This window comes from Phocoena sinus, chromosome 3 (assembly GCF_008692025.1).
Source record: "Phocoena sinus isolate mPhoSin1 chromosome 3, mPhoSin1.pri, whole genome shotgun sequence".
In the NCBI taxonomy this organism is placed as follows: Eukaryota; Metazoa; Chordata; class Mammalia; order Artiodactyla; family Phocoenidae; genus Phocoena; species Phocoena sinus.
The window spans coordinates 137,949,927-138,022,015 of record NC_045765.1 but is presented as its reverse complement, the minus strand read 5'-3'; the positions used below and the strand labels follow the sequence as shown (position 1 = coordinate 138,022,015).

Genomic DNA, 72,089 nt, shown 5'->3' with positions numbered 1-72,089 from the left:
CTATTTTTTATGTGTTTTTTAAAATTGTTTGGCCAAACCGTGCAGCATGTGGGATCTTAGTTCCCCAAACCCACGCCCTCTGCGTGGGAAGCGTGGAGTCTTAACCACTGCACTACCAGGGAAGCCCTAAATAACTTATTTAATTCTTAATGGAAGGGCTTATAAGAAAGGAAAGCTAAATTTTTAAGATGAAATATTGAGAAGAATTTCGGGGTTTTGTTTTACATTTCCCTTTTTCTCATCTAAAAATCATGAACAGGGGCTTCCCTGATGGCAGAGTGGTTAAGAATCCACCTGCCAATGCAGGGGACACGGGTTCGAGCCCTGGACCAGGAAATCCCACATGCAGCACAGCAACTAAGCGCGTGCGCCACAACTACTGAGCCTGCGCTCTAGAGCCTGCAAGCCACAACTACTGAGCCTGCGCACCACAACTACTGCAGAGCGCGTGCCTAGAGCAGTGCTCCACAACAAGAGAAGTCACCACAATGAGAAGCTTGCGCACTGCTACCAGGGGTAGCCCCCCCCCCCCCCCCCCGCTCACGGCAACTAGAGAAAAGCACACGAACAGCAACGAAGACCCAGCACAGCCAAAAATAAAATTAATTAATTAAAATAAAATTTTAAAAAAAACTAACCACTCCATATGTTGGGGCCACTCGCCTTCAAAAATAAATAAATAAATAAATAAAAATGAACAATGTCAAACCAATATTCTCAAAATATCCTGAAAACAGGGGGAAAAAAACTTGAATACTTAAATATTTTCTGAGGAAAATCTAGATTCATTCTATCAAGGTCGTTAAAAGGTAAAGAGACTGCAACAAGCTTTAAAAAGTATAAAGTTGAATGTTTTGTCGTTGTTTCTTTTTCTGGTGTTTAGCAACAACAAAAAAGAATGCACTTAATAGTTTAAGCAGAAAAGGATTTATTAGGAGATAAAGATAACTTAAAATCCGGAAGAAAGGTGAACAGAGATTTTAGACTGAAAATCGGAGAATAACTCTCAGAAGCACACTGCAGGCTGATGCACAAAGAGAGATTCTGCCAAAAATCAGAAAATACTGCATCTGTGGCCACCAACCCACAGCTGCTCTCTCAGGAACTATGCAGCCCCTGGCAACTGTTAGAATTTGGGGTCATTCCAAGTGTTTGTGTGGAATGTGCGCATCAAGTAATCCTCATGCACTATTGTTAGAGGGTAAATGCTACATTCATTCTAAAGAACAACCTGGCAAACGTCAGTAAAATTAGGTTTATGCATTTTCCATGGCACAATTCTGCTCATGGGTACATATCCTAGAGAAATTTTCTCACAGGTCCTATAAGGGACTATTACACATGGTGATGGTGACTAAGTGGCTATCTGAGCACCCACTGGGGATGGCAGATAGGGAAAGTGGCAGAGACACATCAGAGGCTAACGTGCCAGACCTGGAAGCAGCAGATCAAATGTCCATGTAAAGATCTTGGGAAATTGCAACTGAGTGGGAAATAATAAGTAAAATCACATGTATAACCTAATACTGTTTACATGAATTGAAAATATAAGCACACAAAAGAATAAACAACATATTACAAGAATGACACAAGAAGAGACTTTTTAAATAAAATATTCATGGCAAGAATTTCAGTGGAAGAAGGGAAAGCATGTAAGGGGAATAAATAAGAATAGAATACACACAATTACGTAAAAGAGGATAGGGATCAGCAAAAAACATTCTTGAAAATGTGACATCCCAACCCAGTGGCCCTTTAGATTTGAAATTCATAACAATTTTTTCTTTTTTTTTTGCGGTACGCGGGCCTCCCACCTCTGTGGCCTCTCCCGTTGCGGAGCACAGGCTCCGGACGCGCAGGCTCAGTGGCCATGGCTCACGGGCCTAGCCGCTCCGTGGCATGTGGGATCTTCCCGGACCGGGGCACGAACCCGTGTCCCCTGCATCGGCAGGCGGGACTCTCAACCACTGCGCCACCAGGGAAGCCCCTCAAATTCATAACAATTTTGAATATTCCTTTGATTGAGGTAATCTAGTGTAGAGAAAAATAGAAAAATTACACTTCTAAGTAGTCATGAGACTTTCCTTTTCCCAACCTAACATAATGATTCCTTTGCTAATTCCCCTGCCTGATACATATGCTTGAAGACCTAGGTTCTCAGTCCAGTACAGCACGAACTAGCAGCTTTGTGATCTTGAATTATGATCTAACTTCATGGAATCTATTCTCTACAATCAGGCAATGCCTTTCTGATATGGGAAGAAAATTAGTGAGAGGAATTTGTCTAGGCTTGTCTGAAACATGTAGCGGCTTTCTATAGTCTATGGAAATTGTCAATAACTGGACACTTCTCACCTCACTGCTCTACCTCTGCCTGCCAAAACCCACAGAATTTCAGTAGTGACTTCCAGAAGTAAGCCGATCCCTTCTGCTTTATTTTCCTCACTAAGAAAATGGAGGATAATTATGGAACCCACCATATCAATGTTTAATGGCCACACCCCCTTAGGCATACACCTAACACAATGTAAACTCAAAAATGTTAACTAGAATTTTATTCTAACTGCTCCCTTCTAGAAATTTTGGGGAATAAGATTTTCACAGCACTAGTTCTGTGGCTCTTCAAAGTTTACACTTTCTCCCCTGTGAGTTATTTCCTAAACCCTTTGCCCCTCACCTCTTCACTTTCTAAGATACCACACCACCCTTTCCATCATTTCCTGTTGAGAGATTTTCTGGGCCACCTTCACTGGAGCCTTTCCATGGAAAGGCTCAGGCCTTTCCATGGAACATTGAAAAAGCATTGTCTGTGTCCATTTGTTGGACCACAGGCTGATATTCTTATTATTTCAATCAATTCCGAGTCCTTCAGTTGGGGTTAGCCTGTGAAACATAAATTATACCACCTGAGAAACTGGGGTATGTTGCAGACACTGCTGTGCCTTTACTTAAATACTTCGTTTTTTTTTTTGTTTGTTTGATCTTTATTTCTAAGAAGTGCACATAAAAAAGAGAAATTGTTGAAGATAAAAGATTGCCAGAAAATCTATCTTTACTTTTAACTCTAGCACTTGTTTCTTTTTTCCAAGCTAATAACTAATCACTGGGGGAGAGGAGATGAAAAGTGAATACATAGTCCCTCAATGTACTTAGAGAGGACAGTATTCTACAATCCTCCTGGCCAATAACACAGAGATTGCAGTACAATTTCTTAGCAATAGGTCTAAAGTCCAGTATAATCTACAATATAATCTTATAATCTACTCTCTGTAGATCACAGTTTGGCCCCCAAACTATGTGATATCAAAACAGATCTGATCTTAGGTGAATGTATATTATGCTCTTTCTTTACTCCAGTTAGCATGAATACTCATTCTTTCCACACCATGAGTATCAATGACATGCTACAGGATGCTACCCCACACCAGGATGGTCACAGTTATATTCTCTCAAGATATGCACCTTCTAATCTGTTTAAAATCCTCTGCATTCTGAATCCTAAAGTACATCTACCCTAGTATTTCATAAAAGATATTGAGGACTTGTATTTTTTTTTCCTAGTTACATATTAATATGAAATCATGATATACACATTATTATGTAACTAACTCTCTCCTCTTAATATCCTGGCCAATTTTTTAAATGACTATGTAATGAAATTCTCTCTTTCAACAACTACACATACCCTTTTTGGTGGATGTAAAAATATTCTATTTCAAATTTCCTATATTAGACATTCCTTGTTTTTACTTTTTGGCTCAAATAATCTCCATCCTATGGAGTTTTTTTGGTGGAATACATTGCTAGAAGTGAAATTTTTATGTTGTATAATGTTCTGCGCATAATAAACTTATATAATTTAATGTTCTTCAAGATATAGCAGCCGGGCTTCCCTGGTGGCGCAGTGGTTGAGAGTCCGCCTGCCGATGCAGGGGACACGGGTTCGTGCCCCGGTCTGGGAAGATCCCACATGCCGCGGAGCGGCTGGGCCCGTGAGCCATGGCCGCTGAGCCTGCGCGTCCGGAGCCTGTCCTCCGCAACGGGAGAGGCCACAACAGTGAGAGGCCCACGTAACGCATAAAAAAAAAAAAAAAAAAAAAAAAAAAAAAGATATAGCAGCCATAATTTTCTACTTGAATTATATGTCTACTTCCCTACTCTCAATAGCAGTGGTTATAACCAACTTAAAATATCTATGGTAGGCAAACTATGTATATCCCAGTTTTTTCCACTTCTTTGATTTTGGGGAATGTGAGCATAGTTTTAAAATTTCTTCATAGGTGCTTTTGCAGCATTAATGGTATTATCTATCACCCTTGAGAATTATGTTGCAACTACATTTTCTTCCTTTGGACTAAACTTTAAAGTGACTTTGTAGCCAGCCTCTAAGATGACCAACAATGATCCCTGCCTCCTAGTATTCACAGCCTTGTGCAGTCCCCTCCCACATTGTTCCAGGGTTGGTCTGTGTGATCCATAGAATATGGTAGAAATGATAATGTCTCTCCTGAGATTGGGTTACAAAAGATGCTACTGGTTCCATTTTGATCACTCTACCACGCTATCTCCTCCCTCTTAGATAATCCCCTTTGGAGGCATCCAGCTGCCACGTCGTGAATAGCTCTGTGGGGAGGCCCTTGTTGTTAAGCAATTGAGACCTCTTGTCAAGAAGGAGCTTAGAAGGTGATCCTACAGCCCAAGGCAAAGCTTCAGACTGCACCTTCATGAGGAACTCTGAGCAAGACCACCCAGCTAAGCTATTCCAGATTCCTGATTCTCAGAAACCGTGAGATAATAAATATTTTTGGTAAGCTGCTAAATTTTGGAGTCGTTTGTTACAGAGCAAGAGATAACTAATTGAATTAGTGGATTTTAAATGTAATTATGTGTCTCCATATATAATTTATATTGAGTGTATGAATGCATTTTAATGTATTTAATGGTACGCTGACACATGTCTCTTTGTGTTTAATTTTTCACTAATGATAATAATTTTAAGATTAATCAATGTAGCTATATATATAAAACTTGTTTATTTCATCTAACTGCTGCAGAATATTTTATAGAATGAATACACAGCATTTTACATACATAGCATTTTACATACACATCATGGATGCCTCCAACTCCCCTTTATCACAAACAAAAATGAGATAAACACCATTATGTGTGTACTTTAGGGACCTGTATGAGATGTTTTCTGGGATATAGATGCTGGAGGGGGTTTAGAGGGACAATGAACAGAAGCCTACATAACTTCCACAAATACTGCCATATTGCTTTTCAGAATTAATAGTAACACCAGGCCTCTTGAGAGGTCAGTTCACAGCAAATCCTCACCAGCTCTTTGCATAATCTACATTTCTAATTTTTTCCCTTTCGATGCTTTCACAGTTTTAATTAATATTTAACTTACATATAATGATTTTCAGATTCCATTTAAGTTTTAGACATTCTGTGTTGATCAAATATGGATTGACTGTTGCTACCTTCTTTCACATTTTTCCTCTGCGTTGCCTGCTTTATCATTTTGATTTGCAGAGCTGACATTGCTTGTACATAGATATTCAGTACTTCTGAATTTTAGACTTTGATATTACGGTCTCCCAGTCTGTAATCTAATGAATAGAAATTTTTCTTGTTTCCGTGTACTATCCTTCCTAACAACCATTTTTGGTAGCGTACTATGTGAATATTTTCAGGACATATAACAGTCACATATTAGAGTGCCCAGATACCTCTTCATTCCTGCCCTGCTATTATTGTCGCATACTTTGCACCTTGTTGGTTGTTGATACTGAGCATCTGCAGACGAACTCCATTGCTGGATCTCAACTGCAGTGACTTCTTCTGGGTGTACCCACACCACAAACTAGCTGTGCCTCCCCTCTGCCTTGGATTTCAGCTTTGACTAGGTTCAAACATTTCTGAGTTGGCCTCATCCTCCATCCACCAAGGCAGAGCTCTTCTATTCTGAGTATCTTTGTCTGAATCTTCACCTTAGCTGCGAGTGTCCTAAACTGCCCTCATAAAACTTTCAACTAGTTGAGCTTTCAGTCATCTGCCATCTTTACTGTCTGTTCTGTTGTTTGATTTTTCTGTTTTGTTACTTAGCATTTATTATTTCTACTATGGTCTTCTTCCTCCTGAAGTTAACAATAAAAATCTGGCTTTCAGAAACAGAAATATAGACCAATGGAACAAGATAGAAATCCCAGAGATAAACCCACGCACCTATGGTCAATCAATCTATGACAAAGGAGGCAAAAATATACAATGGAGAAAAAACAGTCTCTTCAATAAATTGTGCTGGGAAAACTGGACAGCGACATGTAAAAGAATGAAATTAGAACATTCTCTAACACCATACACAAAAATAAACTCAAAATGGACTAAAGACCTAAGTGTAAGACCAGATACTATAAAGCTCTTAAAGGAAAACATAGGCAGAACGCTCTTTGACATAAATCGCAGCAATATCTTTTTGGATCCACCTCTTAGAGTAAAAAATAAAAACAAAAGTAAACAAATGGGACCTAATTAAACTTAAAACCTTTTGCACAGCAAAGGGAACCATAAACAAAATGAAAAGACAACCCACAGAATGGGAGAATATATTTGCAAACAAAGCGGCAGACAAGGGATTAATATCCAAAACATACAAACAGCTCATGCAGTTCAATATCAAAAACAAAACAAAACAAACAAGCAACCCAATCAAAAACTGGACAGATCTAAATAGACATTTCTCCAAAGAAGACATACAGATGGCCAAAAAACACATGAAAAGATGCTCAATATCGCTAATTATTAGAGAAATGCAAATCCGAACTGCATTGAGGTATCACCTCACATTGGTCAGAATGGCCATCATCAAAAAGTCTACAAACAATAAATGCTGGAGAGGGTATGGAGAAAAGGGAACCTTCCTACACTGTTGGTGGGAATGTAAATTGGTACAGCCACTATGGAGAACAGTATGGAGGTTCCTTAAAAAACTAAAAATAGAACTACCATATGACCCAGCAATCCCACTCCTGGGCATAGGTACAGAGAAAACAATACTTTGAAAATATACATGCACCCCTATGTTCACTGCAACACTGTTTACACTAGCCAAGACATGGAAGCAACCTAAATGTCCATCAACAGACGAATGGATAAAGAAGATGTATATATATATATATATATACATATATATATATATATATATATATACATACAATGGAATACTACTCAACCATAAAGATGAATGAAATAATGCTATTTGAAACAACATGGATGGACCTAGAGATTATCATACTAAGTTAAGTCAGAGAAAGACAAATATCATATGATATCACTTATATGTGAAATCTAAAAAAATGATACCAATGAACTTCTTTACAAAACAGAAACAGACTCACAGACTTCAAAAACAAACTTATGGTTACTAAAGGGGAAAGCCTGGAGGGGAGGGATAAATTAGGAGTTTGGGATTACCGTATGCACACTACTATACATAAAATTGATATTCAACAAGGACCTACTGTATAGGACAGGGAACAAAAAAAATCTGGCTTTGAAGGGAGGCATCACATTTAGAATGTTTCTCTCTGGCCATCAAATCAGCTATGGCAATGCTCATGGACTTGGCTGTATTCTTTTTTTTTAATTTTATTTATTTATTTATTTTTGGCTGCATTGGGTATTCGTTGCTGAGCGCGGGCTTTCTCTAGTTGCAACGAGCGGGGGCTACTCTTCCATGTAGTGCTTGGACTTCTCATTGCGGTGGCTTCTCTTATTGCAGAGCACAGGCTCTAGGTGTGCAGTCTTCAGTAGTTGTGGCACACGGGATCAGTAGTTGTGGCTCGCGGGCTCTAGAGTGCAGGCTCAGTAGTCGTGTTGCAGGGTTTAGTTGCTCCACAGCATGTAGGATCTTCCAGGACCAGGGCTCAAACCTGTGTCCCCTGCATCGGCAGGTGGATTCTTAACCACTTCGCCACCAGGGAAGTCCCTTTGCTGTATTCTTGAATGGTCTCTTGACTGCCATTTTGCTCTCTCATTAAGATGTAAGGACTGAAAAGTGTAGCCAGATTTTCATCATTTTTTTTTAATTTATTTATTTATTTTTGGCTGCATTGGTTCCTCATTGCTGCGTGGGCTTTCCCTGGTTGCTGCGAGCAGGGGCTACTCTTCGGTGCAGTGCATGGGCTTCTCATTGCAGTGGCTTCTCTTGTTGCGGAGCATGGGCTCTAGGTATGCGGGCTTCAGTAGTTGTGGCACGTGGGCTCAGTAGTTGTGCCTCACGGACTCTAGAGCACAGGCTCAGTAGTTGTGGCACAAGGGCTTAGTTGCTCCATGGCATGTGGGATCTTCCCGGACCAGGGCTCGAACCCGTGTCTCCTGCATTGGCAGGCGGATTCTTGCCCACTGTGCCACCAGGGAAGCCCCCAGATTTTCATCTTTTTGTGTGTGGCTCCAATCACAGCACCGGGTACAGGGAAGAACATCAAAATGTGCTTCCTAAGTCTTAGGAACGACTATAATTTATCACAGTAAAATAAACTCCTAGTCAAGGAAATCTACAATGTATCCACTTATACTTCTCTCAACAGGTTGAAAAGGATGCATTACAGTGCAATACACCATAGATATGATATGCCTAGGAAAAAATCCATTTACAAGGGAAACACTCCCCTCAAAAGGCAGTGTTTAACATTTATTCTCATTAACATTGGAATTGTATCCATGATGATATCATTAATATGATAATGGTAATAATTGGGCAAATAAATTTCTGCCAGGTAATCCTATTTACTTTTATAATTGGATACATTCATGAAAGCTGCTTTGTAATGCCTTCCATTTCAGAGATGACAAAAGGAGGCCTAGAGAGAGGAGATAATCTGCTGAGAGTCACTCATTCAGAGAGGGGTGGAACTGCCCCTCCACCCAAGCAGTCCATTTCTGGGGCTTCTTGTCATGACACTGGTCTGAACACAGTCTTAATTCCTTTGAATTGAGCAATTTACCAGGAGAAGACAACATTAGGAGAGTGAAAGTTCAAGTTTAGAACTGGGTCACCACCCTTGCCCTTCTTTCACTTGGAAAATCCGCCTTTGGCATTCTGCCCCCTTCTCCGCCACACGCCTCCCTCTCCCCAAAAGCATTCTTCTGCTTGGAGATCTGGGTTTCGGTTTCTGTTCCAAGAAAGCAATTTGGAGCTTTCTACACCCCAGTGTCCACCCAAACACTTTTCCCCTCCAGTGTGCTAATACTTTTCCTTTTCAACCTGAATCTGTATCTTGAAGAGATTTGACCATGAATAATTTTATCCAAGATGATTGGTTTTTGTATTAATATTATCAGGTCTTCTGATGCAATTATCTTGTAGGATTAATGTCACCACCCAAACTCCCCCCATCTGGCCAGGAGGCCAAAAGAGCATAAAAACTCGCGGGCTGGGGGCTCCCGAATCCCAGACACTCGGTATCGCCCGGTGTGAGACCCACGCGATGGCGCAGCCCTTTCCCGGCTGTGGGCGCCGGGGCCCCAGACGTCGCCAGCCCCGAGCTCAGCCGACTCTGAGCCCTGGACGCTCCCTTTCTACCCCGCCCCGTGCGAGCTCTCCTGGGAAGGCCCAGACTTCGACTGAGAAATGCTTTCCAGTCCCTGCGGCGGGCTTCTGCGCTGGGACCGTTCGCGAAACAGACACTTTGCTGGAGGCCGAAGCCCTCGCGACGGGACGCAGAGCCACCGGCCCCGGACCAGACGCCCACGACGCACCCGGACCCAGAGGCGCCCCAGGAGAGGCGGCCGCCGCCCCCGCACCCTCCCTCGGCGGGTGGCACCGCTTCCCGGACGGACGAGCGGAGCCCGAGAACGCTGACGGCGGGGACCCTATGGAGCGTCGCCCGGCTCCTGCCCCCGGGACCCGCCGCACGTCCCAAGGCTGGTGGCAGCGGATCCGACGCTCAGTGGCCCGGAAGACCCAGGGCTGCCAGGAGCCCCGAGATTTGCGCTGAGTCCCTCATCTCCGCGGACAAATTATGTTACAGCGTCGTCTCTGCCTTTGCTCCAAAGGATGGAAGCTCTTTGTCTTCAGAGCCCTTTCCTTTAATTTTCCTTTCGCTAGTCAGTAAAGATGACGAAAAACGATGTCACAGTCTGTTATTTGTCCCGTGAGTCCCTGGTTTGTCTATGTGGGAAGACAAGGCTCACGGGCATCGGTGGCCGCTGCCGGTTCCCGGGCGGGATACTGGGTCACCGGCTTTGCTGGGCGCCGGCGGATGCTGGGGTCGCCTGTGCACACGGAGCCGGGGATGGTGGAGCGTGGTCTCTCGTGTGACTCCCGAATACAGGCTGGGCCTCCAAGAACAGCAGAGGGGCCGCCCGCAGCCCCGAGGACTTCACTCGCCTGGGAAGCGTCCCTCCTCCGTGGCCCTGGCCCTTTTTGGCCCCGAGTCCATCTCAGGGCCCTCCAGGCATCTGCAGGCGGCTCTGGCGCCGCCTCCACCGCATTCCCCCCACCCCCTCCCCGAACTTGCCCAGAAGTTCAGGCTTCCTCAGGCGCTAACCAAATCCCAGCAAGTGTCCTTTACCCCTCCGACCCTCTGCAATCCCCTTGCCCAGTGCCTGCCAGCGACTGGCCGAGCTGACCTGCTGTGAGATTGCTGGCGTGGAAGCCAAGGGGATAACGACCCTGGACTAGCGGCCGGGGAGACCAGCCATCCTGCCCTGATAGGATGAACTGAGCTCTCTCGGATTCGGGAGGGGCGTGATCGCTGCACTCCCCACTCCAACCCAGTGACTTTGCTTAGGTGTGCCTCCCAAGCAGAGAGTGAATGGAAACCACCAGGAATGGGCCTCTCTCCACAGGGACCTTCCTCTCCTCCCATCCCTCTCCTTTAACTCAATCAGCAAAACCACTCGGAATTTCCAAACCCCTCCCAGCAAGATGCAGTTTTCTCCTTAATCTGCGAGGCTCCGAGGCAATTTGCAAGGCAAATGAGTGTCTATCCCCACTTATCTGGACTTGGGTTTCCGATCTTCTGTACTAGACAGACCCTATAAAAGGCACACTCAGCATGGGGCTGAATCATTCGCCCCTTTGCTTAGACCCGCTACGAGCCTGGTGAGGAGGCTGAAGCCATGGAACCGCACGCATACTACACCTGGGAAGAGCTGTCCTGGAGGAGGGCGCACCCAGAGCCCCACATGCCACCGGGCCTCAACCGAGAACAGGCCTGGGCTTGGGCTCTGGATAACTTCCCTGCGCTGGGCCGCCCCTCCTGCCAAAGCCTCCAGTTCTGCGAGGACGCGCACTACTGTGCATGTGGGCTGCCGCGGCGCGCTTGCCCCGGACACGCAGACGGTCCCCAGGCGGAGAGCGGCCACAAACGCTGGCGAGACCCACAAGCCCAGGAGCCAACGGCTAACCCGAGGTGGAGCGACGGTCCCGTCAAGAAGAGGCCGAAGCCACACACCGCAGGGCACAATCGGGCCTGAACAGCCAGGAGATGCCCGCAGCAGCGGAGGCCGACAGACACGCGGCCAGATGGCCTCCAGGAGCCCAGGACGATCCCATCCCCTACCCCGAAGCTGCGGAAGCCCTGTGGAGGCTTGAAACCCTTTGGAGCTCGGCAAGGAAAGGAGTCGCAGCCTTCTGTCCGGCCCACGGCGCCCCTTCAACCCATGCCCTGGCCTGGACTTCTCCCCTAGGCCCCGCCTTGCTCTGGGATGAGCCTGGAGGACGCTGTGGGGCAGACCAGTCCTTATTTGTCCCTCCTTTCCTGGATTACTGACAGCTCTCTCAATTAGAAATCTCTCCTCAGGGGATCCATACTGTCTTAAGGAGCTTTCTCGTACTCAGAGTCTTGTACTCATGCTTCTTATGTATTCCAATTGTGCACAATGATTAAAGCCTGTTTCCTTATTTTCTGCCTGTGGAATTGATTTGGGTGTGTGGAGTCAGGACTGGAAGTGGTGCAGGTGGGCCTGTGCCTGAAAGGAGAGCCGGGACCCAGGTCAGGGCTCATTAACATCAACGAAATGCAAAGTGAAACCATGACATAACTCTGACTACCTTAGTGACCTATATTAAACTTTTTCATTTGATCCAATGTTGGTAAAGTAGTAACTCCACAACACAGCTTTTGGGAATGAATCTGAAAGGATCTTTGGAAAGGCAATACTGTATGCAGATACACATCAAGCATCTCAATATGTATTCTTTGGCCCAGAATTCCACTTCTTACAAGCAAGGAATTATACTTTAAAAAACAAATGTGCTTTTCGGTAAAGGATTGGAAAAAAATAAATTATGATATATCTGCAGGAAACCCTCTCCCATTTTAACAACTGCTCCCCACTTCCCCATCCGTATGTCAGCAGGAGTAGGCAAGTTAAGGCTTAACCTTTCTGCTAACTGGCTATTGGTTGATGGTCTAGGTCTTGGCATCTTACCCAAGCCAAGTCAGAAGTCCCTACCATGGAATGTGCAACTGGGACTTAGAATTTGATCTGAACATGTACTCCAGGTGCCAATTTCCCTCCCAATTTCTTGTTATCTTTCTCAAGTCTACGTGTAAAGGGATTTATTTTCTCGTGTCTCTTCCTGGATCATTCACACAGCCATTACATCACAGTCCTCACTGTGGTCCACTCCATTATTCCCAGCTCCTGTATAAGAAAACTTTGCATCACTGCTTCTCTCCCCCTGGATGCCAGGACACCGTCACCCTAATAGCACACTGCTTGCTGTCTGTGCACTGGTACCAAAAAAGGGTTACTCTGTTTCAGAATGTATTTCCTCTACTGCCCATTCTTTAATCCCACCAAGTATCATCACATGAGGTTGAACAGCTGTATCGATTTTTACAGAAGGATGGAGGTAACTGAGAGAAATTACACATCAAGAGAGAGAAAATTAAACTACATATTGATTTTCTTTTTAAAGTTATCATTACTGAAAGTACCCTATGACTCACTATAGAAAATGAACCTCTTTAGAATTCCACTTACAGGGCACAATTACGGTTCGAAATAGAATCAGAATATTTACTGACCTCGCATACCAAAAAGTGCCAACCAGGTTTCCCAGACTCTCCAGATCATACTGCTCCCTTACATCACGTGGGCCCACAGCTATCACCTACTTGTGTTACTAGGGCTGAAAGACATAACTGGTTCCTCCTTCAGGAGCCTACATTTTGTTTCACTTCTTTCTCAAAAGCATAAAGATTATCAATATACAGGCAGTCAATAGGCAAGGCATCCTCATCCCCAAGCTGGAACCCTAACCCCCAAGAAAAGGAACCCACTTTTTGAACCATATACTTAGGATCCCTGGGAATATTTTCCCCACACTAAGACTGTCCCTGACTGTCTCACCAGAAGGCAATCCCTGCCTATACATGTCCTTGTTAACTCTTCGCACAGATCTATCTATATTCTTTCATGACACCCTTTTCCCTAACAATAGACCAAAACTTATTTTTGGTATAGGTGGGAAAAGAAATGGACCTATTTTATTCTAAAATCCATCTACTTTATTTCACATCCACTTCAATGATTATTTGTGGAATCTATAAAATACTCTTTCTGCCTTCCCTTCTTGAAATCACCTCGTTCCTGTCTTGAGAAAATAGCTACCTGGTAGGTATCTTGCTATTTCACGTGCCCAGTGTTGAAGGGTTAGTTTGCTTCATGCTGGCTTACAGGGTCAGTGGAACTTTCCCATTCTTGATGCTCAGAAAAGTCATCTATGAATGAAACTTTAAAAAACAGGTAGGACATAGTACTTGACATACTGTTTTCTGCAAAAATTGAAAGGGAAAAAATAAAAGAGAATGGGAACTCTTACAGATTAAAAGAGATATTAAGACACCCCAACTACATGTAATAATGGGTAGACACTGTCTGAAATCAGGTGAACCCCACTTCATTGGTGACTGATATAGACCATCCACAGTCTGACCACACTGCTGGTTCTCACTGTAGTGGCTTCTTGCTATGCATCTATGACACAGGCTAGCTGTCCCTAACCTCTCTGGGGGAAATTACACGGGGGTTCAAACAACTCTCTGGGAAGGTTCTACACCACCAGAGCTAAATAGCTCCATGTCTTCAAAGGAATAGTGTTGTTGTCCCTTCCTTAAACCTGGCCAGCAGAGCTTTCTGTCTTTATTAGATTCTCCCAAGTCAGCGGCAAAAATTCCATGTTGCTCCAATAAACCCCTTCAATTTACCACTGCCTGACTAGAGCTTCCAACCCTCTACTTCTTCTGTTGTCCATACTTTCATCCACTTTATTTCCTTACTTCTCATTTTTATTTCACTTTGATTGTCTTCCTGCTTTTCTCTGTTTCCTTTCCTCATATTTATCCCACCATTGTCTTTTTTCCTCAGCTCATGCAAAAGGACTGGCTTTGGTGGGAGTCATCTCAAACATTAGCGTTTTCTTCCCAGGCAGAGAATCAGCTACCATAGGGAACAAGATTTGGCTGTGTCTTCATGGTCTCTTGACTGTGACTTTGCTCTCCCCTTAAAATTCAGCTCTGCCAAAGCAGGAGCCAGGTCTACAGCTCTGTATGTGCAGAAACCATCACAGCACCTTGCTCATGGCAGGTTGTCAAAACATGCTTGTTAAAAACTTTGAATTAAACTAACTTTGTTTCATTGAAGATAAATGACTGATAGAGGAAATCTGTGCTTGGATGCACTGACATGTTTGCCAACAGAAAGTCTGAAACGTCTGAGGAAGGATGTAAAGGGGTGAAATTTCACTATAGATCTGCCACAGAAGGAAAAAGCAATCCACTCAGATTAAACACACACAAAAGGACAACATTTTTAGTTTGCTATTCATTGATGTTATGTTTAATATTCATGATCATATCACTAAGAATGAAAATAATAATAATTGTAAATGAATAACATGTTTTCTGCCAGAGATATCTAATTACTTGACTTTGTTATTCAATTTAATCATAAAAGATACTTCGTAAAATGTTAAAGTTTAGCTATCATCCAGGTAAAAATATGAGGACAAGAGAGGTTAGGTAACTAGCTGAGTCATATAGAAATAATAGAACTTGCACCCAAACAGTCTGCATCTAGGTCCCTAGACCTGACCCCTCCCCTCCTACATGTTGGCTGAAATTCTGAAACTATTTTAACTTATAAATTGACAAACAGAAGACCAGGATGGGAGTCTGACTTCTGTCACTGACCAGCAGCATGATTTCATGCAAAGATGACCAACTTTTCATTCTGATCATCTGGATAAAATCTGATGATACTTTTCAAGCAGAGGGGCCCTGAGAATCAATGAACTTACAGTTACCTAAAAGTGTCAGCCACACAAGATACTTTACATAAAGGAGTAACCTTCTAAAATAGCTTGTCTTGACAGAGCCCTGTACCTGTTGTTCCTTTAAAAACAAACAACACAAAAACTTTAATTCTCTCAATCTACAAAATCAACTTAAATAACTTTATCAAAGATGATTGGATTTTCCCTTAATCTCCTCAGGTCCTGCCTTCGGAACCAATTTGAAACCTGAGAAAAACGGCACCACCCATCCTAATATCCTCTGGTTGGACAGCTAAAAAGTTGGACGGGAAGGTATAAATTCGCAGGGAAGGGATCCCTGAAAACTTCTCCTCCTCTCAGGGGCTGAAGCGATGGAGCCGAACTTCCCCCGCTGCATGCGCGAGGCCTGGGATTCCGCAGAGGAGTCCCAGGAACCAGAGATGCTGCAAATCTTGAGCTTAGCGGACCCTGAGGAATGGCAGCTCCCTTTCTATCCTACGCTGGGCCAGCTCTCCGGGGACGACGAGGACTTCAATGGGGAACAACTTTCTACCGCCTGCGGGCGTCTGCACCCACACTGCCCGAAACACCGACCCCGAGCGCAGAGCACCTGCAGGCTGGGCGCTGGGCAGCCCGCCCCGGACAAGACGCCCACGACCCGCCAGGAGCCACAATCGCCCTCAGGAGGTGGGGCCGCCGCCCACCCGCAAAGCTTCCCTGGGCGGGTCTTGGGGCATCGGGAACCCAACATCTGGAACCCGCGACCTCTGACCGCGGGGACCCTTCCGGAGCATCGCCCTCCTCCTGGCCTGGAGAGACACCACCGGACGTCCCAAGGCTGGTGGCCGCGGACCTACACGCAGTGGCCGGGAAGACCCTGGGCTGCCTCTCCCGCCGCCTTTGGACCCAGGAGCCCTCATCTCCGCTGAGACCCTTCATTGGATGATCCCTTGCGACAGATGTCATTACAATAACACCTCTCCGTTTAGCAATCATGGAAGAATTCGTCTTCAGAGACATTTGTGAAGTTTTCTTTCGTTTACTTAATAAATTATACCAAATTCCAACGCCTTTCTCTCTCTTACTTTGGCTTTTGGGGAAGGACCCGACGCAGGGACGGGGTGGCCGGTGCCAGCTCTCACCAGGGACCCTCAGTCCCCTGATTTGCTGGGCGGGGGGAGGCCGGTGGGGTCTCTTGGGCACACCGGGCGGCCAGGGGTCCAGCATAGGCGTTGCCAAACTGGGTCACACGTGCTGGGCTCCGAGACATCCAGCAAAGAGCGGCCAGCAGCCCTGAGAACTCCACTTCGCCCGACCAACGCTCCTGCGCCCTCGCCCTGGCCCTGGCCCTGGCCCTTCCAGTCCATCTGTGGGGCCGTCCAGTCACCTTCACGTTGCTCCACGGCCCCCAGCGCGCCGCTCCAAACGCATCTAGAAGCATTGGCCTCGGGTAGCGCAGAGCCTCCGTCTCCCTCAGGCACTCTCCTGGGCGTGTCCCTTCTTCCTGCTCGCCCCAAAGCCGACTTCCAGCCCCCACCTCAGAGTTGACCTGCAGCCAGAGCGCTGGGGCCCCGGACAGGAGAAAACTAGGGATTGTCTTTTGCGGCGGGGCGTTTCTGCGGCCAGATTCTCGAGCGCTTAGGCTCGCGTCACTTCCCAACTCCAACCTGGCGACTTCCCAAGGCGCCTGACTTCTCATTACCATTCGGAGTTGAACTAGAGTGTCCACCACCCAATCCGGGGTTTGAAACGGGGCCTGAGAGAGCAATGGCAGGCAAAGTGTAAGTGCTTAATAAATGTTAATACAATTATACTGAGAATTTCTCAACTGCTGTGATTTCTCTGGGGGTAAAATCCTTCACAGGGATTAATCTCACAGGAGTCTGAATGTGGGGACTCCCTGCCTCGGGAGCAGTTTCCTGGAAACCCTTCACCTCATCGCTCTGGTTTCTGGCATCCCACCCAACCTCACCCTTTCTCTCCTTTCCCTGCCAGGATTCCATGGGCCACCTGTGCAGCCTGGATGCTGTGGCTCAACCAGTATGTAACCCTGGCCGGTCCCCAGGGAATGCAAAAATTATCCTTTTCACCCATCTGTTAGACCACAGGGTGATAGTTTACTTTTTTAGACTCAAACAGAACTTTTCCATTGAGGCCTGAGCATGGGAAACATACAGCTCATAACAAGAGGATGCGATGACATGGGTGTGTGTTATAGACACTGCTATGTCTTTATTAATGTACTTTAATTTCCTACTTTGTCCTTTAATTCTTTTTTTTTTGTCCTTTAATTCTTAAAGAGTGTATGTAAGAAATGAAATCAGTGACAACTGGAAATAAAGAAATAAATTATTTTAAAATTTCATCCTCACTTTTTCAGTAGTCATTTCAAATCTTCAACTCTTAGACAAATAAATGAAATAGGCCTTGACTTCCTGGAAAGACAGAGTTCTCTATAAATTCACTTGTCAGGAGTCACTAGCAGTGTGTGGAGTACAGTTCTACAGTTCCTTTAGTGATTCTAAAATCCAAAATTCTATGGAATCTACCCTTTTGTGTGTAAATTTCTGTGCAAAACTCATTTGACAGCAAACTGGCATAGATTGATGTGAGGCCATAGTGTTCTCTCTCCAAAGTAACACAAGTATTCATAGGAATGACTGATTGCTGGGACTGTCCTAGACTACGCGGACAGGTACACTCTACCAGGCAAGCTCTTATTATCACTTTATAACTTCTTGCATTTTAAATTATAGCATACATCTAGACCCTAGTATTTTATTAAATATATTAGAATATCTTTAATATTAAATAGTGTATTTGCAATATGTAAAATTATAAATTTAGGTTGTTTTTGGTTATGAAAATGACAATCAATGCTGAATGCTATAGAAGTGCCCTTTGCTGGTGGAAAGCTGGAGTTATTGCAGTATATGATCATCTATTTCATTGTTAGAGAAAATTCTTTTCCGGCATAGATGGCTGCTGCCTTTACCTGTAAATATTTCTAGTAATGAGGTTTATGTGTTCCTCTTTTTTTTCATTTTATTTTTCTTTTCTTTTTCCTTTTCTTTTATTTTTAACTGTCTTAAACCTGAATGGCACCAGCCACCCCTGCCTGGGCTCCTTGTCCTTCCACAACAGCCAAAGCAGGAACCCATGGGATAAAGAAGGATGTTGGAATTTTTGTAGAATTTATTAAGCAAGCAAAAGGAATTTTCACAAACGTCTATGATGGCAATATTTCTTGCATGATTGCTAATTCATGTAATTCAATATTGGGAATGTGAAACAGCAAGGTATCTACCAGGTAGCTATTTTTTCAAGTCTAGAAATGGAATGATTTCAAGAGGGGAAGGTAGGCAGGGAAAACAAAAGCAAAAATAAACTAGTGGGACTACATCAAACTAAAAACTTCTGCACTGCCATAGAAACTATCATCAAAAGGAGAAGGCAACTGGGATTTTCCTGGTGGTCCAGTGGTTAAGAATCTGCCTTTGGGCTTCCCTGGTGGTGCAGTGGTTGAGAGTCCGCCTGCCAATGCAGGGGACACGGGTTCGTGCCCCAGTCCAGGAAGATCCCACATGCCGCGGAGCAGCTGGGCCCGTGAGCCATGGCCGCTGAGCCTGCGCATCCGGAGCCTGTGCTACGCAACGGGAGAGGCCACAACAGTGAGAGGCCCGGAAAAAAAAAAGAATCTGCCTTCCAATGCAGGGGACCAGTTTGATCCCTGGTCGGGGAACTAAGATCCCACACGCTGCAGCGCAACTAAGCCCTCTGCCCTGCAACTACAGAGCCCACGTGCTCTGGAGCCCACCTGCCACAACTAAAGAGAAGGCCACACACCACAATGAAGAGCCCATGTGCCACAACTACGACCCAATGCAGCCAAATAAATAAATAATTTTTTAAAAACATGAGAAGGCAACCTACTGAATGAGAGAAGATATTTGCAAATCACATATCCATCAAGGGGTTAATATTCAAAATATATAAAGAACGCATACAACTTGACAACAACAAAACCCCCAAACAACCTGATTTTTCAAATATGCAGAGGACCCAATAGACACATGAAAGATGATCAACATCACTAATTATCAGGGAAATGCAAAGCAAAACCACAATGAGATATCACTTCATACCTATCAGAATGGCTATTCTCAAAAACACAAGAAATAACAGGTGTTGGTGAAGATGTGAAGAAAATTGTACCCTCATACACTGTTGGTGGGAATGTAAATTGGTGCAGCCACTTTGGAAAACAGTACGGAGATTCCTCAAGAAGTTAATAGAACTACCACACAGTTCAGCTATTCCACTTCTAGGTATTCATCTGAAGAATACAAGAACACTAATTTGAAAGGATAGATGCACCTCAGTGTTCTCAGCAGTGTTATTTACAACAGTTGAGATATGGAAATGAACTCATAGACACAAAGAACAGATTGGTGGTTACCAGAGGGGAAGGGAGCTGTGGGTGGTTGAAATGGATGAAGAGGGTCAAGTGTATGGTGATGGATAGTAACTAAACTTTTGGGGATGATCACTTTGTAATGTACATAAATGTTGAATGATAATGTTGTACACCTGAAACTTATATACCAATTTTACCTCCATAAAAAAAGAAGGAAAGGCAGAAAGGATATTTTGTAGATTTCCCAAATGATCATTGAAATTGATGTGAAATAAATGTAGATAGATTTTCAAATAAAATAAGCTCCATTTCTTTATCCATTCTTCCCACCTAGAGAGACATATCCAAATTTATATAGCTAATGAGTGCCCACATAATCTATTCAATTTGTTTTTTTCAGTAAAGAAAGATAAAAATGATGTACATTTCCTGTAAGATATGGAGAAAATAATGTGACTTCAAAAGAGTCCCCATCTAGTGACAAATCCAGAAAAATAAGCCTCCACACTGCACTGCAGTATCTAATCTAGAAAACTGATGAGGAAAAAAATAAATTTCTCTATGGCAGGACAAACTAAGTCAGAATTGAAACCCACATAACATGTCCCCATTTGGGATGGGGTTTTCCCAGTTTGCAATGTGCCTCTGCATAAAACATTAACCAGACCTCCTCAAGGCAGGAGGATGCAATCAACCTTTGAGAAAAATGGTCCCTTTTTCTGATACCAGCATTGTAATTTTTTTGTTTTTGTTTTTGTGGTACGCAAAACACACATTGACCTAACAACTCACTGTATACGTGCACAACTGACCAAAACATCCCTGATGAACTTTATGTATAATGTTAACCTCTCAATATGAGACATAATTATTTGTCTCAAAAATGTATAAAACTGAACATCTAGTTCCTGACAGGTGGAACAGTCCTCAGAACTTTTGACAGTCTGTCTCCTGGGTTGTAATCCTCAGTTTGACTCAAATGAAATTCTCTTTTTTCTTCTTGCCTTGATTATTAATTGAATTTTTCATCAACAGAAGCAAGAGGTAAATAAATTTACATTAGAAACCAGAATGGGAACACTCTTGAGACCAGAAATGTAAAGCACCTCCATAAGTGGACTCTAGGTGTCTAGATGATGCATGCTGAGAGCAGGAACAGGTAACTGACAAGTGATTATTGGGTAACATCAGCAGCGATCCCCACAAGCTGACTGCAGCATTGCTTTGCCAAGTAGTAGAGATACGTCTGCGTATCTCTTTCTGACTTACTTCACTCGGTATGACAGCCTCTAGGTCCATCCACATCACTGCAAATAACTCAGTTTCGTTTCTTTTTATGGCTGAGTAATATTCCATTGTATATATGTGCCACATCTTCTTTATCCATTCATCAGTCGATGGACACTTAGGTTGCTTCCATGTCCTGGCTATTGTAAACAGAGCTTAAATGGCGCTTTTTCTAATGCTACTAAGAATGCCAACACATTTGCCCCAAGTCTAGTAGGAAGCTCAAAGGCATGATGTTACACGATGGTTTTAAAGTGAAAATGAGGACTTTTCTTAACCCTAGCAAAGGTTGGTAGCTACGGTGGGGGTGTCCAGACTGCAGGGTTTGATTAAAAGGGATTACCTTGTACCATTTTTGTAGGATGACATTTGTTTTATGGATTTCAGAGGCATTTACAAGAAATGCGCTAAATTAAGTCTCGCTTATGTTCCTGAAATAGGATAGATTTAGTTTTGCTTAGGGGGCTTAAATACTTTCGCTTGGGGGATTTTCAAGCATGGTCTATTTTATTTTATCATATTTTATTTAAAATTTTAATATTTTATGTGCAACTTTAGGAATTTTAATTTTTACTATTTTATTTCATTTATATTTATTTTTTATTTTATACTGTTATTTTATTTTTTAAATATTTAAAATCTTTACATTTTTTCTTGGTTTATTTGAAGAAAACAAAAACACTGAATAGAAAAGATATATGCACTCCTATGTTCACTGCAGCATTATTCACAACAGCCAAGATATGGAAGCAACCTGAGTGCCTATCAATAGTTGAATGGATAAAGAAGATTTGGTATAACTATACAATGGAATATTACTCAGAAACAAAAAATGAAATCTTGCCCTTTGGGACAACATGGATGGACCTAGAGGATATTGTGCTAAGTGAAATAAGTGAGACAGAGAAAGACAAATATTGTATGATTTTACTTATATGTGGAATCTAAAAACACAAAGGAACAAACATAACAAAACAGACCATCTGTATGTCTTCTTTGGAGAAATGTCTATTTAGATCTTCTGCCCATTTTTTGATTGGGTTATTTGTTTTTTTCTTATTGAACTGTATAAGCTATTTGTATGTTTTGGAGATTAATCCCCTGTCGGTTGCTTCATCTGCAAATATTTTCTCCCATTCTGTGAGTTGTCTTTTCGTTTTGTTTATGGTTTCCTTTGCTGTGCAAAAGCTTTTAAGTTTAATTAGGTCCCATTAGTTTATTATTGCCTTTATTTTCATTACTCTAGGACAAGGGTCTTCAACCCCTGGGCCACAGATAACCGGTCTGTGGCCTATTAGGAACTAGGCCGCACAGCAGGAGGTGAGCAGCAGGCGAGCAAGTGAAGCTTCATCTGTATTTATAGCCGCTCCCCATCACTCGTATTACTGCCTGAGCTCCTCCTCCTGTCAGATCAGCGGAGGCATTAGATTCTCATAGAAGCGGAAACCCTACTCTGAACTGCACATGCAAGGGATCTAGGCTGTGCACCCCTTATGAGAATCTAATGCCTGATAATCTGAGGTGGAGCTGAGGCAGTGATGCTAGTGCTGGGGAGCGGCTGCAAATACAGATTATCATTAGCAGAGAGACCATAATAAATCAATTGCTTGCAGATTCATCAAAACCCTATCAGTGAGAGGCAAGTGACAATTAAGGTGCATCTGGTGGCAGGCTTTATAGTGGCAAGTGAGTTGATGTACTTCAATTGTACAGCTGCATCTGGTGGCAGTCAGAATCTGACACTTATTTTAGTCCGTGCATAGCCCACCTATTATTTTATTTACCACTTCCATCCATGTCTCTTTCCCACACTGCACACTTTTCTCAGTCACAGTTTTGGTAAGCCAACAAGCTAGCCTTAGCCAAGATGAGTAAAAAACAAACGTTGCTGGAGAGCTTCTTTGAAAGGGGGATAAGACCCAATGATGAGACAACAGAAGGCTCTAAGACTGCCAACAGAAAGAAAGCTTTAACAGGAGGGCTGCTGATGTGTGTTGTGGACACTGATATGCCTTTATTCCAAAATACTTTCATTTTCTACTTTGGTCTTCGTTTCTTTTGGAAGAAAACCATATTTAAGGATTGTACGCTTGCACAAGCTCAAGGATACCTTGAGAATCTCCTTTATATTGATTCTGTTTTGCTGGAAACCATGACAATTGCAGCCAGTAACCACTGAAGGACCAGATGAAGAAACCGTCTACAGAACTAGCCAAAGCCTTAAATCATGTAAGACATAATGATGAACCATGCTGGGTGCATTTGACTTAACTTCTGTAAGAATCAAGGTGCTGGAATCTTCTTAAACATTTAAGGATAAGGACTTAGGTAAATTTCTTTCTGGTGAACCTATTCGTTGTTTGATATATAATTGGGATTCTAGTAAATATTTTAGAGTGTCTTTAATATTTAGATAGTGTGTTAGAGCATACATAATCACCATCATAGGCTCTTTCGATTATGAAGCTGTAATGCTGGATACTGTAGAAGTGCACTTTGCTCATTGTAATCCTGGAGTCATTGCAATATTTGATCATCCACTTGACTGTTACAGGAGATTCTTTTCTGGAATAGATCAAGGTTGCCATTACCTACAATTCAACCTCTAGCGGTGAGCCCTTTGTGCTAGACTTTTATATGCTTGAGCTTCTGCAAGTGCACAAGTCTGTTAACCAAAAATTCCAAGAACACAGGGGATATATGTATACATAGAGCTGATTCACTTAGTTATAGAGCAGAAACTAACAAAACATTGTAAAGCAATTATACTCCAATAAAGATGTTAAAAAAAACCCTTGTATTTGGGGTTTGTTAGGACTGCACCAGGGGATGCATAGATTCAAGAAAGCACTTGAATTGTGTTCTGATGAACTACAAAATGGGGGAAGCTTAAAAATAGAGCACGGTTACATGAATTATTTTTCGATAATTAGGATTGGCCTTGGCAAGAAGTAAGAATGCTTGCTAAGCAGGGTTTGGTTGGTGTTGGAAATCATTACATAGTTGTGAAGGGGAGGAACTTTGAAACTACAAGGTTGGGCTAGCAGCTGCTAGCAGGTATTGTTTTGAAAAGGACTGGTGGTGTCCTTGAATTTGATACAGTTTAGAAAGTTCAGGTTCTCAGTGAGGTAGAAAGGTGCCTGAAACCATATCCACAATGGCCACTTGGCTCCATTTTGGAGGCCTGAACCATAGTTACTTCATTTTTATTTTCTAAACGATCATAAATATGTCATCAAGTCCATAAATATAGTATTCTTCCAAAGGAATTAAATTACATGCTTCTATCCAGAGGAACAAAGGTATCCTCACTTATTCCAATCATCTTCTACGACATAAAGTATTAGGATTTAAATATTTACTCCATAGATGTCACGTATTAATACTGCAGTTTTCATTTGAAACTCAAGATCACATAGCTAGCAAGTACGAAGGGCTTTGAATAAAACCCAGATACATAAGAAAAGACATAGTAGTGGGTGAGAATGTAAGAATATTTGAGAGAAGGGTTCATAAAACAGTAATTGCATAATGTAACTAGTGGATTTTGTCCCATCATTTATATCAATTAGAAGTTGAATGTAGTTAAAAATTTTGTTTGCTTTATTTATAACTAAATTGGCCATCCTCACTTTCACCTACGGTTTTTTGGTAATAGGGTAAAATGAAGTCTATTTAAACATAATCCAAAAAAATTAGCTATAAAATATCTGTTGAAAGCATAATGCAATAAAATAGCATGAGCTTCTTTAAAAATAGAGTAAAGGGCTTCCCTGGTGGCGCAGTGGTTGAGAGTCCGCCTGCTGATGCAGGGGACGCGGGTTCGTGCCCCGGTCCGGGAAGATCCCACATGCCGCGAAGCAGCTGGGCCTGTGAGCCATGGCCGCTGAGCCTGCGCGTCCAGAGCCTGTGCTCCGCAACGGGAGAGGCCACAACAGTGAGAGGCCCGCGTACAGCAAAAAAAAAAAAAAAAAAAAAAAAAAATAGAGTAAAATGATGTTCAAACTCACCAAAATATAAAAACAAAATATTAAACAATCATATAAATTCAAAACATACCTTATTACTCCAATGATCATGACATTGTAGGGCAATATACACCTTCTGTAATGCAGTGACAGTACATTTGGTACAGTAATCTAAAGGGGAATATAAAGATACGAATTAAATTCACAATGAACATATTCTTGACACATAATGTTAACTTTTGGTCACTGTAGTACACACACAAACAAAATTCCCACAAGTTGAGGATGATCAAAGCCAAAACATGGATGTTAGGAAATCTGTAACAATAAGATATTACAAATTTAAAAACTTGAATCCAAAATGGAACATATGCACTTGAAAAATGCAGTGTTATTATGTAGATATAAGATATTAAGTAAAAAAGAGCTAGTTACATAATGGTATGTGTATCATGATTCCATTTCTGTTTTTCATTTCTATATAACTAGAAAAATTACAGGTCCACAAAATCATCTCAGAAATTATTTTGGTTGGAATTCAGAATGTGTAAATCATAAAGTGACGATGATATGTGCTTGCCCTGCAAGACAGTAACCCTGCCTGTGGGGTCAGGACATTACCCAGTAATCACCCATTCCTATTAATATTCATGATAACTGGATATAGAGTACACTTTAACCTCTTAGATTAAACTCAAAGGGGTATGTCTGCAGAAAATTTTGGATTTTAGAATTGCTCAAAATAACTGTAGAATTGTACTGCAAATACTACCAGTAATAATGGCAAACAAGTTAATACAGATAAATCACTCTCACCATGATTCAAGGGATAGTTCATTTATTCTCCCCAAATTAAGTATTTTGAAATACTAACTGGAAATGTTGAGGATTAAATGAAAATTTTATTAAATTCAAGAATGTCATTTATTTCCTGTGCTTTCTGATTTCCTTCCTCATGTATACAAAGGACAGGTAGAAACCCAAAGTATTCTAATAAAGGCCTATCAGTGTCTACAACACACGTCAGCAGCTCTCTTGTTAAAGCTGTATGTTCCACAAGCTAGCCCTTACTGGAAAAATTCTTTTAGAGTCTGAAAAAGTAAACTATCACCCCGTGGTCCAACAGATTATAAAAATAATATGTTTGCAATTCCCAGTTAACAGGCCAGGGTTTATCTAACAGCTGAGTCACAGCACCCACGTCTACAAAGGTGGCACATGGAATCCTGGCAGGGAAACGAGGGGGAGGGTGCGGTTGGGTTGCGGTGCCGGAAACTAGAAAAGCGAGGTGAGACGATTATAGGGGATAGTTCCCAGGGAAGATAGTACAAATTTTCAGACACCGCCGAGTTCAATCCTCTTGAACTTTGCTGCCCCTAAGAAATCGCAGTAGGAGAACGATTATAAGCAGAACTGTAGTTAACCTTAACCGAGCGTTTATACGGTGCTGGACATGGTTCTAACTCAGTGCTGTGGCGAGACACATTGTCCCAGAACTTATAGTTTAGATTGTAATGCCTGGAATCAATGGTGGAATGCTTTGGTTTGAAACTGTTTGTACTGCAACTGCTTTTATTGCTAACCACGTGACTTAGCCTCTGGGAAAACTGAGCTTTGCTTGCCAAGCATATTGTGAACAGGAAAGTTCGAGTTCCAGGTGGCCGACCCGAGATGTTAAGATCAGCACGAACATCCTGTTTACCCTGGGGTATAAAACAGCACCTGTGTGAAGGCTCGGGGTCTCACCCTTCTTTTGGGAGAGGCCCCGATCGATCGGTTTGTGTTTCTGAGCTTAATAAACGCCTATTACTAATATACTTTTGATCTACACTGGCTCTTGGTGTTCTTCCTTGGTGCTGGTTCCTCTCCGGGGGAGTTCGCAGGTGTATGCGTGACCGCAACATTTGGGAGCTCGTCCGGGATCGGACAGTGGAGGTTAAAGATCTGAAACAGGGTCCCTCCCTTCGACGACCACGCCTGCGTCTCCAACGGGTGAGTTATCAGACTTGGGTTGCCGGCAACATTTCTAAGACTCATTGGGACTTGCCGGACGCGGCTATAAGTCCGGAGTCAGGGGAGATCACGGGACGCCGTGATCCCCCGCTGGGGTTTCAACGTCGGGTTCGTTATTCTAACTTCCCGACCTCGAACTGGGACCTTCTTTTGTCAGGTCACTGGTCTTTCTATTTGCTTTCCGCTACCACTGTGTTCGCTTTTATCTTTGTTTGGATTTTGTGGTTCTCTGTTCTAACTTTTCATCCAACAGTAAGCACGGGTCAAGGTAAGTGTAAGACCCCAACACCCTTGGGACTCGTCCTGAGTCACTTCGGAGACTCTCGGCAGGTCGCCAAGGGCTATGGAAGTCAAGTAAGTCCGGGAAAATTACGTACTTTCTGTGAACTCGAATGGCCTACATTTGGTGTTGGATGGCCATCCGAAGGTACGTTTTCCCTTCCTCCTGTTGTAGCCACTGAGGCAATTGTGTTTAAGGTTCATGATGATCAGATTCCATATATCGAAAGTTGGCGAGTTTTGGTGGAGGAGCCACCAACATGGCTAAAACCCTGGCTCCCCCCGCCAAAACTGCACCAAAAACAAAAATAAGATTTGTTCTGCAAAACTTACTAGAGATAAAAAGGGCGATTCAAACGATCCAAAAGGACTTTCAGCCCCACTCATGGAGGCCGAAGAAGAGGAAACCTTTCCTCCTGAAGTTTCCGCACCTCCCCCTCCTCATGTTTCCCCAAATGTAGATTCTAGTTCCGCGGAGTCCACTCCGCGGAACCAAAGAGACATCATACTCGCTCTCGGAGACAAATCAAGGAATCAGCCCAAACCATCCTCCCCTTGCGTCAGCAGCCTCCCCGACCGGGGGAAGCTCGACCCTTTCTTACATACACGCCATTTTCTACTACTGATCTTTATAATTGGAAATTGCAAAATCCTCCCTTTTCAGAGAAACCACAGGCCTTGATTTCTCTTCTGGAGACAGTTTTTGTTACAACCCACTTGGGATGATTGTCAACAGCTGTTACAGGTTTTAGTTACTACCGAGGAGAGGGAAAAGATTCGGAGGGAAGCCCGAAAACAGGTTTTGGGACCAGACGGGCGACCAACTGAGAATCTAAACCTCATTGAGACTGTCCTCCCGACAGCCAGGCCAGACTGGCACCCCAATACAGAGCGGGGGCGGGGGGGGACAGGCCCTTGCCCGTTTTCGCCAGGCTCTGTTGACAGGACTTCGGGTGGCAGCACGGAGGCCAACTAACATGTCTAAGGTCACTGAAGTTACTCAGGGACAAATGGAGTCCCCATCAGCCTTTTTGGAAACCTACCGATTATGGACTCCTATCGATCCCGAGGTCCCTGAGAATAGTCGGGCTGTTAACTTGGCCTTCGTGGCCCAATCCGCCCAGATATTAGGAAGAAATTACAAAAACTAGATGGATTTGAAGGGAAAAATTTGTCAGAATTGGTGGAAATAGCCTTAACAATTTATAACAATCGAGATAACACCAAAATAAGACAATTGAGGCAGGTATCTAAGGTAATGGCAGCAGTCCTAAATGATAGACCTAACGAAAGGAAATGGTCAGGCTTCCAACCCAAAAGAGAGAAAAGGACCTCCGGCCCTCATGTACCTTTAAAGAAAGATCAATGTGCTCATTGCAAGGAAGAAGGCCACTGGAAAAATAAATGCGCAGACTTGGTGACCAAGAAAGAACAGTCACCAGCTGCCCCTAAGATTTTGGAAATAGATTCAGACTGAAGGGGTCAGGGCTCTAACCCCACCCCCACCCCGAGCCCTTGATAAACCTTAAAGTGGGGGGAAAATCCAAGACCTTCCTCATAGACACAGGAGCCACCTTTTCGGTTTTACAAACTGACTCTGGACCAAAATTGCCCGGTACCACCCTTGTACAGGGGGCTACTGGAACCCAGCAACGCTCCTGGACTGCTAACCGCAAGGTGGACTTAGGCAGACAAATAGTCACCCACTCCTTCCTGGTCATGCCTGACTGCCCATATGAAGGCCTCTTGGGACGAGACTTATTGCAGCTGTTAAAAGCCAGTATCAAGTTTGACAAAGGCGGCTTCAAATTTGCTTTCGGACCAGACAGGATACCCACAATTTTAATTACGGTCCCTTTGCAAGAGGAAGGACTGCTTTTGGGGCCGGACTGCCCTGAAACTGACCCCCTTATTGCTGAATTAAAACAGGAATTCCCCACAGTATGGGCTGAAAACCATCCCTTTGGGGGAACGGCACATAGAGTGCCTGTGGTCATCGAACTGAAGGCGGGAACCTGCCCCATTCAGTTACGGCAGTATCCTATGAATGACCGAGCCAGGAGGGGAATTACCCCTCACATCGAACGGCTCTTGAAGGAAGGAATCCTAGACCCCTGCCATTCCCCATGGAATACCCCCCTTCTCCCTGTGAAGAAACCTAATAGTAATGACTATAGACCTGTTCAAGATTTGCGGGCAGTAAATGACAGGGTGGCTGACATACACCCTACGGTTCCAAATCCATATACGCTTTTAAGCCTACTTCTTCCACAACGCAAAGTGTACTCTGTGCTTGATTTGAAAGATGCCTTCTTTTCCATTCCTTTGGCACCTGTAAGCCAACCGCTATTTGCATTTGAATGGACAAATGAAAAGGGACAACCAACCCAATTGACTTGGACTCGACTACCCCAAGGATTTAAAAACTCCCCTACCCTTTTTAGTACGGCTTTACGATGTGATTTACAGCCTTTCCACAACCAATTCCCTGAGGTGACTCTTTTGCAATACGTGGATGATTTACTTATAGCAGGGGAGACATTTAAGAAATGTTTAAAGGGGACAAAAGGACTAGTAAAATTGCTACAGGAACTTGGTTATAAAATCTCTACGAGAAAAGCTCAGATTTGCCGAAATCAGGTGACTTATTTGGGGTATATTTTGAAGGATGGACAGAGATGGCTGGGGAAATCACGAACACAGGCCATATTGGCGCTCCCTGAGCCTAAGACCAGGAGAGAACTCAGGGAATTCCTGGGCACAGCCGGATACTGCCATCTATGGATACCACGCTTTGCCGAATTGGCCAAGCCCTTATATGAAGCATTAAAAGGAACCACTATAGAGATTGGACAGAAAAGCGGGCCGCTGCCTTTAGGAACATCAAGGAGGCTTTGACCTCACCCCCAGCCCTAGCACTCCTAAATCCAAATAAACCATTTGAACTTTTCATCGACGAGCGGTCGGGAGTAGCTAGAGGGGTGCTAACCCAAAGACTAGGTCCCTGGCGCAGACCCATAGCATATCTCTCTAAACAGCTGGATCCTGTGGCCTCTGGCTGGCCACCCTGTGTAAGGCAGATAGCCGCCACTGCCTTGCTGGTAGGAGATACTAATAAACTGACTATGGGACAGAACTTAAATGTCTTTACTCCTCATGCAGTTGAAACTTTGCTGCATATCCCACCTGAGCGCTGGCTCTCTAATACTCGACTAGTACAATATCAGGCATTACTCCTGGACCAACACAGGATAACTCTGGAAATTACATCAACATTGAATCCAGCAACTCTCTTGCCGACCACGGTTCAATCATCAGAAGAAAAAGATTTCCAGCCCCACAAATGCTTATCAGCCCTCCAGACCTACACTACCCTGCGATCTGATTTGACTGACATTCCACTCCAAAATCCTCAATTGACTCTTCACTGACGGTAGCAGCTTAATAGATGCAGGGACGCGCAAAGCTGGAGCAGCTGTCACTACAATTTCAGAAATTCTTTGGCAACAGTCCCTTCCCGTCGGAACTTCGGCCCAACGGGCGGAACTGATTGCACTTACAAAAGCCTTACAACTGGCAAAAGACAAAACCGCTAACATATACACAGACAGCCGATATGTTTTTGCCACACAGCCCATGTACATGGACAGATATACCAGGAGAGGGGCCTCCTGACTGCAGAAGGTAAGACTATTAAAAATAAACAAGAAATATTGAATCTTTTGCCAGCAGTATGGGAACCAAAAAGACTTGCTATAATACATTGTCCCGGACATCAAAGAGATGAAACCCCAATAGCCAAAGGAAATAGACTCGCTGACTAGGCAGCCTGACAGGCAGCCATGGGAACTCCTACTAAGGTCTTAACTCAAAAGCCCAAGCTTACCAATTTACTTCCAGATCCATCGCTGCCTCGGTTTCCTAAATATTCCCCCAAAGATTTGGACTGGATTACAAAAAAAAGGGGGGGTGAATAACGGAGGCAGAAGGGAAGAATTGGATCCAAGATGAATACCAGCGAGTATTCATACCGGAAACTTTGGGAAAAACATTGATTCATCGTCTACATGAAGGGACCCACCTGGGTTCCACCAAATTATATGAATTAATAAAACAACATTTTCGAATAGCAGGACTAAAGGAGAAGATACAACAGATTACAAGAAGATGCGTGACTTGTGCTCAAGTGAACCAAGGAGCCAACATCTCACACCAAGATTTGAAGAGGTAACGGGGAAATGAGGTTGCCCGATTTTGGGAGATGGACTTTACAGAAATTAAACCGGGAAAATATGGATATAAATATTTACTTTACTGCCATAGACACTTTTTCTGGATGGGTGGAAGCCTGGCCGGTAAAACAAGAGACAGCCTCAATAGTAGTAAGGAAATTGTTGCAGGAAATTTTACCAAGGTTTGGACTGCTGCTTCAGGTAGGGACAGATAATGGACCAGCGTTTACAGCACAGGTCACACAGGGAGTTAGTAAGGCCCTGGGGATAAGATGGAAATTACACTGCGCTTATAGGCCCCAGAGCTCAGGACAGATAGCAAGAATGAATAGGACTTTGAAGGAGACATTGACAAAATTAATTACAGAGACTGGCCAAAATTGGGTAGATGTCCTCCCCCTGGCCCTCTTGAGGGTCCGATGCACCCCTTATATGAAGGGATTCTCCCCTTTTGAAATTATGTTTGTTGTTCCTCCTCCTCTTCTGCCTAGGATTAGGGAAGAGCCCCATCTGCTGGCAGAGAGGGAAAATTTAATCACTTCTCTTCTAGCTTTGCAACGGTTTCAAGACTTTATTAAACCTTTGTTAAAAGATGCTTTTACATAACCCCCTGCTGTACCCCATGCCTTACAGCCTGGAGACTTGGTCTGGGTGAAAAAAACATAACCCCCAGACGCTGAAGACCAAGTGGACAGGACCTCACCTCATTGTGCTGACCACCCCGACCGCAGTCAAGGTTGACGGCGTGCGGACTTGGATCCATTACAGCAGGATAAAGAAGGACCACACAGCGGGAGAGCCAGAAGGAGAACCTCCAACATGGAAAGCCCAGGCTCATCCGCAGGATCCACTGAAGCTGCGCATTATTCGCAAGTCTTGTTAATATGGGGACTATTGAAAATTTGCGGGGGGAGGACCAAATGGAGGAGGAATCATATTGTTAGCAGAAGGGTACCCTTATGTCTGGGAATTGAGAGATGGAATTGCGGGCCTCACTATAACTAAAAATGAAACCTCTTCAACTCGGCCCTGTTTGAGGTTCGATCTTTGTGATACTGTCGGGAACAGTCTTAGAGGTTATGGACACAAAGGCTACGGAAGATTTGGAAGTCAACCCCATGGCTGTGACAGTGCTGAGGTAACCAAAGCCCTTAGAAATACCCAATGGTACGCTTGCCCCAGGGAGGGAAGCCCAGAATGTGCCCTGGAGGAAGAATACTATTGTGGAGCATGGGGCTGTGAAACTTTGGCCCCCTGGGTAACTAATAAGGACCCGTTGATCACCTTATGGCGGGTTCAAAGTACCACCTGCAAAAACCCAAGGGAATGTAACCCTTTGGAGTTGTGTGTTAAGGAAGCAAGCTCTGAGGTATGGACAACGGGGCAAACTTGGGGAACAAGATTATATATATATGGTCCAGACCCTGGGGCTTTATTCACACTCCAACGAGTACAAAAGCCCCGAACACTAAATCCCATAGGACCAAACAGAAATCAATACCGACCTCAGGCACCCGTTTTCAATCCGGTCACAGCCCTGAGTTCCCCCAACGAGGAGGCTAAACTGCCTCCTCCTACCCAAAGTACCCTTCTGCAGGAATCACCTCAGGACACCCTCCTTAAACAAGTAGAAGAAGTACATGCCCTCATAAACAAAACTGATCCTTCACTGGCTGAGGACTGCTGGCTTTGTTACAAACCACAGCCTCCCTATTATGTGGGGCTAGCAATTCGGGCTTCAATAGGACAAAATGAAACTCGCATCCGCAACACAACGGATGCAAGAGGGTGCTCTTGGGAAGACCCCCATGTAACTTTGGGAGATGTAAAGGGAAATGGAACATGTGTAATTCGTGAAGGGTTTAACGTGACCCTACCGTGATATTTGTAATCATACTATAAGCATTCCCAGTGCGCCGGGTTTTGAATATATATTGCGCTCCCCCCGGGGAACTTGGTTTGCTTGTATGAAAGACATCACCCCTTGTGTAAGCTCTACTAAATTTAGTAGCATCCGTATTTTAGTTCATATTTTACCCCAGATTTATCTATTCCAAGGGACTGAAGGAAGAGCCCACCTGCTAGGGACCCGAAGATCTCATCGTGCGGTACCTATTCTGATTCCCCTGTTGGCAGGACTAGGTTTTGCCGGATCCACGGCTATAGGAACCGCGGGACTCATCACTAGCCACCAAACTTTGAGGAATTTAGAGGTTTTGATAGATGCTGACTTACGACATCTTACTGCATCTATTACAACCCTACAGGATCAGGTGGACTCCTTAGCCGAGATGGTATTACAAAATAGAAGGGGACTAGATTTACTGTTTTTAAAAGAGCGTGGGTTATGTGCAGCTGCTCTAGGAGAAACATGCTGCTTCTATGCTAATAAGTCGGGAGTAGTGCGAGACTCCCTTGCTCTTGTGAGGAAGAATATCGAAGAAAGAGAAAAGAATCGACAGGCCTCTGAACCTTGGTACCAAAGAATGTATACCTGGTCTCCCTGGATGACTACTCTTCTCTCAGCTTTATCAGGACCAGTAATCCTTTTACTCCTGGGACTTTTAGTTGGGCCCTGTATACTTAATGCTTTAGTTAAGTTTGTTAAGCAAAAAATTAGTGAAATAAAAATCTTAGCTTTAAGAAGGACATATGCTCATTTAGATACCGATGAAACAGAATCCAGGATTTGATTGATTTACAAGAAAAGGGGGGAATGTAGCGAGACACATTGTCCCAGAACTTATAGTTTAGATTTAATGCCTGGAATCAATGGTGGAATGCTTTGGTTTGAAACTGTTTGTACTAAAACTGCTTTTATTGCTAACCGCGTGACTTAGCCTCTGGGAAAACTGAGCTTTGCTTGCCAAGCATATTGTGAACAGGAAAGTTCTGAGTTCCAGGTGGCCGACCCGAGATGTTAAGATCAGCACGAACATCCTGTTTACCCTGGGGTATAAAACAGCACCTGTGTGAAGGCTCGGGGTCTCACCCTTCTTTTGGGAGAGGCCCCGATCGATCGGTTTGTGTTTCTGTGCTTAATAAACGCCTATTACTAATATACTTTTGGGGAGACGCAAGAGGGAAGACATATGGGAACATATGTATATGTATAACTGATTCACCTTGTTATAAAGCAGAAACTAACACACCATTGTAAAGCAATTATACCCCAATAAAGATGTTAAAAATAATAATAAATTTTTTTAAAAAAGATTGTACTAATATACTTTTGATCTACACTGGCTCTTGGTGTTCTTCCTTGGTGCTGGTTCCTCTCCGGGGGAGTTCGCAGGTGTGTGCGGAACCGCAACAGTGCCTCATGTCAGCCCCGCACGCGCCGTATACTCTAGTTGAATTCCCCTTTTCTTCAGCGAGGTAAGGCGCCTGGCGCCTTGGAAAGTCCCCAAGAAACTCTGAGAAACTAGCGGTCAGCGGCCGAGAAACTTCGGGGTTGGAGGAAGGAACGGTGCTGCAGCCTACTGGACACCCACTGGGTGCAAATTCGCGTTGTCAGGAAAACGGCGGCCGGTTTCGCTCCTAGCGAAAACGCCAACGGAGCGCCAGACGGGCGCGAATCACGGTGCCGCGACGCTGAACCGGTTGGCCACGAACGGAGCGGTGCTAGGACCGAGAAGACGACGGCACATAGGACCCAGGGCCCACGCGAGGGAGAAAAGTTCCCTTTGGCGCCTTGAGGGTGGCGGCCAAAGTGAAAGCGCCCGCTCGACGCTGCTGGCGAAAGTGCGGCTGAGAAAACGCGGACTGGGCAGCAGGAGCCGGGCCCCGCGCAGCAGCCGCGGCGCGCGGAACGGGGCGCTAGCGCGGCCGAGACCCAGCGGCGCTCCTCCGCTCCCGGGCGCAGGCGGCCCAGGGAGCTGCCGCTGAGCGCAGACACACTCAGGAACTCGGTAGAAAACTACATGTAAATTAAAATACTACAAATGCATAAGAAATCCTAAAATGAAGATACACGTGAAAACAAAACAACAGAGCAAAACACACCGAAAAAGAATTTTTACAAGCCAACCGTTCAGAGAAACTAGCCCTGCGAGAAACAAACAGCAAAACACCATTGAAAGGGGCAGTCCTAGGATTAGATGATCGCTGTCACTCTCGCTAAATCGGTGTTTGCCACGCTCCAAAGCGCATTCCCGGGCACACTCCGACTAGCATGAGTGAAATGTGCAGCATAGCTAATGCGGAACTCAATATTTGAAAATGGCTCAAAGCAATTGCGTTGCTGCCAGCCACCCGCTGCGAGGGATGGGGAAGGCCGCGGGGCTGCGACCCTGAGAAAGCTCCGGCTGCACTCTAGTGGAAACTACTTCTGAGAAAACGCCGGCCTAGTGCACTTGCCGGGACCGCGACCGACCAAACACTGACACAGAGCGCCTAAGGGTGCCGGGACACAGCAAGGGAGGCACAGCGCAGATAGCGGTGCTGTGGCCAAAGTCAAATGTGCGTTTTGGCGCTTTCGAGGGTGCTGCCACCTAGAAACTGCGGACACTGAGAACTGAGCCGTGCTCACACCGAGAAAGATGGGAGTTGCAGGTGATAAGATGAGGTGAATGAAGTGGGGTGAAATGAAATAAAATAGAAACCAGGTTTGAACCCCCCCCCAGCAAACAAAACCGAATAAGCCACGTAAACAAAACTAAATCGAGTTTATTTCAAAACATAAGGGTAATTTAACTCAAGCTATTTCTTGTAAATACCTTTGAAAATCATTTAAAAACAAAAACAAAAAACCCTTGTCTTCCTGTAACGGAAAAAGATAATCACTTTAACCAATCCCCTGCCCTCTGGAAACCTCCATTGTATTTAATAGCCAATCATTGTAAAGGTCAAACAACTTCCTCTTGTTTATTTTATAAGCTTCCCGGAGATGTCAAGCCTTTGAGCTTCATACGAGTTTTCAGTTTGAAATCTTCATTTTTGCGAAGTTTGTTTCTTCCTCAATATCCAGTAAAACTCTGAGTTTTCTTTTAACAATTATTGTCGTTAAAAGTAGGATGGAAAGACGACCCATTAAGAATCTAAAGGCTGGTGAGTAACTGATGCTGGAACCCATTGCGCTCACTGATTTGTGACTGATCTGGGAACCCAGCTCTACTCCCTTTGTGTTGTGCCCTCCAATTCTGTTGAGGGACCTTTGTGGAAGCTTCTTGGTAAGTCACCCTGCTCTGTTCAAAAGGGGGAAAACTCAGTGATTCCATGTTTTTTGAACCGCTGTTGAAAAACGGGCAGAGTTAAGTTGCCTTAGGGAATCTCGAGGCAAAGATGGGTTCTACTTGGTCCAAAACGGGAAATACAATCTTGAGCCTTTTGGGAAAATGGGTGAACTATCGGATGATTAAATTTAAACATAAAACTCTCTCTCTCTCTCCCTTCCTGCACCCCTTTCGGCCTCCTTCTTCCCTCCCTAATGTGCATCTGTATCACACATCAACCAGACCTCCTCAAAGACAGTAATGCCTGCTCCACAGCAAAGTTTTTTTTTTCTTTTCCTGACGCTAGCAATGCAACTTCTTAAAGATTATCATTCTTTCACAACTCTATAGGGGGTCATAGTGACATACTGCTTGCTTTGTATGTGTTTACCTGGACAATGTATTTTTGGTGAACTTTATGTGAAATGTCAGCATGTCATTTGGTTGTGGGATCCTTTGTCTCAAAAATGTATATGACTGTGCCTTCTACTAACAGGAGGAACAGTTCTCAGAGCTTCTCAGCTTCTGTCTCCTGCGTTATAATCCCCAGTTTGACTTGAATTAAAATTCTCTTTTGTTTCTTATCTTCATTGTTAATTGAATTTCTGTAAACATTTGCTTGGCATAGTTGGCAGGATATCAGAGACACCCACCAGTGGAAACCTGGAGCCTACCCCGAACCGGTGCTTGGTACCAGCCCCGGCCCTTTGAGCCCCACAGGCTTCTAAGTATCCCTCAGGTGCTTTGGTGAGTTCTCCTGATGTCCGGACGTCACTGCTTTAAATGACATCCTAAATTTTACTCAAGCTATTTTTCTTGGGACTTGGAGTCCCAGGGATGTACTGACATTTCCTAGGCAAGGACCTAGGGGGAATTTTAGAGTGAACTGGCTTGGCTGGCTTTTTAAGTTTTGGGCTTAAGTTGGAAATATTGTGTATATGTGGTGTATATGTATATATGGTGTATATGTTGTATATATGTTTGCTAGTGAAATGAGAGACTTAGCCTGCAGCTCAAAAGAAAAGGGACCCTTGCTCCTGCAGCCACAAGGCATTCTCAGGCAACTGGGAACCCAGCAGAAGTGTCTGAGGGTCAATCCTCATGACTAGCAGTGGTCCCACAGAGGATCCCACTACAACCATTAAGTAAATTCTGCTCATGGGGATGCACAATAATTATGGCTGATCACCCAGTGCTCCAAGCACTCACAGCAGTTTTAGACTGTCAGAGGGAGAAACCGAGACACACAGAAGAGTGGAACCGACTCCAGGGTAACTCCTTGGGGAGCTAGGTTCAGAAGCAGCACACATGGCATTCATCACACTGCCCTGAGAAATTTGTTCAGATCATATCTAAATTAGACTACCAAATTAGTAATGGGAAAACATGCTTCAAAGGCTCTACAGCTCCCTGATGGACAGCCAGGCACTGGAACTCCAGCTGGCTTCATGTACAATTGGAACGAAGCCAACACTTGTAAGCATTATCTTAACTCTTAAATGGCCAGGATAGAGCTCTTCTGACATTCCAAAACTGTTTTTTTCATAAGCAGAGAAAGCCAGCTTGATAAAACATGTTTCCAAAATTCTGACTCAGAGAATAAAAGTATTTCTAGGGGAAAGCTTGGATTTATAATACTTACCATGCCCTTGAAATTTAAACACAGCGCTCATCGCCTGAGACTACAGCTCTGGCTAAATTAGAACTTAAAACTGAGAGAATAAAAGGGAAAAGAAACCTTTTTAAACTCAAGCAGGAAAACTATGAGATCTCTGTGTCTTTCTGGATATTCATATGTCTGTGTGTATGTTATATATATAATATGTGTCTACCTTCGGATGGTGTTATCGAAATTAATTTGTTAAAGAGTTGACTTAAAAATAAGCACTTAAAAATCAAATATTTCTAAATATAACATAAACTAGCCCAAAAATTTTAAAGAATCACATGATCTAGGATTTTTAATGAATAAAAATAAGATTAAGTTGATGGTTTAATTGATATAGACATGTACTTAGAGTCATCAACAGTAAGTATAGTACTTTTAATGTACTATACAATATACTATACTAAACCTAGGTTTACTGAAAATCAGTAAGCTCATGTTATCTCTGTTATAAAATTGGTCAACAATAAAATTAACTTGGTATGATATTTTCATAAGTAATGAAATAGAGATAAATAAGATAAAAGTTTTTGGGTGAGCTCTTTAGAAATAATTATGTTTTATATCTGCCTAAAAACAGTTTCTCCAGGTATTTGGTAACTTGAAGCTTTAGAGTTCTGCTAAATTAAGTTAAAAGATGGAAATTCGGGCTTCCCTGGTGGCGCAGTGGTTGAGAGTCTGCCTGCCGACGCAGGGGACACGGGTTCGTGCCCCGGTCCGGGAAGATCCCACATGCTGCGGAGCGGCTGGGCCCGTGAGCCATGGCCGCTGGGCCTGCGCATCCGGAGCCTGTGCTCCGCAATGGGAGAGGCCACAACAGTGAGAGGCCTGCGTATCGCAAAAAAAAAAAAAAAAAAAAAAAAAAAAAAGATGGAAATTCATTGAATGTCTAGATCTTTTTTTTTTTGGCCTCGCTTCCCTGTTTGTGGGATCATGGTTTCCCCACCAGGGATCCAGCCTGGGTCCATGGCAGTGAAAGCCGGAGTCTTAACCACTGGACCGCCAGGGAATTCCCTTTAGATCATTTTTTAATAAGATAAAATACTGAACATTAATTGCTAAAGGAATTTGTTTACCAACTTTTGACCTCTTATTACCGAGACACAGAATATGTTCCAGACTATTAATAAATATCTGTTCTGCTGTATTGTAAGATTGTGTTATGAAGTGGTGCGTTTGTAGAAATTAATTTAAATCTAAAAACAGGAACCCTGGATAACCCGAAAGTGGAGACGGCGGGCGTGGGGGGGGGGGGTTGGGGACGGCGCGCTGGAGCCGGCGTGTCAGCAGCAGCCGTGGCCCGCGGCTTTGTGTGCTGCGCGCGGGCCCCGGCCGCCTGCGCCTCGTCCGGCCACCCGGGCCGCAGCTGACCCGCCGCGGCTCGAAGCGCCACGCCGGCCAGGCCAGCCCCGCCTCGCCCTTCCTGCGCTTCTCCTTCCGCTCCTCCTCCTCCTCCTCCTGCCGCAGGGCCGACGGACTGCAGCCGCCTTGCTTGGCCGCTCGAGGCCGCCCCGATGCCCGAACCAGGCGTCAGGATGAACGGCTTCTCGCCGGGAGAGCTGTGCTGGCTCTTCTGCTGCCCGCCCTGCCCGAGCCGCATCGCCGCCAAGCTGGCCTTCCTGCGGCCCGAGCCCACCTACACGGTGCTGGCGCCCGAGCAGCGCGGCCCCAGCCGGCGCAGCAGCCTAGCCCGCGCAGCAGCGGCCCGAGGAGGGCACGGGGCCCGGCGCTTGCAGCCTGCACCTGAGCTAGCGCGCCGACTGTCAGTACTCACGGCGCAAGCTGGACGCCGTCGAGGTCTTCTCACGCACGGCCCGGGACAACCGGCTCGGCTGCATGTTCATGCGCTGCGCGCCCTCCAGCGGCTACACGCAGCTCTTCTCCCACGGCAGTGCCGTAGACCTGGGCCAGACGTGTAGCTCCATGTGATACATCGGCCTCCGCTCGCGCATCAACTGCAACATCTTCTCCTACGACTACTCCAGCTACGGCGCGTCAGCTTGGGCAAGCCCTCTGGAAAGAACCTCTACGCTGATATCGACGCCACGTGGCAGGCGCTGCGCACCTGGTATGGCGTAAGTGCTGAGAACATCATCCTGTATGGTCAGAGCATTGGGACCGTCCCCACTGTACACCTGGCCTCCGGGTATGAGTGTGCAGCCGTAATTCTCCGTTCGCCTCTGATGCCTGGATTGCGTGTGGCTTTTCCCAATACCAGGAAAACATAGTGCTTTGATGCTTTCCCCAGCATTGACAAGATATCTAAAGTCACCTCTCCCGTGTTGGTCATTCACGGTACAAAGGACGAGGTCATCGATTTCTCCCATGGCCTGGCCATGTATGAACGCTGTTCCCGGGCCGTGGAGCCCCTCTGGGTCAAAGACATAATGACATAGAGCTTTATGCACAATACCTAGAAAGACTAAAACAGTTCATATCTCACGAACTTCCTAATTCCTCAAGATGACTTGATTTTATCTTATCTACAAGAGTCCTCTGTTTTGCACATCCTTTAACTGGATAGCTGTCATGGCGTGGTAATCACGAGGAAGTGCCCAGCTTTTCTGGCGTCCTAATCAGTCAAAGACCTGAGGACATCTTGGTCTTTTGTATCTAGAGGTTCTACCAACTCACACACGTTAAACTCAACAGTTGTGATTTCCAGCTTCATTGCTTTGCAGAATGGGAATGAGAGCTGAGTGGGGGGACCGTTTTCTCATGCTGTAAAAAGGATGCTCACATCCCTTTCTCTACCTAACCCATCACAGTAGGATTCACTTATGCAGGACTCAACCTCTCTCCATCCTCATTCTCAGTATTTGACCTGCAGCTCTCTTTCAGCCACTGGATGAGGGGCCCAATCCACTTGTGAAACTGTGATAGTGTAACTGGAAACCATTGTGATGAAAATTCCTTCGTTAATTTTTGTTAACATGCCGATCTTTCCCCCAAACAAATCAATTAAAGGGTAATTTACTGGAACTGTTGTGAACAGCTTCATCAACTGGAACCATATAAACATAATATTTATAATTATTATAAATTATATTCTTAAGAATATTCTGGAATATTCTTAAACAAAAGGAAACTGGTTGTTTTTTTTTAAATATATTTATTTATTCTTGGCTGCGTTGGGTCTTTGTTGCTGCACGCAGGCTTTCTCTAGTTGTGGCGAGTGGGGGTAGTCTTTTCCGGACACCCAGGCTCAGAGGCCATGGCTCACGGGCCCAGCCGCTCCACGGCACGTGGGATCCTCCCAGACCAGGGCACGAAGCTGTGTCCCCTGCATCGGCAGGCGGACTCCCAACCACTGCGCCACCAGGGAAGCCCCTCGGGGGTGCTCTTTGTTGCGGTGCATGGGCTCCTCATTGTGGTGGCTTCTCTTGTTGCGGAGCACAGGCTCTAGGCGTGCAGGCTTCAGTAGTTGCGGCACACAGGCTCAGTAGTTGTGGCTCATGGGCTCTAAAGCGCAAGCTCAGTAGTTGGAGCACACAGGCTTAGTTAGAACGCAAGCTCAATAGTTGTGGCACACAGGCTTAGTTGCTCCGCAGCATGTAGGATCTTCCCAGACCAGGGCTCGAACCCGTGTCCCCTGCATTGGCAGGAAGATTCTTAACCACTGTGCTTCCAGGGAAGCCCTGGGTTTTTTTTTAAGAGTAAACTTATTACTAGTCCAGCGTTTTAATATTTCGTTCGTCTGGTTGGTCTAACAAAGAACCTAGCCGACTGTCCTTCTGTAAAGTCCTCCTTGTAGGCTTTTTTGAAGTACTGTACATATTTGCAATTACATTGTGCATAGATTCTTAATGGGTAGTTTTCTTTTGTCAGTCTACAACAAACTGCAAATTCCTTGTTTGTAATGTAAATGATTGCCTACATTTTGTTAATATGTTTTCATTTTTTTATTTTTATTTTTTTATCTTTTGGCTGCATTGGGTCTTTGTTGCTTCGTGTGGGCTTTCTCTAGTTGCAGACAGCGGGGGCTATTTTTTGTTGGGGTGCATGGGCTTCTCATAGTGATGGCTTCTCGTTGCAGAGCATGGGCTCTAAGTGCACAGGCTTCAGTAGTTGTGGCATGTGGGCTCAGTAGTTGTGGCTCACAGGCTCTAGAGCACAGGCGCAGAAGTTGTGGCACACGGGCTTAGCTGCTCCACGGCATATGGGGTCTTCCTGGACCAGGGCTCGAACCTGCGTCTGCTGCACTGGCAGGCAGATTCTTAACCACTGCGCCACCAGGGAAGTCCCTGTTAATATGTTTTTATTCCTATGTTTTCTATTAAAAATTTAATAACACTTCCAAGACAAAAAATTACAAGTTTATGCTTTGAAAAATTTATGTAATTAAAATTTCACTAAACTAATCTTTCTAGTTTAGGAGTTATTTGGGTTTTCACACTGGAGTTGCTCCAGTAAGCATCAGAAGTGTAAGATGCTTAAAATTGCTACACTACTTGATTGGTTGGGGGTTTGGGTTTGAGGGTTCTTTGGTTTTATTAAAAAAATTTGTTTCCAAATTTAAAAGCATTAAATGTACTGTAAGCCTCCGATCGTTGTACAGGTGAATTGCGGTTGGTTGCCAGTTTGTGTACTGTTGCTTGGATGCAGCACAGCCGTTGGTGATGGAATGAAGGATGCATGGATCAGAAAAAAAATTTTAATAAAAGAAATTTTTAAAAAGGAACCCTGAAAAAAGAGTTTTATGCATGGTCAGGAAAGACTAAGAATAGACTGAATTTAATCAAGTGAATGAATTTTGATAGTAAAGTTGTACAAAACTAGAAATTGTTTTCTTACTCTGTTAAGAGAAAAAAGTTTTCTTGAAATATCGATCTCTTTTGATAAATAGCTTGTAAAGTTTCTTTACTAACTCTTAAGCAATCTGTTGTAACTTTCTGCATTTGTCTTTGAAATTTTTTATTGTCACTTTGGTTAAATGACTATTGTTTCACAGCGACTATGATCCTACTTAGCCAAACGTTTAAAACCTTTTGGTTTTTTTGTTTGTTTGTTTTTTACCTTTTGGTTTTTTAAGGAACCTCCATACTGTTCTCCATAGTGGCTGTACCAATTCACATTCCCACCAGCAGTGCAAGAGTGTTCCCTTTTCTCCACACCCTCTCCAGCATTTATTGTTTCTAGATTTTTTGATGATGGCCATTCTGACTGGTGTGAGATGATATCTCATTGTAGTTTTGATTTGCATTTCTCTAATGATTAATGATGTTGAGCATTCTTTCATGTGTTTGTTGGCAGTCTGTATATTTTCTTTGGAGAAATGTCTATTTAGGTCTTCTGCCCATTTTTGGATTCGGTTGTTTGTATTTTTGATACTGAGCCCCATGAGCTGCTTGTATATTTTGGAGATTAATCCTTTGTCAGTTGCTTCATTTGCAAATATTTTCTCCCATTCTGAGGGTTGTCTTTTGGTCTTCTTTATGGTTTCCTTTGCTGTGCAAAAGCTTTGAAGTTTTATTAGGTCCCATTTGTTTATTTTTGTTTTTATTTCCATTTCTCTAGGAGGTGGGTCAAAAAGGATCTTGCTGTGAAAACTACAAATAGAACTACCATATGACCCAGCAATCCCACTACTGGGCGTATACCCTGAGAAAACCATAATTCAAAAAGAGTCATGTACCACAATGTCCATTGCAGCTCTATTTACAATAGCCAGGAGATGGAAACAACCTAAGTGTCCATCATCAGATGAATGGATAAAGAAGATGTGGCACATATATACAATGGAATATTACTCACCCATAAAAAGAAACGAAATTGAGCTAATTGTAATGAGGTAGATGGACCTAGAGTCTGTCATACAGAGTGAAGTAAGTCAGAAAGAGAAAGACAAATACCATATGCTAAACCATATATATGGAATTTAAGAAAAAAAAATGTCACGAAGAACCTAGGGGTAAGACAGGAATAGACACAGACCTACTAGAGAATGGACTTGAGGATATGAGGAGGGGGAAGGGTAAGCTGTGACAAAGTGAGAGAGTGGCATGGACATATATACACTACCAAACGTAAAATAGATAGCTAGTGGGAAGCAGCCGCATAGCACAGGGAGATCAGCTCCATGCTTTGTGACCACCCAGAGGGGTGGGATAGGGAGGGTGGGAGGGAGGGAGACGCAAGAGGGAAGATATATAGGAACATATGTATATGTATAACTGATTCACTTTGCTATACAGCAGAAACTAACACACCATTGTAAAGTAATTATACTCCAATAAAGATGTTAAAAAAAAAAAAAAACCTTTTGGTATCTTTGACAAACTTCCTCAAATCAAATTCTAAATGTTCTTTTGACCTCTAGTTAACTTCGGAATGTTTCAGAGGGTCCCTGAACACCTCAAAGAGAGATATTAAACTAATTAGCCTTTTTTGGTATGTTAAATTACATGGGAAATATTGTCAAATAAGTAATGATAAACCTTCTTAGAAGGTTCTAATGTTCTAGAAATTATATGAACTCCCTAAAATTTGAAATGTTGTGTTATGTTCTCAGTCATATTTCTAGTTATTAAAGTGTTATATGTCACAGAAATAGCCCAATTTCCTTAACAACTGCATTGTAATCAGGTCTTTAACCATGTTTTTTAAGTGTTTTGTCACTTATAGAGTTGTCTTACTCTGATGCTTTTACAAAAATGTTTGTAGATGACTTGCTTTTATGCTCTAAAACTAAATTTGATTCTGTAGCAAAAGGACTTCCACCTTGTATGGGGGCTATTTCACTCTTACATAAGACTATTGAAGAAATAGCAATGGGGGTATTGTTTATTTATGCTCCACCCTCAGTTGAGTCCTTCTAAACTCTCACCACACTCAGCACTTCTGTAAACCGACTAGTTTCTTATGAAGTATTGTTGCTTTCTGTAATAACCTTAAGCCTGCAACTTTGCTTCCAGAACTACAGGAAGAAGACAATCACGACTGCATTTTATTAACAGATTATCTTCTTGTTCCCAGGAATGACAAGAAGCTCCTATTGATAAGGCTAATCTAATTTGATTTACAGATGGGTTCTACTTAAAGGATAAGCAGGGGCATTATAGAGTTGGATATGCAATAACATTCACAGTGAACATAAGTGAAAGCTCTTATTTACCAGAAAAAGTCAGCACAACAAGCTGAATTAATTGCCCTAACCTTAGCTTTTCAACTTGCTAAAGACCAGCTAGCAAATATTTATACTGACAGTTGCAATGCCTTCTGGAGTGGCACACAACTTTGGAATGCTATGGGAACAATGAGGTTTTTAACCTCTTCAGGACAACCTAAAAAATGAAAAACAGATTGCAATTATTAACTGCTATACAACTGCCAAAAAACCAGTTAGCAATTATTGACACCAGGACATTCCAAACCGACACTATGGAAGCTAAAGGAAATCAGCTTGCTGATGCTGCGGCCAAACACGCAGCTTTAAATACTCACACCATAAAGCCTTGAAATTTTCTGTCCACTGCTCTCTGTTAACTGTGCTAATCCAGTAAAAGATGTCATCTATAAGCTCAAGAAATTGCTACTAAAGAAGACAAACAGATACGGTAACAAAAACGGGGAATTTTGACCCCACCACACAAATATGGTTTGGACCTTATTTTTTTAAAAAAAGCTGTAAGCGTCTGATGGAGCACAATTGTCTATCAGCCTTTGCCAGGCATTCTACTAGCATAACTCCTAAAAAGGAAAGAAAGAACTGGGGTAATAAGACTGAGGGACATGATGGATCCAGAGCAAATAAGCAAAGACCCTGTTATTGGGGGAACAAATATTTGATCACCTAATGCTATCTAAAGATTAATGATCAAAAGGGGAAAGTGAAAAAGGAAATTATATTTTAAGACAGGTAAAGAAAAGTTAAGCATAAAATTCTCTCTTCTCTCTTCACTTGAGCCTCCTCCCTCCCTAATGCATCTGCATCAAATATTAACCAGACCTCCTCAAAGATGGGAGTGCCTGCTGCTCCACAGCAAAGATCAATTTGTTCCTTTCTTCCGATGCTAGCAATGTGACTTCTTAAAGATTAGCATTCTTTCCAACTCTGTAGGTGGTCATTGAGACTGCTCAATTCGTTTGTTTACCTAGACTGTGTATCTTTGGTAGACTTTATGTAAAACGTCAGTATGTCATTTTGATGAAGGATTCTTGGTTTCAAAAATGTAAATGATTGTGTCTTTGCTAACAGTAGGACCAGTTATCAGAGCTTCAGACATCCTGTCTCCCACGTTATGATCCTCAGTTTGACTCAAAAAAAATTGCCTTTTTTCTTCTTAACTTAATTGTTAACTGAATTTTCATCAACAATTGTAATTACTGTGGCCACTTCGGGGAACTTTTACATGAGACCACTTTCAGGGTTCCCAGAAAAACAGAATCCCAGAAACTCTGGAGGCAATAGAATTCATTCTTTCATTTGTATGCAGAAGCTACTAAAAGACAAAATGATTCCATAAATAGCTTCACTAAAAGAATCTTTATAATGGAAAAAAAAAACAGTAGAAAGCTTTAGCCATCTAAACGGGTAACATTAACTTAATCCATCTCCCAGCATCACAGTTTTGAATCAGCTAATCTTTTGAGTTTTGTATTATTGCACCTGACACATAGTTAAAATTTTAAAATAAAATCTACAATATCTACAAATCTACAATCTGTGTATGTCTATTTGTGTAAATCTGTTACTGTGTATCTACAGGTTTATGTATATGTAAGTATGTATGTTATGTATGTGTGATATGTTTAAAGATCTCTAATTGGCAAAAGAAAAATAAGTAATTATATAAATTATGTCATGAACTCTCAGAATTATAGAAACTAACCCAAAAGGTTTTTCAAATTCATATGTCCTGGAATAATCTTTGGTTAATATAGGCTACTTTAAGTTTTTAGGTTTCAATAAAATGCCCATGTCTTCAGAATTGTAAAGATTCCTATAAAGCAAACATAAAACTTTATCTGCATGAGCTTACTGGTCAAATAAGCTCATGCTATCTCTATCTAACAAAATTTGTCAGCAAGAAAAATAACCTAAGATGACAGTTAAATGTCTAATATCAAATCCAAACATACACATAATACACAGCAATGTAAGTAGCTATAAGTAACATAAATGTTTATACAAAGTTAAATGATGGATGTTCCTTGAATATCTAAATCATTTACAAATAAGCTAATATACTGAAAATTAATTACTTAAAGGTGTACATAAAACAATATAAAAATTTTAAACTTCAGTACCTTTAATGAAGAATGATAAATGAATGTACAATCCACCATGCTTCAAAATAACTAGAGCCAACCAAACCGTTCAGGCCGCCTAAGCAAAATTAAATCTACGTTATCTCATAAACATAAGCAACACTTGAATTTATGTTATTTCTTGAAAATGCCTCTGATAGGAATTAATGTCATTCTTTGGAAATGGAACAAGGTAATCACTTATAATCAAACTGTGCAGTCTGGACAGCCCCAAAGTAATTACCAAAATTTCAAAGGTTAAAAAAAGGTTCTTATTTTCACCGTAATCACATCTAGGCAAACGCGTTCTGTGAGAGAAAACCCTCGGGCTCAGAACAACCGCGGAAAGTGCCAACGAGAACAGGGGCTCCGTGCCACCCCCAAGGGATACGATATGAGATAGGCGTGGGAGGGCGGAGCTGCGGCGATGCTAGGACCCAGTTAGCTCCAGGCCGAATTTAGGGATTCTGCAGCGGAGAGCTTCGCCACGCCCCGCACTCCGATGGAACTAGAGGGTGAGAAACCGGCGGTTTCAGTGCAGCTTACCGCTTTTGCCAAGGAAAACACCCGGGGCTGCTCAAGAAGCTGTGCTGCCGGCGAGAAGGAGTCAACCCACCTGCGGCCCAGAAACACGACCGGGTTTGGCGCGCTCCTTCGGAAACACTTCCGGATGGACGGGGAAACCGCCCTCCCGGTGCACCAATCAGAGGCTCGACCCAGAAAACAGTCCCCGGACGCTTAAAAGTACCGGGAAGGAGCGAGCGCCCGCAGGAGGCGACTACCGCTGTTGCCAGCCGGCGAGCAATCGCCGGCTCCGCAACACGGGCGGTACTGCCACGGGCAAACGACCAGCTGGGCGAAATAGCGGATATATCAGTATTTTTTTTCCCTACGCTCGCTGTCCAACAAGCAAGTTGCAAGTGCTAAGCGACCAGAACTGCAACGAGAAACTCAAGGGGAAAGAGAAGCAAATATTGATAACGAACTCGGAAGTTAGGTCTTACTGCATTTTTATTCCATGCAAGAGGGCAGGTTTTGTAACCCAGAATCTTTTCACGGGGCAAGTGCCCAAAACTCCGGCTGCAATCTCAGGGTTCCTAGGCGCCGAAGATGGACCTGCAGCAGCCGCAGCTCAAGGTGCGCAGGGTGCGACCAAACCGCTCCAAGCAGCCCGAGAGGAGACGCTCGTGGCTCCACCAAGCGGGGACCGGAGGAGGGCGGCTCTCAGAAGGGGGCCCGCTGTCAGAAGTCTCGATGTCCTGCTGTCTGTCGCCGCCGCGTCTGGCAGGCCTGGCCAAGGGAAGCTGCTGGAGCACGGGGCCGTCGAGTTCCTCAGCCGGGTCCCTCTCTCCTGCGGGGGTCAGCTGGACTGGGATTGGTTCCAAGGTGCTCGGGGCTCTGGGACCGAGTCTTGGCGCTCCCGTCTGAGCCTAATTCAGCTCCAGCACAGGAGAGTGCTGCATACAAAGTAGCTGCATGTGATGGAGAAATGCCAGAATTTCCCATTTGGACTCAGAACCGAGAGACAGTGCTCACGGAGGCAGGGGTCCTGGAATTCTGTTCTTCTCTATTCGTAGCTGGGCATGGGAACCCCAGTGCTTTTCCCTCCCACTCAGACTATGCCTTCCAAACCCTGGTGCTACGGCCACCAGCCTGTCCAGAGCTGAGGACCCCACACTATAATGATAACCTCTGGGATGTATTTTCAAAATAATGCATCCATTCTATTTCTAAGGACTGCATACGTTTAGACTGTGCGGATGCATCATGATTTATTTTTCTCAGTCCTTTACTGAAAAACACGTTTGTTTTTAAATATAATTTCTTGCTTATACAAGAAACGAAATTTCCAGTCAAAAGAGTATTGATGTTGAAATGTTTAATGCATGTTGCCATATTACGATTCTAAAGATCCTATCAAATTCATTCCTACCAGTAGTGTTTGGGAGTTACTAGTTCACCAACGTTGGTTATAATGAAAAGTTTCACATATTAGCATATATTAGTCTAAATTATATCTCATTGTTTTAATTTGCATTTTTTAAAAATTTAATGAGCCCAGTCTCATCTCTCTTATTTGTTTGAAAGAGCTTTTTCTATTTATGGAATTTAACCTTTTGTAAAAAATTTAAATTATTCCCCCACTTCTTCTTGATCTTTTAACTTTTATTAGGGTTTTATTTTTTTAAGGGGAGAGAGAGCAAAGATTAACATTTGTGTTCATCTTTTTCTTTTTACGCTCTGAATTTACATTCAGTTTTGTTTGGACAACTGGGAACAGAAGCCCAGGGCAAGGACAACAAGTGGTAAAATGCTAAAGAATATGAAAACCATATCATTAACTTTGAACTCCTGAGGAAGGAGCTGTGCAAAGTACTTCACATCCTTAGTGTGTAACTATGGCTCAGAGAGTTGCCTCATCTATCTTTACAAAGTTGCAAGAAAGTAAGATGTGAGGAAATAGAATAAAACATCCTTAAATGACTAGTCGTCTGCCAAACACACAGTTGCCAAATTCCCCCTCCATTCACATTTTTTTTCCTTGACCCATAATGTTTTCAGAGTAAAAATGTTACAAAAGGGACTTCCCTGGTGGTGCAGTGGTTACGAATATGCCTGCCAATGCAGGGGGCACGGGTTCGATCCCTGGTCTGGGAAGATCCCACATGCCACGAAGCAACTAAGCCCATGTGCCACAACTACTGAAGCCCATGGGCCTAGAGCCCGTGTTCCGCAACAAAAGAAGCCACCACAATGAGAAGCCCGAGCACCGCAACAAAGAGTAGCCCCCGCTTGCCGCAACTAGAGAAAGCCCGCGCACAGCAATGAAGACCCAAAGCAGCCAAAAATAAATAAAATAAATAAATTTTTTTAAATGTTACAGAATACTTAGAGGTTTTCCTTTTTTTCCCCCATTAGAAACATGATATTGAGCAACAGAGTAATCCTATTCTTTTGTTAAAGACACATTTTCCCAAATGGTGCATACATTTACATTTATTACTTGCTTACAATAATGCATTAAACTGACAAATCTACCACTCAAAAAAAATTATGAATTGACACAGTCTAATTTTCAACAGTTACCACATCAGAGACACATGATATTCGGTTCCTATTGTTCAATTTCTTTCATCACAGCTTGTGGATGAAAAATGTTGCCTACCCTAACAGCAAACAAAGGATGCTGGGGCCGTCAAGCCATCAGGCACTACAGCCACCCCAGACGGTGAGTCCTGAGGGAACTCAAGATGGGAAAGAACAGGTTACTGGCCTTAGATAGCTAAGGTGCACATCAAAGAAATGTTTTCAATGAGCCCAGACTCTTGCATCTTCCATACATAGAAAAGCGCTAAATTCACTAACTTGAAAAATAGGTTTTCTAAAAATTAACAGTAATCTTGTGATGTTCCGACTACCTGGTTTTCGTTGCAAAACTCATATATCCCGGCTCTTTCCTTACTTGTCTGGAGCGGTCCCTCAGAGCTATTTGAGAGGCTGCCTCTCCAGCTTGAAGTCCTCAGAAAGTCCACTGAATAAAACATAATTCTCAACTTTTATGTTGTGCATTTTTTCAGTCTACAAGCTCCATTTACATGCTATTTATTTTCTTACCTTCTCCCTGTTCTACACTATTTACTGTCAACCCTTCTCTTTCATATTCTCAAACCTTCCTATACTCTGATCTTAAATTTTTTTCCTGGAATTTTCTTTTCTTTGTGCTAACTTGTTCTTGTTCCTAGGATTCCTAAGTTTAGCAGCCTTCTGGTTTCTCTTTGTCCGCTGTTTCTATCTATTCCACAAGCCTATTCTGTTGAGCCCTCCCATCCCGTGTGAGTGAAACCAGAGGCATTGTCCAATGAATGGTCTCAGCGGAAGTCTCAGGGCTCCTAGGAGCTCAGACGGCGGAGGCACAGGCTCGGCTTCCAGCAGCACTGGGCCGGGTGATGGTGGCTTCTTGCGGGCAGGAGCTGAGCTATGAGGCTTGGAAGGGTCCACACCAGGAGAGATCTCAGGCTCCAGTGCTCAGCCCCCGGAGCCGGGCGACCCCGCCTGGAGAGGTTCTGAGATCCGTCATCAACGGGTCTCTGCAGCGTCCGCCTCTCCTGGGGTCGCCTCTTATGACTCTTTACGGGTCGTAGGGGTCGGCCCCAGGCCGTCTCTGCGCCCCGCCACTGGATGCGCTGCGATCTGGGTCTGTGTCGCCGACAGTTGCAATGCACAAGTCCAGAGACCGGAAAGCAATTCTCACTGGAGGTCCCAAGAGAGCTGGCTCACCGTGGGATAGGATCAGAAGCCGAAACCCCAATCCTCCTGGTTCCCACATCCCAGACCATCCTTTAGGCGTCCCCTCCACGGCCATTCCCCTGGGCAGAGGGACCTGCGCTTCAGTCTCTACTCCAGCACTGCTAGCATGGTGCTCTGTGTCAGCTGGTCTGAGAGCTACGTGCTGGAATAGAACTTCCCGGTGGTGAGCAGCGGGCCTGGGGTTGCGCAAAAGAGTCGCCAGCGCCAAAGACGCCCCCAGCCTAAAGATCGACAGATTCTGGACCCCGCCCGAGCCACCTCTCTTGGGATCACCTGGATTTAAACTGCAAACTGCTTTCCAGTCTCTGCGAGCCTCTGCGTTAGGGTTCAGAAACCAGACCATCTCCAGGCGGGGCGCAGAGCCGCCAGTCCAGGACGGGATGCCCGCGACCCACCAGGAGCCAGAGGAGCCCCCGGGAGAGGTGGCCGCCGATGACGAGGAGCTCCGCAGCCACAGCCAGGCAGCCTCCCTCAGCAGGTGACGCTGCTTCCTAGGATGAACGAGTGGAGCCCTAGCACCCTGACGGCGGGCACCCCTCGGAGCATCGCCTGGCTCCTGCCCCGGGAGCCACCACCGCACGTCCCAGGGCTGGTGGCAGCGGATCCGACGAGCTGAGACCTGTAAGAATACGGGCTGCCTCCATCTTCGGCGCTTAGGAGCGTGAGATTTCCGCTGAAACCCTTCATTGGGTGGTCCTCGGCTATGGATATTGCAACAACATCCCTCCGTTTGCTCACACGATGAGCGACATTGTGTCTTCAAACAATGTGTACCCATTTTTTCTGCTCTTTTAATAAAATTGTCCATAAATGCGAAATTCTTCTTTCTCAGGTCTATTCCTACTTTGACTGTTGGCGATGGAAGAGGTGCAGGGGTGGAGATGGCTGGTGCTCTCACTTTCCTGGACGTGAGGAGGGTGGTGGAGTCCCCTGTGCACACGGAGGTGGCCAGGTGGCTGCTTGTCACATTTGCAGATGTGCACTGGTCGTCTAGGAGATCCGGCAGACAGGATCTCTGAGAACGGCACTGGGTCTGGGATCTACCCCAACTAAGTCTTCCTGTACCTCCTAGGGTCCTAGCCCTCCTCAGGGGCCTTTCTGAGATCTTCCAGGTGCTCTGGCATCTCTACCTCATTCCTCTGGCTTCTTAATGATTTGCATCCAATTAATAGTCTGCAAATGAAAAGGGGTAGGGGACAGATCTCTGATCCTGACTTTTGCGAGCGTCATGCTAGCATGGACTTCCAGAAGCTCTTTCCTCCTCTTGGTATGTGGGCAGGTGCCCTTCCTAGCCCTAGGCTTGGAGTGTGTATGAGGTGGGTGTTCAGAGTAGCCAGTGGCAAAGGAGTTCCAATTGTTGGTCTCAAAGTCAGCCTTCAAATCTGGGACCAAGACGAATGTGGCTCTGGATTCTGGTTCAGCTAGAAACCTTCCTATTGGATAATTTTCCTTCTGGGTCTAGCTAAGGAGCTGCTCTTCCATCTTCAGTTTCAATTCCTCTCCATTCCCTGCGCCCCTCATCTACCACCACTCCTGGCCCCTCCCCATATTCAGACTCCTGATGCCCCAATCCCTGGTCTAGTTTAGTGACCAGCAAAGATCAGAAGAGCTCCTGGCTTTGTCCTGGGATCCTACATTAATTAAAGTAACACATAGAAAAGAAACAAAACGTCATTATTTAAATATTTTATTTATTTCTTGATGGAAATACACGTACAAAGGGAAAACTGTAAAAGTTCAAGATGAAATATTGTGAGGAATTTTTCTTCTTTTTCCTTTTTTCTCATTGAAAAATCATGATCATAACAAAACAAACATCCTCAAAATACCCTGAACGCAGAAAGTAAACTTCAAAAATATATATTTCATTCAGGGCACCTAGATTTTTTTTTTTTTTTTTTTTTTGCGGTACGCGGGCCTCTCACTGCTGTGGCCTCTCCCGCTGCGGAGCACAGGCTCCGGACGCGCTGGCTCAGCGGCCATGGCTCACAGGCCCAGCCGCTCCGCGGCATGTGGGATCCTCCCGGACAGGGGCACGAACCAGTGCCCCCTGCATCGGCAGGCGGACCCTCAACCACTGCGCCACCAGGGAAGCCCATAGATTCATTTCTAAGAGGTTAATTAAAGAAAGAAGATTGTAATAAGTTAGTAAGGTTGAAGATGAGTGTGTTGTCACTGTTTTATTTATTTTATGCTTTTTAGGAAACAAACAGAACCCTGGAATTGTTTATGCATGCGATTTATTAGAGGAAGAAGATAACTGAAATTTGATGGAAAAGGAAGACTCAGACATCAGACTGAACATTCCTTGGGAAAAGACTCTGAGAACCAAACTGTAAACTGGCCCCTCAAGAGAGACACTGTCAGAAATCAAAAAAGAAAAATGTTGAATCAGAACACCCACCATAGCTGCTCTCTTTGGAACCATGCAGCTCACGGCATGAGGTAGAATGCTGGGTCATACCAAATATGTGGGGAATGTATGCATAGAGTAATCTGTAATCCTCCTGCACTATTGTCTGTCAAGGCTGCATTTGGTCCCGGTGAATTTAAGGTTCTTGTCTCGTCGCAAAAGAATTCGGAGATGAAGCAGGGAGCTTAAGAAAGTAAAGTGAGATTTTATTTAAGCAAGAATACACTCTCAGAAGGAGAGCAGGCAGACAGGTGAGGAGTTGCTGCCCTGGGCTTCTTTGGCAAGCCAGTTATGAGGGGCATACAAATGAAGGGGCGGAATATTCACTAGGAAAGGAGGAGTTTGGGGGTCATATTCCCTGATTTTCAACCCAGCTCCATCTTCCCGAGGGGAGGAGGCCTTTTTGTTTATTTAGCTTAGATCAGAAGTGTCATGGCGTCGGTGCATGATGGGTACCTTTTTTTTTATATAGTTTAATGTATTTTAATAGCAAACTTACAGGAGCAGCACAGAAGACAGACAACAATAAAAACATGTACTTGCATGTAGGACAACTCAGAAAAGTATAGTGAATGGATGGAATCTACTGTATGATAAAAATGCTACAAACACCGTTTAGTTTCAGTCAGTAAGAAATTTACTTGTTTTAAAAAAATCCAAATGCTGGCATTGTCCAGAAAAATTTAACACGTTTATTTATAATTGTTATAAAGTTGAACTGCTGGAACTTGTTCACTGAAACATTTTGACTTGCATTAATGCTTTATGACCCCGCATTTATGTTACGAATTCACACACAAATGAAAATGGAAAAACTGCCAATATTTTATTTCTGTCCCCTATCTTTCCACTTGCAATCATATACTTAGGTACCTGTTGACCCCGTGGGGGAAAAAATATCTAACGTTCAGAACTACCAATAACAGGAAGAAGAGAATTTGTTTTTTAAGAATGAAACGTTTCCCATCTTAGTGGATTCTTAAGCATGTTCTCCGTATACGCGGCGCGCTAGCTAGATGTCTTTTTGGCATGACTATTACAGGTTTGGCATGGATAGCACACAGGTTGGTGTCTTCAAAAAGGCCAACCAGGACTTCCCTGGTGGCCCAGTGGTTGAGAATCTGCCTGCCAATGCAGGGGACACGGGTTCGAGCCCTGGTCTGGAAAGATCCCACACGCCGCGGAGCACCTGGGCCCGTGAGCCACAACTACTGAGCCTGCACGTCTGGAGCTTGTGCTCCGCCACAAGAGAGGCCGCGACAGTGAGAGGCCCGCGCACCGCGATGAAGAGTGGCCTCCGCTCGACGCAACTAGAGAAAGCCCTCGCACAGAAACGAAGACCGAACACAGCCAAATAAATAAATTTTATTTTTTTTAAAAAAGGCCAACCAGATAGGCCTCATTTGCCTCCTGCAAAGCACCAATAGCTGCACTCCGGAAGCGCAGATCTGGTTTGAAGTCCTGAGCAATTTCCTGCACCAGATGCTGGAAGGGATGTTTGCGAATCAGAAGTTCAGTGGACTTCTGATAACATCTAATTTCAGGGCATGCCCCGTACCAGGCCTGTAAAGATGAGGTTTCTACACCCCTCCAATAGAGGGCGCACTCTTGCGAGCGGCTTTGGTAGCCAGTTGCTTCCTTGGTGCTCTTCCACCGGTCGATTTGTGGCAGTCTGCTTTGTAAGAGCCATGCTATAGAGACCCTCTTACTTACCCTCCTTCACCTTCAGCTCGAGCTTGGGGAGCTAGAGAAGGCGCTAGAGTTGGAGAGCGAACGGCATCGCACAGGTGACTGCGAACATAATTGAAAAGATGATGGGTACTTCTTATCTGCAAGGATAATTTTATTGTAATGAGAGCATAATGAGCAACAGGTTACATTCAGGTGCAGGACATTCCCACCTTTCCTCACCTTTCTTTGCTTCCAGGACACATATCACGCCTAACTTGTGGTTTCCTGTCAGTCTGGAGGTTCCTGCTTTTCTTTGTCTGCCCATGGACCCCTGCTGTTTACAAGCTGCGTAATTTCCTGCCACCCGGCCCCTGCCCCCATTCCTCTGCTCCTCTAGCTACCTGCCTGCTGTAACACAATCATCCCAAAGAATGATCTGGTAGTAGTCTCTTAAATTGGGCTTATACATTTTCTGTGCCACAATTGTGCTTATGGGTACCTATCCTAGAGGAAGTGTCTCACTGATCCATAAGAGATGATTCCATACGGTAATGGTAACTCAGTAGCAATCTGAAGGTCCCCTGGGGTACAGTGGAGGGGTAAAGTGTGACAGAAACTCATCAGAGGGGAATAGGCATGAATTGGGAGCAGCAGATGAAATTTGCATATAAAGATCTTGTAAATTAGCAAACGAATGGAAAGTAATGAATAAAATCAGAACAGAACACATTTCCTTTACATGAATTGAATACGTGGGCACGCAAAACAGTATTATATATAGTACAACACTGAAAAATACGAAATACACATTAAAAATACAATAGCTATTAATAGGAAAAATTACACCTAAGGGGAGCAGAGAAAAGAGAATCACTAATGATAGAATGTCCATAATTACATAAAACAGGATAGGGGCCCTACCAACAAACACGATTAAAAACATGGTGTTCACTCAATTCAATGTGCCCTGTATCTTTGAAAATCAGGGCAAACTTGAGGTGTCCCTTTGATTCGGCTGAGCTAGTGTAGACCAAAATAGAAGTATTAGAATTCTAAGTAGGCATGGGACTCTCCTTTTCCCGCCCCTACCTAATCACTCCGTTCCTCATCTCCCCACCTGATGAGGGAGTAGGAGAACCTGGAATCTCAGTCCAGCTGCAGCATGAACTACCTTTGTGTTCTGGCAAAGATGGAACCTGGCTGTTTCATCTCTTAACACTGGTCCATCCTCTCTGTTGTGCTAAAAGAAGAGAACCTGAGGTGTGATATGCATAGCTGTTCCTTCCAAGTAGTGACGCTTCTTCCAGTGAATGGAAGCTGCCAGGGACCCTCGTCCCCTCCCATCCCCCTCCTTTAACTCCATCACCAAAACCACTCGGAATTTCCAAACCCCTCCCAGCAAGATGCAGTTTTCTCCTTAATCTCGCGAGTCTCCGAGGCAATTTGCAAGGCAAACGAGTGTCTATCCCCACTTATCTGGACTTGGGTTTCCGATCTTCTGTACTAGACAGACCCTATAAAAGGCACACTCAGCATGGGGCTGAATCATTCGCCCCTTTGCTTAGACCCGCTACGCGTCTGGCCTGGGAGGAGGCTGCAGCCATGGAGCCGCACGCGTACTACACCTGGGAAGAGCTGTCCTGGAGGAGGGCGCACCCAGAGCCCCACATGCCACCGGGCCTCAACCGAGAACAGGCCTGGGCTTGGGCTCTGGATAACTTCCCTGCGCTGAGCCGCCCCTCCTGCCAAAGCCTCCAGTTCTGCGAGGACGCGCACTACTGTGCATGTGGGCTGCCGCGGCGCGCTTGCCCCGGACACGCAGACGGTCCCCAGGCGGAGAGCGGCCACAAACCCTGGCGAGACCCACAAGCCCAGGAGCCAACGGCTAACCCGGAGTGGAGCGACGGTCCCGTCAAGAAGAGGCCGAAGCCACACACCGCAGGGCACAATCGGGCCTGAACAGCCAGGAGATGCCCGCAGCAGCGGAGGCCGACAGACACGCGGCCAGATGGCCTCCAGGAGCCCAGGACGATCCCCATCCCCTACCCCGAAGCTGCTGAAGCCCTGTGGAGGCTTGAAACCCTGTGGAGCTCGGCAAGGAAAGGAGTCGCAGGCTTCTGTCCAGCCCACGGCGCCCCTTCAACCCATGCCCTGGCCTGGACCCCGCCTTGCTCTGGGATGAGCCTGGAGGACCCTGTGGGGAAGACCAGTCCTTATTTGTCCCTCCTTTCCTGGATTACTGACAGCTCTCTCAATTAGAAATCTCTCTTCAGGGGATCCATACTGTCTTAAGGAGCTTTCTTGCAGTTGTACGCAGAATTGTCACGTTTCTTATGTTGATTCCAATTATGAGCAATGATTAAAACCTGCTTCCCTATTCTCTGCCTGTGGATTGATTTGGGTGGGTAGAGTCAGGCCTGGAAGCGGTATAGGGGCTTCTGTGGCTGAAAGGGGAGCTGGGACCAGGGCCATGGCTCCTTAAGATCAAAGAAATGTAAAGTGAAACTATGACATGTAACTTTGACTACCACAGTGGTCTGTATTAATCTTTTCCATTTGTTCTAATATTGCTAAAGTAGTAACTCCCCAAAGCAGCTTTTGAGGAATGAATTTGAAAGGATCTTTGGAAAGCCAATGTGACAATATGCATTAAGCATTTCAATATGAATACCCTTGGGGACTTCCCTGGTGGTCCAGCGGTTAAGACTCCGAGCTCCCAATGCAGGGGGCCCCCAGGTTCGATCTCTGGTCAGGGAACTAAGATCCCACTTACCATAACTAAGCCCACTCGCTGCAACTAGAGAAACCTGCACACACCAATCAAGAACCTGCACACCAAACGAAGACCCAGCGCAGCCTAAATAAATAAATAATTCTCCAAAAAAAAGAATACTCTTGACCCAGAATTCCAGTTCTACAAGCCTGAAATTGTGGTTAAAAAACGGACATGTTTTCCAATACAGGATAAAAATATATATAAACAATAGGCATATTTGCACAATCCCAAACTATGCAGCCCTAGAAATAAAATGGAAGGCATGATTTTGAAAAGATATCCCAGAGAACAAATGTACAGTAGGGGAACTAGAACCCTGGGCAGGAGGTGACTGTAGCAATGGGACTTGAATTCAAGGGGATGGTTCTAACCAAGTTAGAGGGGAAAGCGCTGAGATAGCCAACCAGGTAGGCTTAGAGAGGGCAGAATTCCAGGTCCTTGCCCTGTGGGCACCCCGTGACTACCTGCACCGGGATTTTGTAGCTTTTCCAGATCCAGGCAGCCACCTGATCTGCCATATTCGGCTTCTCTGGGGCTGAAGTTGGACCAGGCAGGAACCCAAGTGTCAACTCCCAGGCAGGCCTTTTTGGGAGCTTCCAAACTACTCATGGCACAGAGAAAGTCTCTGAGTCCTCATTATTTCTCTCCTACACTGTAGGTCCTATCCTACCAGAAGTGGAACATTCCCCTGAGCCTCTGCTCAGTCCCTGGAGGTTGTCCAGGCGCAGGCTACTACCCAGAGCAGGGAAGGCAGTAGCCAGGTTCCCGCCTCTTGCTTGTAGACAACCGAACCCTCACAGCAAGACAGATGAAGTTCCAAACCTTCACTCTCTTACACCGTGAAACAGCATGACTGGGCCAAGAGAGAGAAGCAGGAAGCAGATGTCCTCTAGCCTAGGACCTCTAAGACATCAGAATTAAGATGCTGAAACACAGACGTTGGTGTTAACCTTCAGTGCACATTGCTTCAGGATACCAGACCCCCGAGAAGAAGCAAATTAATATACTCTTTTGCGAGTCATGGACATATACACACTAACAAACGTAGTAAAGTAGATAGCTAGGGGGAAGCAGCCGCAAGGCACAGGGATATTAGCTCGGGGCTTTGTGACAGCCTGGAGGGGTGGGATGGGGAGAGTGGGAGGGAGGGAGACGCAAGAGGGAAGACATATGGGAACATATGTATATGTATAGCTGATTCACTTTGTTATAAAGCAGAAACTAACACACCATTGTAAAGCAATTATACCCCAATAAAGATGTTTAAAAAAAAAAGATAAATGCTTTAGAAACTAAAAAAAAAAAAAAAAATTAATATACTCTTCTGAATGACATCCAATAAAACCGAGCTGAATGTGGCTTTGGTCAGATCTGATTGATTGGGTCACCCCAGCATTTGATGCTCACAGCACGTTTACCAGCATTTCTGAGAAGCAGCAAGGAAAAACAAACAAATAAATCCTCCCAAGAGTTATTTTTCTCCTTTTCAGTGATATCTGGTCTTCCTCTGTTCAGCCTGTGCCTGGAGAATTTTTTTTCTATATCCATTCCTTTTTCATTCCCAAAGCCTTACTAAGCACCAATATTATACTACATGTATACATGATCCTGGAGCTAAAGCCATCAACCAGCAGACATGGGACCTGCCATAAAGTGTCTGACTTTCTTTTTTTTTAATTTATTTTTTATTTATTTCTGGCTGCATTGGGTCTTCGTTGCTGCGCGTGGGCTTTCTCTAGTTGCGGTGAGCAGGGTCTACTCTTCATTGCGGTGCGTGGGTTTCTCATTGCGGTGGCTTCTCTTGTTGCGGAGCACGGGCTCTAGGCACGCAGGCTCAGTAGTTGCGGCACACAGGCTTGGTTGCTCCGCGGCATGTGGGATCTTCCCGGGCCAGGGCTCGAACCCGTGTCCCCTGCAATGGCAGGTGGATTCTTAACCACTGCGCCACCAGGGAAGTCCTAAAGTGTCTGAGTTTCATGGGAGGGACAGACAGTAAACATGCCAATAAATAAGCAAACAGAAGTCTTTTAGTATAAGTGCTATAAAGAATGTTTTCTAAGTTAATTGAAAGAAGGTAACTGGGAGGGTACTATACTTACCTTGAAGAGTCAAAATAACATTATTAGAGATATGAGCATGTCCTTTCAACTTAGATCTCAGTAGTGTGATGGAAAATCTAGAGGAAGGAAAATCTCATCATCGAGAGAGAACATCCAATTCACAGGCTCAACCTAGAAAAAGATTAATAAGGTCATTGATGGAGGGAAGGCAGATACTGGCTTTCTGTGGCCCTAGTGAGATATATCTGTACCACAGCAATCTCAGTCTTCTGTCTCTGCTAGCATCCAATCATACTTAATAGGTAATTATGATGAAAGGTTTAAATTTTGTGTTAGATTTGATTGAATAGTTTAATTGCTGACTTTGACTGCTCACATATATGATATTGACCTAATCAGTTATCAGATTGACCATAGATGTAGCCAAGGAATTGATAGGGGAGACCTAACTGATGGTATTTGAAGGTGTGTTCACAATTTCTTCTTCACTCTGTCAGATTATATGACCCCATATTTAGTTTATCTAGTTTCTGTGTTACGACACTGTATTTTCCAGGGTAGATACAAAATAAATAAAGTGGAAGAGAAAAATATTGTGTTATTCAAGAAGCTTTTCCAAGACACTAGAGAACAGTAAAATTTGATTTAAATAGTATAACAGTGTAATCTGGAGTGTGTAAATTGAAGTTCCCCTAATACATCATCTCCCCTCTTAGTGAGCAGCTTCTGTCTAGGGAAGTTGAAAGGAACTAATGCCATGATCTGCACGGTTTGGAGGGAGAGAGATGTCAGCTGGAGGGCTGCTCAGTAGGTGTTTGTCTAGGGAATCGGGGTCCCCGTTGGGAAACCTCACTCCTCTGTGTGTTACAGCCATCCAGGCACCTTCCTTTCTCTATGATGCAAACATCCATTCACTGTTCACACCTGAACCGACATATCTCTGCTACTTAGCACAGCAAAGCTGCAGTCAGCTTCCCGGGACCACTTCTGAAGTTCCCCCAATAATCACTTGCCATTCGAAGCTGCTCCTGCTCTCAGGATCCACCATCTAGACACCTAGAGTCCACTTACAGAGACGCTTGAAATTTCTGGTTTCAGGAGTTTCCATTCTAGTTTCTAAATAAGGCTCTCTATTTACTAGAATAAATAGTATTTATCTGTCCTTTCTCTAGATTGGATATTGCAGTGCAGGGTGCAGGCTCATTTCTCTGGATTTGTTGCTGGACAGGGACTCTTTTGAAGCCACATTATTTCCCCCAAATCTTCCAGGAAGTGTATATTATTTTTATCTTTCCTTCCTGAAGAAAAGTAAATTGAATAGATTGTGTAGGCATTCATTAGGTATATGACTTCGGATATATCCTGTAGGTAGGAATAGTGGATAAAGAAAGGAAGCTTATTTTATTCTAAAATCCATCTACATTTATTTCACATCAATTTCAGTGATCACTTATGCAATCTATAAAATATTCTTTTTGCCTTTCCTTCTTTTTTATTGAGGTAAAATTGGTATAGAAGTTTCAGGTGTACAGCATTATGATTCAACACATGTGTTCATTACAAAGTGATCATCCTCAAAATCTAGTTACCATCCATTACCATACACTTGACCCCCATCACCCATTCCAACCAGCCCTCAACACCCATCCCTTATGGTAAATATCAATCTGTTCTCTTGTTTTGTTTGTTCAGTTTTTTTGTTTTAGTCTTTTTTTGGGGGGGTTGGTTTGGGGTTTCTTTAGATTCCACATATAAGTGAAATCATATAGTTTTTTCTTTTATCTTCTGATTTATTTCACTTAAGGTAATACCCTCAAGGTCCACATGTTGTTGCAGATGGCAGGATTTCATTCTTTTTATGACTGAGTAGTATTCCATTGTGTATATATACCACATCTTCTTTTAAATTGAAGTACAGTTGATTTACAATATTATGTTAGTTTCAGGTATACAACATAGTGATTCAGTATTTTTGCAGATTATACTCCATTATAGGTTATTATACGATAATGGCTGTAATCCTTGTGCTATACAGTATATCCTTGTTGCTTATCTATTTTATACATAGTAGTTTGTATATGTTAATCCCATACCCCTAATTTGTCCCTCACTCTTCCCTCTCCCCTCTGGTAACCACAAGTTTGTTTTCTGTATCTGTGAGTCTGTTTCTGTTTTGCATACACATTCATTTGTATTATTTTTAGATGCCACATATGTGTGATATCATGCACTATTTGTCTTTCTCTGTCTGGCTTATTTCACTAAGCATAATATTCTCTAGGTCCATCCATGTTGCTGCAATGGCAAAATTTCATTCTTTTTACGGTTGAGCAATATTCCACTGTATATACTTACCACATCTTAATTCAGTCATCCTTTTTTAGGCACTTGGGTTGCTTCCATGTCTTGGATATTATAAATAGGTGCATGTATCTTTTTGAATTCATGCTTTCATTTTTTCTGGACGTATACCCAGGAGTAGAAAGCTGGATCCTATGGTATTTCTATTTTTAGATTTTGGGGAATCTCCATACTGTTTTCCATAGTAGTTGCACCAACTTAGATTCCCACCAACAGTATATGAGTGTTCCCTTTTCTCCACATTCTCTCCAACACTTGTCATTTACTATCTTTTGGAGAATAGCCATTCTGACAGGTGGGAGATGATATCTCATTGTGGTTTTGATGTGCATGTCCCTGATAATTAGTGATGCTGAGCATCTTTCATGGGTCTGTTGGCCATCTGTGTGTCTTCTTTGGAAAAATGTCTGTTGAGGTCCTCTGCCCATTTTTCAGGGAGGTTGTTTGCTTTTTTTGGAGTTTAAATCATATAAATTGAGTTGTATAACTTGAGTTAAAACCTTAAGAGGACGTAAGAGTTCTCTGTATATTTTGGGTATTAACCCTTGTCAAATACGTGATTAGATATATCTTCCCTTCTCATAGGTTGCCTTCTCAATTTGATGATAGTTTCTTTTGCTGTGCAGAAACTTTTTAGTTTGATGTAGTCCCATTAGTTTATTCTTGCTTTCGTGTCCCCTGCCTGCCTTCCCTTCTTGAAATTATCCATTTCTAGACTTGAGGAAATAGCTACGCATAGTTACCTTGCTCTCCACATGCCATATATTCAATTGCATAAATTAGCAATCATGTAAGAAATTTTGACATTGTGTACATTTGTGAAAATTCCTTTCCCTTACTTAAAAATTACACAAAAACATTTCTTTAAAAAAATCTTTTTTGATAATAAAACCTAACAGCTTAAAAAAATTCTCTTTATACTGTGAGTCATTGCTTTAGCTGTTGGGAAGTACAGAGGGCAGGGGTAGAGGTGGCTAATACAAGTCAATTTTTAAAAAATTTTTAAGTAAAAAGAAAAGAAAAAATGGAGCATGCAAACCCCATTACTAGAAATAGTTACAGGTAATGGCAGAAGCAATCTATTCCAGAACAGAATTTTCTTTGACAGTGTTACGGATGATCAAATACTGCAATGACTCCAGCTTTCTACCAGCAAAGGGCACTTCTACAGTATTCGGCACTACTAGTCAATTTTACAACCAAAACAACCTATACTTGTATTTTTAGCTATTGCTGATACATTATTTAATATTAAAGATACTCAAATATATTTATTAAAATACTGGGGTCTAGATGTGTGTTATAATCTAAAATGTAAGGAATTATAAAGTGACAATAAGAGCTTGCCTGTTAGAGTGTACCTGTCTGCATGGTCTAGGACAGTCCCAGCAATCAGTCATTCCTATGAATACTTGTGCTACTTTGGAGAGAGAACACTACGGCCTCACATCAGTCTATGCTATAGTTTGCTGTCAAATGAGTTTTGTACCAAAATTTACACACAAAAGGGTAGATTCCATAAAATTTTGGATTTTAGACTCGCTAAAGGAACTGTAGAACTGTACTCCACACACTGCTAGTGACTCCCGACAAGTGGATTTATAGAGAACTCTGTCTTTCCAGGAATTCAAGGCCTATTTCATTTATTCGCCTAAGAGATTAAGTATTTGAAATGACTACTGAAGAAGTGAGGATGAAACTTAAAAGTGATTTCTTTATTTCCAGTTCTCACTGATTTCATTTCTCATATACACTCTTTAAGAAATAAAAGACAAAGTAGGAAATTAAAGCACATTAATAAAGACATAGCAGTGTCTACAACACACACCCATGTCATCGCATCCTCTTGTTATGAGCTGTATGTTTCCCATGCTCAGGCCTCAATGGAAAAGTTCTGTTTGAGTCTAAAAAAGTAAAGTATCACCCTGTGGTCTAACAGATGGGTGAAAAGGATAATTTTTGCATTCCCTGGGGACCGGCCAGGGTTACATACTGGTTGAGCCACAGCATCCAGGCTGCACAGGTGGCCCATGGAATCCTGGCAGGGAAAGGAGAGAAAGGGTGAGGTTGGGTGGGATGCCAGAAACCAGAGCGATGAGGTGAAGGGTTTCCAGGAAACTGCTCCCGAGGCAGGGAGTCCCCACATTCAGACTCCTGTGAGATTAATCCCTGTGAAGGATTTTGCCCCCAGAGAAATCACAGCAGTTGAGAAATTCTCAGTATAATTGTATTAACATTTATTAAGCACTTACACTTTGCCTGCCATTGCTCTCTCAGGCCCCGTTTCAAACCCCGGATTGGGTGGTGGACACTCTAGTTCAACTCCAAATGGTAATGAGAAGTCAGGCGCCTTGGGAAGTCGCCAGGTTGGAGTTGGGAAGTGACGCGAGCCTAAGCGCTCGAGAATCTGGCCGCAGAAACGCCCCGCCGCAAAAGACAATCCCTAGTTTTCTCCTGTCCGGGACCCCAGCGCTCTGGCTGCAGGTCAACTCTGAGGTGGGGGCTGGAAGTCGGCTTTGGGGCGAGCAGGAAGAAGGGACACGCCCAGGAGAGTGCCTGAGGGAGACGGAGGCTCTGCGCTACCCGAGGCCAATGCTTCTAGATGCGTTTGGAGCGGCGACAGGCGCTGGGGGCCGTGGCTGGACGGCCCCACAGATGGACTGGAAGGGCCAGGGCCAGGGCCAGGGCGAGGGCGCAGGAGCGTTGGTCGGGCGAAGTGGAGTTCTCAGGGCTGCTGGCCGCTCTTTGCTGGATGTCTCGGAGCCCAGCACGTGTGACCCAGTTTGGCAACGCCTATGCTGGACCCCTGGCCGCCCGGTGTGCCCAAGAGACCCTACCGGCCTCCCCCCGCCCAGCAAATCAGGGGACTGAGGGTCCCTGGTGAGAGCTGGCACCGGCCACCCCGTCCCTGCGTCGGGTCCTTCCCCAAAAGCCAAAGTAAGAGAGAGAAAGGCGTTGGAATTTGGTATAATTTATTAAGTAAACGAAAGAAAACTTCACAAATGTCTCTGAAGACGAATTCTTCCATGATTGCTAAACGGAGAGGTGTTATTGTAATGACATCTGTCGCAAGGGGTCATCCAATGAAGGGTCTCAGCGGAGATGAGGGCTCCTGGGTCCAAAGGCGGCGGGAGAGGCAGCCCAGGGTCTTCCCGGCCACTGCGTGTAGGTCCGCGACCACCAGCCTTGGGACGTCCGGTGGTGTCTCTCCAGGCCAGGAGGAGGGCGATGCTCCGGAAGGGTCCCCGCGGTCAGAGGTCGCGGGTTCCAGATGTTGGGTTCCCGATGCCCCAAGACCCGCCCAGGGAAGCTTTGCGGGTGGGCGGCGGCCCCACCTCCTGAGGGCGATTGTGGCTCCTGGCGGGTCGTGGGCGTCTTGTCCGGGGCGGGCTGCCCAGCGCCCAGCCTGCAGGTGCTCTGCGCTCGGGGTCGGTGTTTCGGGCAGTGTGGGTGCAGACGCCCGCAGGCGGTAGAAAGTTGTTCCCCATTGAAATCCTCGTCGTCCCCGGAGAGCTGGCCCAGCGTAGGATAGAAAGGGAGCTGCCATTCCTCAGGGTCCGCTAAGCTCAAGATTTGCAGCATCTCTGGTTCCTGGGACTCCTCTGCGGAATCCCAGGCCTCGCGCATGCAGCGGGGGAAGTTCGGCTCCATCGCTTCAGCCCGTGAGAGGAGGAGAAGTTTTCAGGGGTCCCTTCCCTGCGAATTTATACCTTCCCGTCCAACTTTTTAGCTGTCCAACCAGAGGATATTAGGATGGGTGGTGCCATTTTGTCAGGTTTCAGATTGCTTCAGAAGGCGGGCCCTGAGGAGATTAGGGGAAAATCCAATCATCTTGGATGTAGTTATTCGAAGTTGAATCGATTTTGTTGATTCGATAGAATTAAATTTTTGTTGTTGTTGTTGTTGTTGTTGTTTTAAGAATTACAGGTACAGGGACTCTGTCAAGACGAGCTCTTTGGAAGGTTACTCTTTTTTTTTTTTTTTTTTTTTTTGCGGTACGAGGGCCTCTCACTGTTGTGGCCTCTCCCGTTGCGGAGCAACAGGCTCCGGACGCGCAGGCTCAGCGGCCATGGCTCACGGGCACAGCCTCTCCGTGGCATGTGGGATCTTCCCAGACCGGGGCACGAACCTGTGTCCCCTGCATCGGCAGGCGGACTCTCAACCACTGCGCCACCGGGGAAGCCCGGAAGGTTACTCTTTTATGAAAAGTATCCTATGTGCCTGACACTTTTAGTTAACTGTATGTCCATTGATTCTCAGGGCCCTTCTGCTTGGAAAGTATCATCAGATTTTACCCAGATGATCAGAGTGAGAAGTTGGCCATCTTTGCATGAAATCACAGTGCTGGTCAGACTGACACTCTGATCTTCAATTCTAAGTTAAAATTGCTTCAGACTTCCAGCCAACATGTAGGAGGGGAGGGCTCAAAGTCTAGAGATCTAGATGCAGACTGTTTGGGTACAAGTTCTGTCTATTATTTCTATATGACTCAGCTTGTTACCTAACCTCTCTTATCCTCATGTTTTTGCCTGGATGGTAGCTAAAATTTAACATTTTACAAGGTAACTTTTATGATTAAATTCAATAACAAAGGTCATGTAATTAGATATTCCCAGGTAGAAAATAAGTTGTTCAATTACAATTATTATTATTTTCATTGTCATTCTTAGTGACATGATCATGGATATTAAACATAACATCAATGAATAGCAAACTCAAAATGTTGTCTTTTTGTGTGTGTTTGATCTGAATGGATTGTTTTTTCCTTCTTGTGTCAGATCTATAGTGAAATCATATTCCCTTACATCCTTCCTGAGATGTTTCAGACATTCTGTTTGCAAACATGTCAGTGCCTCTAAGCCTAGACTTCCTTGATCAGTCATTCATCTTCAATGTAACAGTCAGTTAAATTCAGAGTTTTTAACAAGCATGTTTTGACAACCTGCCACGGGCAAGCTGCTGTGGTGGTGCTGCACAGAGTTGTAGAACTGGGTCCTGCTTTGGCAGAGCTGAATTTTAAGGGAAGAGCAAAGTCACAGTTAAGAGACCATGAGGACACAGCTAAAACTTGTTCCTTATGGAAGTTGATTCTCTGCCAGGAAGGAAAACTCTAACGTTTAAGATGACTCCCAGCAAAGCCAGTGTTTTGCATGAGCTGAGGTAAAAAGAAATGGTATCAATAAAAATGAGAAATAAGGGGACTTCCATGGTGATACAGTGGTTAAGAATCCATCTGCCAATGCAGGGGACATGTGTTCAAACCCTGGTCCAGGAAGATCCCTTATGCCGTGGAGCAACTAAGCCGGTGCACCACAACTACAGAGCCCACGCTCTAGAGCCCACGAGCCACAGCTACTGAGCCTATGTGCCACAACTACTGAAACCCGTGCGCCTAGAGCCCGTGCTCCGCAACAAGAGAAGCCATTACAATGAGAGGCCCACGCATCACAACGAAGAGTAGCCCCTGCTTGCCGCAACTAGAGAAAGCCCGTACACAGTAACGAAGACCAAATGCAGCCAAAATTAATCAATTAATTAATTAATTATTTAAAGAAGTAACTGTAAAAAAAAAAGAGATATAAGGAAACAGAGAAAAGAGGGAAGAGAATCAAAACCAAAAATGAAAAATAAGGAAATAAAGAAGATGAAAGTATAGACAATGCAAGAGGCAGAGAGTTGGAAGTTCTGGGCAAGGCAGCCAATTGTGGTGAGTTGAAGGGGTTCATTAGACCAGCATGCAATGACTGTAACTGACTTGGGGGAATCTAATAAAGATATTCAAGACACAAAACTCTGCTTGGCCGGATTTAAGGCAAGGACAACAACACTGTTTCCTTTGAAGGCTCAACATGGCGCCAATAGGCCCTGGTGGTGTAGAACCTTCTCAGAAAGTTGTTTGAACACCAGTGACATTTGGTTTTCCCCACAGAAGTTAGCAGCAGCTAGCCTGTGTTATGCATGCAGCAGAAAGAAGCCACTACAGTGAGAACCAGCAATGCGGTCAGACTGCAGATGACCAATACCAGTCACCAACAAAGGGGGGAACAACTGATTTCGGATAAAGTCTACCCATTACATGCAGTTGGGATGTCTTAATACTTCTTTTAATCTGTAGGATTTCCCCAACTCTTCTATTTTTTTTTCTTTTTCGAAGAAAAGGGTATGTCAAGTACAATGTCTCACCTATTTTTTTAAAGTTTCACTCATAAACAACCTTTCTGAGCATCAAAAATAGGAAAATTCCACTGACCGTATAGACCAGCACGGAGCAAACTCATCCTTCAATACTGGGCATGTGAAATAGCAAGATACCTACCAGGTAGCTATTTTCTCAAGACAGGAACGAGGTGATTTCAAGAAGGGAAGGCAGAAAGAGTATTTTATAGATTCCACAAATAATCATTGAAGTGGATGTGAAATAAAGTAGATGGATTTTAGAATAATATAAGTCCATTTCTTTTCCCACCTATACCAAAAATAAGTTTTGGTCTATTGTTAGGGAAAAGGGTGTCATGAAAGAATATAGATAGATCTGTGCGAAGAGTTAACAAGGACATGTATAGGCAGGGATTGCCTTCTGGTGAGACAGTCAGGGACAGTCTTAGTGTGGGGAAAATATTCCCAGGGATCCTAAGTATATGGTTCAAAAAATGGGTTCCTTTTCCTGCAGGTTGTGATTCCAGTTTTGGGGTGAGGAGGTCTTGCCTATGGATTGTCTTCTTATTTTTTTTTAAATAAATTTATTTTATTTTATGTATTTTTAGCTGTGTTGGGTCTTCATTGCTGCGCGCGGGCTCTCTCTAGTTGTGGCAAGTGGGGGCTGCTCTTTGTTGTGGTGTGCGGGCTTCTCATTGCGGTGGCTTCTCTGGTTGCGGAGCATGGGCTCTAGGCATGTGGGCGTCAATAGTTGCAGCACGCTGGCTCAGTAGTTGTGGCTCTGGGCTCTAGAGCACAGGCTCAGTAGTTGTGGTGCACGGGCTTAGCTGCTCCGCAGCATGTGGGATCTTCCCGGACTAGGGCTCGAACCCATGTCCCCTGCATTGGCAGGAGGATTCTTAACCCCTGCGCCACCAGGGAAGCCCTGGATTGTCTTCTTATTGCTAATCTTTTTGCTTCTGAGAAAGAAGTGAAACAAAACGCAGGCTCCTAAGAGGAAAACCACAGTGCTATCTCTCAGCCCTAGCAGCACAATTAGGTGACAGCCACGGGTCCACATTCTTTAAGGGAGAACTGTGGTCTGGAGAGTCTGGGAAACCTGGTTGGCACGGTTTAGTGCACAGGGTCAGTAAACATTCTGATTCTCCTTGGAACCATTATCGTGCCCTGTAAGGAAACGAATTCTAAAGAGGTTCATTTTCTATAGTAGGTCATAAGGTACTCTCAGTAATGATAACTTTAAAAAAATTCAATATTTAGTTTAAATTTTTCCCTTCTGCTGTGTAATTTCCTTCAGTTATCCCAATCCTTCGATAAAAACTGGTACAGCCGTTCAACCTTGTGTGATGATACTTGGTGGGATTAAAGAATGGGCACTAGAAGAAATGCATCCTGAAACAGAGCAACCATTTTCTGGAACCAGCTCCCAGACAACAGTGTGCTATTGGTGACCATGTCCTGGCATCCAGAGGGAGACCAGCAGTGATGCAAAGTTTTCTTATAGAGGAGCTGGGAATACCCCTGGTGGACTGCAGTGGGGACTGTGTGGGCTGTATGTCAATCCAGGAAGAGACATGAGAAAATCCCTTTACATATAGACTTGAGACAGGTAACAAGAAATTGGGAGGCAACTTGATGCTTGACGTACATATTATGATCAAATTCCAAGTCTCAGTTGCAAATTCCCAAGGTAGGCACTTGTGGAAGGAACTGCAGCCTTGCATAGGCAAGGCTCTGGAAACCCTGCCGTCTCTCAGCCTAATGGGTGGCTGTGCCTTAGTGCTTTCCCTTCCAACTTGCTTAGAACCACCCTTAGTTGCTACAGTCACAACCTGTCCAGGGCTCAGCCTGGTACATTCAGCCTCTGGGTATCTTTGCAAAGTCATGCCTTCCATTCTACCTCTAAGAGCAGCATAGTTTGGAACTGTGCAAATATGACTATCATTTATTTTTTATTTTATATTGGAAAATCGCCTGTTAACCACAATTTCTGGCTTGCAAAACTGGAATTCTGGGTCAAGAGTATTCATATATATATATATATATATTTGAGATTTATTTATTTATTTAGGCTGCGCTGGGTCTTCGTTTGGTGCGCAGGTTCTTGATTGGTGTGTGCAGGTTTCTCTAGTCGCAGCGAGTGGGCTTAGTTATGGCATACGGGACGTAGTTCCCTGACCAGGGATCAAACCTGGGGGCCCCCTGCGTTGGGAGCTCGGAGTCTTAACCGCTGGACCACCAGGGAAGTCCCCAAGGGTATTCATATTGAAATGCTTAATGCATATTGTCACATTGGCTTTCCAAAGACCCTTTCAAATTCATTTCTCAAAAGCTGCTTTGGGGAGTTACTACTTTAGCAATATTAGAACAAATGGAAAAGATTAATACAGACCACTGTGGTAGTCAAAGTTACATGTCATGGTTTCACTTTACATTTCTTTGATCTTAAGGAGCCATGGCCCTGGTCCCAGCTCCCCTTTCAGCCACAGAAGCCCCTATACCGCTTCCAGGCCTGACTCTACCCACCCAAATCAATCCACAGGCAGAGAATAGGGAAGCAGGTTTTAATCATTGCTCATAATTGGAATCAACATAAGAAACGTGACAATTCTGCGTACAACTGCAAGAAAGCTCCTTAAGACAGTATGGATCCCCTGAGGAGAGATTTCTAATTGAGAGAGCTGTCAGTAATCCAGGAAAGGAGGGACAAATAAGGACTGGT

The 72,089-nt window shown here is 44.2% G+C and overlaps 2 protein-coding genes and 2 pseudogenes across 2 annotated transcripts in view; 1 reads left to right on the top strand and 3 right to left on the bottom strand.

The window, feature by feature from the left end:
* The first annotated feature begins 39,767 nt into the window (after nucleotides 1-39,767).
* On the top strand, nucleotides 39,768-41,355 carry LOC116751799 (annotated as a pseudogene).
* A 13,967-nt stretch (nucleotides 41,356-55,322) lies between these two features.
* Nucleotides 55,323-56,033, bottom strand: LOC116752032 (annotated as a pseudogene).
* Nucleotides 56,034-66,304: 10,271 nt separating this feature from the next.
* On the bottom strand, nucleotides 66,305-66,862 carry ANXA2R (annexin A2 receptor). The gene has a single exon (XM_032626565.1). It carries the CDS (start codon nucleotides 66,860-66,862, stop codon nucleotides 66,305-66,307), a length of 558 nt encoding a protein of 185 aa, XP_032482456.1.
* A 5,173-nt stretch (nucleotides 66,863-72,035) lies between these two features.
* LOC116751108 (arrestin domain-containing protein 4-like) overlaps nucleotides 72,036-72,089 on the bottom strand; it is a 1,926-nt gene continuing 1,872 nt past the window's right edge. The window contains 1 exon segment of the mRNA XM_032626564.1: nucleotides 72,036-72,089. This exon segment is cut by the window's right edge and continues 649 nt beyond it. Within this exon segment, the coding sequence (XP_032482455.1) occupies nucleotides 72,036-72,089 (54 nt within the window).

Bases quoted from the DNA above. Each gene is read 5' to 3' on its own strand.
- ANXA2R (XM_032626565.1), bottom strand. From the start codon at position 66,862: ATGGAGCCGAACTTCCCCCGCTGCATGCGCGAGGCCTGGGATTCCGCA.